General features: G+C 41.9%; 2 protein-coding genes and 1 pseudogene across 19 annotated transcripts; 2 read left to right on the top strand and 1 right to left on the bottom strand.

Annotated features, from left to right (window-relative positions):
* The first annotated feature begins 386 nt into the window (after positions 1–386).
* On the top strand, positions 387–16,212 carry ZNF343 (zinc finger protein 343). 14 transcript variants are annotated; one of them, XM_082428576.1, is made up of 7 exons: positions 527–974; positions 1,653–1,772; positions 2,371–2,436; positions 7,416–7,681; positions 7,861–7,919; positions 10,755–10,881; positions 14,149–16,212. In XM_082428576.1, the coding sequence occupies exons 4-7, from the start codon at positions 7,564–7,566 to the stop codon at positions 14,256–14,258; spliced, it is 414 nt and encodes a 137-aa protein (XP_082284702.1). In that variant the 5' UTR covers positions 527–974; positions 1,653–1,772; positions 2,371–2,436; positions 7,416–7,563; the 3' UTR covers positions 14,259–16,212. The 14 variants fall into 14 exon arrangements, with proteins under 14 accessions (XP_082284693.1, XP_082284703.1, XP_082284695.1 ...); XM_082428571.1 differs by having other exon boundaries at positions 2,371–3,359; XM_082428567.1 differs by lacking the exons at positions 527–974; positions 1,653–1,772 and adding an exon at positions 387–475.
* Positions 16,213–24,728: 8,516 nt separating this feature from the next.
* SNRPB (small nuclear ribonucleoprotein polypeptides B and B1) lies at positions 24,729–34,204 on the top strand. Of its 4 annotated transcripts, none has more exons than XM_082428551.1 (7): positions 24,729–24,881; positions 27,123–27,274; positions 29,436–29,547; positions 30,976–31,128; positions 32,377–32,515; positions 32,836–32,961; positions 33,988–34,204. In XM_082428551.1, the coding sequence occupies exons 1-7, from the start codon at positions 24,879–24,881 to the stop codon at positions 34,038–34,040; spliced, it is 738 nt and encodes a 245-aa protein (XP_082284677.1). In that variant the 5' UTR covers positions 24,729–24,878; the 3' UTR covers positions 34,041–34,204. The 4 variants fall into 4 exon arrangements, with proteins under 4 accessions (XP_082284677.1, XP_082284678.1, XP_082284679.1 ...); XM_082428552.1 differs by lacking the exon at positions 33,988–34,204 and adding an exon at positions 33,804–33,959 and having other exon boundaries at positions 24,730–24,881; XM_082428553.1 differs by lacking the exon at positions 33,988–34,204 and adding an exon at positions 33,660–33,959 and having other exon boundaries at positions 24,730–24,881.
* Positions 34,205–34,308: 104 nt separating this feature from the next.
* Positions 34,309–36,822, bottom strand: LOC309644671 (TP53-regulated inhibitor of apoptosis 1 pseudogene; annotated as a pseudogene). The gene has a single exon. The product of its transcript is annotated as a TP53-regulated inhibitor of apoptosis 1 pseudogene (transcript).
* Between the last annotated feature and the right edge of the window lie 24,126 nt (positions 36,823–60,948).

The following is a 60,948-nucleotide window of genomic DNA, read 5'->3' as shown; positions in this document are numbered from 1 at the left end:
CCCTGAGGACCTGGACGAGGGGAAAGTGACTACACGGCAAGGAGAACGCCGGAGTTGAGTGTAAGGATCAACAGAGACTTTGGGAGTCCGCTTTACCTCCGCAGTCCGTTTTCCAACCGCCAACCCCCCGCCCCCCGCCCCCCACAAGTAAAATGGCAATGAACACAGGGGTGCGCGGACAGCACGGAGCCAAACTTAGATGGTGCTCGCGGAAGGCGGCATGCATATTTTAGAGCCTAAGCCCAGGGAATTTAGCCTGGTAACGAGAGAAAAAAACCACCTGAGATGCCTGCAGCCGGAAGCCGGACCCTCCACAAGCCAACCGGAAATGCCTTTGCCGGGTGACCCTGAGCGCCTGGGTGGGAACCTGGAAGCCGTCACGGAAGCGGCCGCAGAGGCTTCTGGGGAGTCTTTCAAGCGAACAGGCGGAGGGAACAGAGATTTCATTTGGGAACCACTACCTGTTTATGCATGGGTATTTTATAAACAGAGACGGGTAGGCTGTCACTACATAGCCACTGTCGTGGTAAATTAACCGCGCGGTCCACAAGCGGCTCCTGGGACGGCCAGCGGGAAGGGAGTCCGCGAGGATTCTGGGAACTGTAGTTCTGGTGTAGTTGAGCGGCCGAGGGCGGGGTGAGCGGTCCCGTCCTCTCTGGAGAGCGAGGCCGGCTGGGCCCGTGGCCCCACGGTGTCTCTCCCCTGGTGCAGGAGGGTGGGGATAGGCCGGGCAGGGCCTAGGGTTGGGAGCTGGGGAGGAGTGCGGCTGCTGGGGGAGTGCGGCGGCCCAGGCCGGCGGGTTCGGGCGGTTTCGTGCTTGGAGGAGGGGGCGCGGCACGAGGTGCGCGTTTGTGGCGGGGAAATGGGGTGACTCCTACCAGCTACGAATCCCTGAGTTGCGGGGCGTTACGCGGACCTTCACTCCTCGGCCGGGGCGAGAGACCTGGAACTCACATTTCTTTCTTGGAAAGGGGGTGGGTATATTCTGGGTCAAACAATTTCCGAGTAGGGGGCAGCTCCAGTGCGCATCCCCGGCGTTTATTTGGGGTGTAGGGGTGTGTTCAGCCAGGGCCAAATAGACATCCCCTGTGATGCGGGCTGGGGGCGCGGCTTGGGCCATGTGTTCCTGGGTGTTGTTTGGCATGGGAGCACTTACGTGGGTCCCGCATCACTGAATGGTTGTGGGAACCCAGGACTGATCGTGAATGTCAAGTTTTGTTTTTGATGGGGCTGAATATGACCCAATGGTGATTGGGCGGAGGTGGGGTGGAGGAGAGAGCATCTCAGGCCCTGCTGTGCGTTGGCTTGTTGGGGGTGGGTGGAGGTGAGTTCGACGTGGGCAAAACATCCGTAAGGGGTGGTGGAGTGTCTTGGGTCTGGAGTTCCTGGGGTTTTTAGAAAATGGGGAGGTTTTGGGCCTGAGGCAGACATCCTGCAGTGATGGTGCACTGCACCGCTGGGGCCTGCATCTAGGCAGTTTTTTTAGTGCAGGCAGGTCTGCTTCTCTGGGATCTCTTGTTCCAGCGTTTGTCCTCATCCCGGGGCCCACTCTGCTTTATGACAAAGATCCCAGATTTGGTTGTAATGTAAGTGGCTTGTTTGGCTAATTCTCCCTCTCTTTGAATGCTTTTCCCTCATGTGTTGGGGTTCAGACCTCTAGTTTGGGACTTACCCAGATTAGGTAGTGTGGGGACCTCTGAGGGCTGCTGGCCAACTGTCCAAATCACTTCTGGGATCTGGTGAAGCCCAGGTATCAGGACTTTAATTTTTGGGTAAGGTCAAGTTTTAAACCCATGCAGTAGAATAGTACAGTAAACTCACATGGACATATCACCAGATTCAACATTCATTAATTCACAGACAATCCTGTTTCATATACATCCCCTCAACATGTCTGTGGATATGCTTTGAGAACTGTCACAGCTGGTAGGGGTTGACCATCACTGATACTACAACTCACCCAATAGGCTAAGGCTATGGCACTCCACAGCTAGAGGTCAAATCTAGGCACTTTCTAGCTCTGTCACCTCAGTTTATCAGAAGACCTAACTCCGGGCCTTTGGGAGACAAAAGTTGTACAGTGCCTGGGATTGTCTGTGCTGTATAGTAAGAGTTTAGTAAGTGTTAATTAGTAACAAAAGATGATTTTCCTATTTAATAGCATATCAGGATAGGCTGTATTTTGATGCCCACACATGACTCTGTCTCCAGGAAGCTGTCTACATTCTTCTTTAACAGATCTGAGGTTGTTTTTTTTTTTTTTTTTTTAAAGAAGAGGAACACCCCTCATTTTAAGCTTGGGGATTTTTAGCTTGGTATCTGGGGGCCAAGAGACAGTCCTGAAGCTCACACTGCCTGTTTCATCCTCAGGTTCACCTTCTCACATCCCTGCCTGCCCAGAGAGGACTGTATAGAGAACGAGAGGACTTCTTGCAGGTGGATACCACTCACCTTCCATGTTTATGCAGTGTCTTCTGTTCTCCAGACCTTGGGCAGATTTCCTTTGCTCATCCTGACGTTTTGTGCCCTGCAATGTCCCATTTCAGGCTCAGAGGACCTGCTTGTTTCTGTAGGATACCAGGGCTGATTTAAGGGCAGGGGCCTTTAACAGGGAATATTACCCCAGACAAGTGCTCTCATTCAGGTTACCACCATCCTTGCCCTAGCAACATTTCATCCTGGCTGCTGGATTCCCAAGACTGTGTCAGCTGTTGTAAAATAAAAAACGATGATAACTACCATTTATTGGGAGTTGTTCTGTGCTGCCAGGCACTGGGCTTTACAATCTCTGTAATATTTTATTCCCTCAGCACTGACTTATTAGAACAAACCTATGCTCACATATGATTCCTCTCTTTGTTACATGTGACGGATAAGAGTTGCACTGTTAGTTTCTACAACACATGTTTGGAGCATGTAACTGCTGCCAGAGGGCTTTCTTCTAAGTTAAAAACATAAGAACAAAATTACATAATTAATGCCTTTTTTTTGGTGGTTAACTTTTCACATAGAAACTATAAATCCATCGTCTAGCATCAACAATAATCAATTCATGTTCAAGGTGGTTTCATATACCACCCCTGCCTCCCAGCTTTTTTTGCAGAATTATGTTAAAGCTAATTCTAGACATCATATCATTTCACTTATAAATGTTTCATTATGTGTCCTTAACTGAGAAGGACTTAAATTTACCCTTTTTTAAAAAACTGAGGTATAATTTACATACAACCAACTACACAGATCTGAAGTATATGTTTCAATGAATTTTGACAGATATGTACTCCCATGTAACCATCACCTCCAACAACTGGAATTTGTGTCCTGTTTCAGAATTCTTTGCCTACACCAAAGTCTTGATGGTATTCTATGATTTTTTTTCCTAGAAGCTTAAAGTTTTAGCTTTTACATTTAGGTTTATGATCCATTTTGATGTATTTTTTTGTGTATGGTTTGAGGTTTTGAGGTTTTACATAGTACTTGTTTATAGCACCATTTGTTGAATCGACTCTCCTTTTACCATTGTATTGCTTTGGTGCCTTTGTTGAAAATCATTGACTGTGTAAGTGTGGGTTTATTTCTGGACAGTCTCTTCTGTTCCGTTAATTTAATTTAATCAACATCACACTGTCTTGATAACTTCAGCTTTATAGTTAGTCTGTTCTTTTATATTTCTTTTTTAAAAAATTTAAAAATTTTATTTTTAGCTGCGGTGGGTCTGTGTTGCTGCACAAGGGCTCTCTGTAGTTGCAGCGAGCAGGGGCTACTCTTCGTTGTGGTGTGCGAGCTTCTCATCGCAGTGGCTTCTCCTGTTGCGGAGCATGGGCTGTAGGCACGTGGCCTTCAGTAGTTGTGGCGCAAGGGCTCTAGGGTGCGTGGGCTTCAGTAGTTGTGGCATGCGGGCTCAGCAGTTGTGGCTCGTGGGCTCTAGAGCGCAGGCTGAGAAGTTGTGGCGCACGGGCTTAGTTGCTCCGGGGCATGTGGGATCTTCCCGGACCAGGGATCGAACCCCTGTCCCCTGCATTGGCAGGTGGATTCTTAACTACTGTGCCACCAGGGAAGTCCCTATACTAAGTCTTGAAACCATTTATCGTAAGTCTTCTTTTACAGGGTTATTTTAGCTATTCAAGGTCCTTTTCATTTCCAAATATTTTTTTGAATCAGCTAGATTTTTTCAACAAAAATAAGTCTTGTGGGATTTTGATTGGAATTGCGTTGAATCCGTAGATCAGTTTGGTTAGAATCGACATCTCAAGAGTACTGAGTTTTCCAGCCCACAAACTTGGTATATCTCTCTGTTTATTTAGGTCTTTAATTTCTCAAAGTAACATTTTGTAGTTCTCAGTGTAGAATGTTTGCACATCTCTTCAAATTCATTCCTATATATTTTATGTTCTTGATATTTTTGGAAATGTTTTTAAAATGTAACTCTCCAGTTGTTTCTGACTAGTATTTAAAAATACAATTGATGTTTGTATGTTGACCCCTCATGTCCAGCCACCTTGCTAAATTTAAATTAACTTACTACTTCTAGTTTTTTTTTTATTGAGGTATAGTTGATTTACAATATTATACAGGTTTCAGGTGTACAACATAGTTATCCACAATTTTTAAAAATTATACTCCATTACAGTTATTATAAAATGTTGGCTATATTCCCTGGAGGGTATTATGCTTAGTAAAATAAGTCAGACAGACAAAGACAAATACTGTGTGATCTTACTTATATGTGGAATTTTAAAAAGCTGAACTCAGGGAAGCAGAGAGTACAGTGGTGATTGCCAGGGGCTGGAGATAAGGGAAATGAAGAGATGTTGGGTACAAACTTTCTCTCTCTGACCTATTTCGTTAAGCATAGTACCCTCCAGGTCCATCCATGTTGTTGCAAATGGCAAAATTTCATTCTTTTTATGGCTGAGTAATATTCCATTGTAGTACATGTATACCACGTCTTCTTTATCCGTTCATCTGTTGATGGGCATTTAGGTTGTTTCCATATCTTGGCTGTTGTAAATAATGCTTCTGTGAACATTGGGGTGCATGTATCTTTTCGAATTAGTGTTTTTGTTTTCTTTAGGTATATACCCAGAGTGGAATTGCTGGATCATATAGTACTTCTATTTTTAGTTTTTTGAGGAACCTCCATGCTGTTTTCCACAGTGGGTGCACCAATTTACATTCCCACCAACAGTTCTCACCAACATTTGTTATTTGTGTTTTTTTTGATCATGGCCATTCTGACAGGTGTGAGGTGATATCTCACTGTAGTTTTAATTTGCATTTCTCTGATGGTTAGTGATGTTGAGCATCTTTTCATGTGCTGTTGGCCATCTTCATGTCCTCTTTGGAAAAATGTCTATTCACATCTTCTGCTCATTTTTTATTTTTATTTTATTTTATCTTCCAAAAAATGGATATTTTTAATGTATTCGATTAGCAAAGATTAAAAAGTTAGATAATTCCTAGTGTTGGTAAAAAGTTGGAAAACAGAATTGTATATTCATTGGTGGCAATGCTTCTTATCCCGTCCATGTTCTGTGTATACTGAAAATTTGAGGTCTCTAGGTGCCATACTGTGTATCAGTCTTCACTAAACATCTTCCCTTTTTTAAAAATTAATTTTTATCAGAGTATAGTTGCTTTACAATATTGTGTTAGTTTCTGCTGTACAGCAAAGTGAATCAGTTACACGTATACATATATCCACTCTTTTTCAGATTTCCTTCCCATCTAGGTCACCACAGAGCATTGAGTAGAGTTCCCTGTGCTATACAGCACGTTCTCATTAGTGATCTATTTTATACATAGTAGTCTATACATGTCAATCTCAATCTCCCAATTCAACCTACCTTCCCTTCCCCGCTTGGTAACCGTAAGTTTGTTATCTACATCTTTGACTCTATTTCTGCTTTGCAAATAAGTTCATCTCTATCATTTTTCTACAGTCCACATATAAGTGATATTATACGATATTTGTTTTTCTCTTTCTGACTTCACTCTGTGTGACAGTCTCTCGGTCCATCCATGTCTCTGCAGATTTCTGCCCTTTTTTCTTTTTTAAAATTAATTAATTAATTAATTTTTGGCTGCGTTGGGTCTTCGTTGCTGTGTGTGGGCTTTTTCTAGTTGTGGAGAGCAGGGGCTACTCTTCGTTGCGGTGTGTGGGCTTCTCATTGCAGTGGCTCCTCTTGTTGCAGAGCACGGGCTCTAGGCGCATGGGCTTCAATAGTTGTGGCACGTGGGCTCAGTAGTTGTGGCTCACAGGCTGTAGAGCGCAGGCTCAGTAGTTGTGGCGCACGGGCTTAGTTGCTCCACTGCATGTGGGATCTTCCCGGACCAGGGCTTGAACCCACATCCCCTGCATTGGCAGGCGGATTCTTAACAACTGCGTCACCAGGGAAGTCCCCCCATTTTTTAATTGAGTTGTTTTTTTTTGATATTGAGTTGTATGAGCTGCTACAACTTCTAGTTTTTATTTGGACTTTTGGAGTCTAGGATACAGTCATGACAGTGCAAACAAAGATAGGTTTATTTCCCATAGATAATCAGTTTTATTATTTTTCTATGTACACCTCTAGTATTTTTAAAAAATTTTATTGAAGTCCAGTTGATTTACAATGTTGTGTTAATTTCTGCTATACAGCAAAGTGATTCAGTTATACATATATCTGTTCTTTTTCATATTCTTTTCCATTATGGTTTATCACAGGATTTTGAATATAGTTCCCATGCTATACAGTAGGACCTTGTTGTTTATCCGGCAGTATTTTTTATGAAAAGACAATCAAAGATTAAACACACATATTAAACCCTGCTCCCCACCCCCCACCTTTCCTAAAGGGGTCCTTGTTAAACTGAACCTTTAAATTGATGTGTAATAAAATATACCCACCACTTCCTTACTGGCTTTTGGATTTTATGTGTGTTTTTTTTGGCCATGCCGTGTGGCTTGCGGGATCTTAGTTCCCCCACCAGGGATTGAACCTAAGCCCCCTGCAGTGGAAGTGTGGAGTCTTAACCACTGGACTGCCAGGGAAACACCTCCCTGTTTTTTTTTCTTTTTGAGTAAGTTTACCTTTCCTCTGTTCTCAGAACATGAGAGATGGTGGAATAATGCAGTGCTTACAAGTGGCACTGTCACTTTCAGTCACATTTCCTTGTCCAGGGCAAGTCATGAGACCAAGCCTGACGTCAGGGGCAGAGAATTATAGAGAGAAACAAATAATTGGGAATGATGATGATATCTACCACAAAGGGCCTACAGGCTAGAAAGGAATGAGGGAAAAAAATGCAAGGAACCTTGTGGACTGAGACGCTACGTGTATTGTGTGAGAGGACAGGATCCCTGCTGAAGAGGCACAGGCATAGGGCCCACAGTAAGGGTCCCAGCAATGTCAAATTGCTTCTCTGTCCCACAGGTCCTGGCTGCATGGCAACAAGTTGGGCTTTTATAAGTAAGTTTTGGAGGAATCACACCAGGCAGCAGAAATTGATCTTGAGATGAAATAATTTCTACCAGGCCTCCTGGCAGAATTTCAAGGCGAACACTGGGCTGACTCTGGGGCCATGACGTTGCCTGATCCTTCTGCCTGGAGAGAGCAGAACTGGGAGGAGATGTTGCCTTTGGAGAACAGGGGAGTTATGGAAACTGTGAAGACACTGACTCAGAATCATAAGGCAAAAGGTGAGAGCTGTTGAGGGTCCAGCGAGGTGAAGAGGGGGAGCAGGGCTCCAGGTTTACTGCGAATGCCTTGTGATCACAGCTGAGGAAAGGGGCGACTTCCTCTTCACAAGGCACGGAGGAGCTGCTCTGGCAGCACCATGGGAGCCACAGTTTCTCATAGCCTCTTTTTCCTTCTCTAGGTTTGCCTTCTCACAAGACTGACTGGCTTCAAGAAAAGGAGGGAAAGTCCAAAATACTGGTGAGTTGGGGTTACGTTTATTTAAAGTCTCTCAAAAGTGCTCTTAAGGACATGTGGCAAGTAGTGAAACATTTATTCAAGAAAATCTACTAAATCAGCAAGAGTCTGTGGCATTTGTCCCACAACCTGCTCCCTCCTGGTCACCCTTCAGCCTAGTGTAACGGAAGCTGTACTCCAAATGGGTACAGCTGAGAAGATGGGACTTTCTTCCCCCAGTTCCCAGTCTTTTTCCCTGAGAGGGGCAAGCCACCAGCAATTCTTATTCCCCCCAGCTCGGTGTGGCAGGCAAGTGTGGCCAAGAAGTCTGGTGTTTTCTATCTCCACTAGACCCTATTTGTAGGATGGAAGCTCTGTCTCAGGCACAGGGGGTCAAGAATCAGGAGGGACCTTATTGCCTTCTCCCCATCTTGCTCATAGGGCAGACAGAGATCCTGTGCTAGGAGAAGCATGCTGAGAAGAAAAGGAGCTGCCAACCCCGCCCAGTGCCCCGCTGTTAGAGCAGGAGTGTCACACTGAGCGAAGTGGTCTGCCGGTCCTGTGCCACCTCTGAGTAGTGGTGCAGAGGTCCTGCCCTGGTGAGAGGCAGGCCATAGGAACAGAGAGCTCTGCAGCGCTCCCTAAGGGGACTGGCTTTGCGTGGAACTGAGTAGGGAAGTTGAAGTCTTAGGGTGTTGTTGAAAACAGTGGAGACTTTGGTGGTGAGCAATTAAGAGGAAACTGAGACGCCTGTGATAGCAACAAGTGACATGGCAGATCAGCTGGAAGTTTAACAGAGAAAGCAGGGAAAGAGATTGCTGAGAGGAGCTCTCCTACGGCTCAGAGTAAGTCTCAAATACTGGCCTCAAAATTACCCCTGCAAAAGGATCTGACTTTAATTGGATCAGACTATGGAGCCATTTATACTCCAGGACATTGTTGAAAACAGTAGAGCAATCAGCAACCAATAGTGGAGGCTAACAGCCGGGTGTGATACCAATAGAGGCAGACCTGCTGGAAGCTTAACGGGGAAGTCAAGGAGAGACACAAAGAGAGCCCTCTGTCAGGAGGGGGACGGTCTGGGTGACTGTGTGTTTGCTCAAGGCTGCACCCTCTGAGGAGCCACTGCTTCAGGGGAAATAACCTTCATTGAACTAATCCAGACAGGTCTCAAAACAAATGAATGAGCAGACAACCACAACAATAGCCTAGGAAGAGGGCAGGGTCGGTATCCAGAGTTGCTACAATATTTTACCTAAAATGTCCAATATTCAAAGAAAAATTATGTAGATAAGGGGAGGGAGAAGGAGGGAAAGGGAAAGGAAGAATATATGAATTTAAGAATGAGAGAAAGCCTAAATAAATTTTCCTGGTCTGTAAAATGAAAACAACTTTTCAGGTCTATGAGTTAAATTATAATCTCACTGGATTGTAAATTCATCTTCCCCTATTGGTTATGAGTTGTTCATTCACTGATACACTGTGGACACAAAGTTATACTCCTAGGGAATGTCCAGTGGGGTTGGGGCTAGGAAGCAAAGTGAGCTAAATGCCCTGCTTTCATTCCAGGAAGCTTATTGAAGTATAGGCAGAACTTGGAGATATTGTGGGTTTGGTTCCAGACCACCATGGTACAGTGAATATCACAGTAAAGTGAGACACACGAAATTTTTGGTTTCTCAGTGCATATAAAAGTTATGTTTACACTATACTGTAGTCTATTATGTGTTCAATAGCATTATGTGTGAAAAAACAATATACATACCTTAATTAAAAAATACTTCATTGGATCCTGGAGGTCCAGTGGTTAAGACTTCGCCTTCCAGTGCAGGGGGTACAGGTTCGATCCCTGGTCAGGGAGCTAAGATCCCACATGCCTCACAGCCAAAAAACCAAAAACATAAAACAGAAGCATTATTGTAACAAATTCAATAAAGACTTTAAAAATGGTCCACATCAAAAAAATCTTTAAAAAAAACTTTATTGCTAAAAAATGCTAACCATCCTCTGAGGCTTCAGCAAGCTGCAGTAGTAACATCAAAGATCATTCATCACAGGTCACTGTAACAAATATAATAATAATAAAAACATTTGAAATGTGAGAATTACCAAAATCTGACACAGAGACACGTGGTGAGCAGATGCTGTTGGAAAAATGGCACCAATAGACTTGTTTGACGCGGGGTTGCCACGATCCTTCAATTGTAAAAAACTTGATATCTATGAAGGGCAATAAAGCAAAGTGCAGTAAAATGAGGTACACCTGTACTGCTGTACGTGGTGAGTGAAGCATTAAGGGCTTTATTTTAAAAAGGTTGCTAAAATACCAGGCAAAGACAGATTTTGCAGATCCCATTTAGTAACCTGAACTCTTCAAAAATGCTTATTCCGGGCTCCATCTGTTCACTCCTGCTTTTCTCTGTGGTTGAAGTTTTCTTTCATTTTCTCCTCTAAATTGTTTCCATTCCCTAATGCCCAGCACAAGCCTTGTGTACATGATGCTTTTATTCTTCTCCAGCCCATCCTCTACTCTTCATCTCAGAATTCCTCCATTCCTCAGGGTCATTGAGCACTGCTTTAGGTTTTCAAATTGATTCACAAATCGTTTCTCCAAAGGAATCAAAAGCCTCCGAGGGCCAGGAATGAGTTTTATGCATCAGTTATGTGCTCCTCAGATTTTAACACAAAGCCACAGTAATAATGCCCAGAAGAACTTGGTACAGAGAACCACGTACCCTGAAAAGAATTAGATCAACTTCTTGCATATCCAGACTCTCTGGGGCCACCAGCTATGTTCCTCATAGTGGGAGGACTGATGGGGACTTGCTGTATGTCCCTTAATTTATTGCTTGTTTATAGGTACCAGTTACATTCAGGGATGTGGCTGTGGTCTTCACAGAGGCAGAATGGAAGAGACTGAGCTCTGAGCAGAGGGACCTATACAGAGAAGTGTTGCTGGAGAATTATAGGAATCTGCTCTCGTTGGGTGAGGCAGTGTTCTTTCTTTCATTAATTCAGTGGAGATTTACTGACCACCTCCCATATGGCAGAAAATGTTCTAGACACTTAGAACATGTTAGTAAATGAAATGGTAATCTCTGCCCATGGGGACTTACTTTCTACTGTAGGGAGACAGCTAACAAAAAGCTTCATATTCAGGGACATTATTATTATTTAAAAATTTTTGCATATGTTTATTTTTATTTTCTTTTTTATTGAGGTATAGTTGATTTACAATATTACATAAGTTTCAGGTGTACAACGTAGTGATTCACAATTTTTAAAGGTTATACTCCATTTTTGGTTATTACATATATAGGGATATTATAATATGGTATGTTAGAAGGTGATAAGCACTACATAGTAAAAAATAATAATAAGATAGAACCGGAGAAAGGAGTATTGAGTGGGAGGGGGTGGCTGGCTGAATTTTGAAATTGGATGTTTGAAATCACCAAGAAGGTAACATTTGAGCAAAGGGAGTTAGAACTCTAGGTATCTAGGATAAGAGCATTTCAGGTGGAGGACCTTTTCGGTGCTAAGGCCCTAAGGAATTGGGGTGCCTGCCAGGTATAAGGAACTGCAGTGGAGGCACAGTATACAGGGGAGAGCAGTGAGAAATGCCTTCTAAGGCAGAAGTTAACATTAAATATCAAAGTTTGTATGGCTTTTGAGTTTCATAAGCCATATTTTTTTCATTTATTTAAAAACTGACATTGATTCTTTAAATCTAGGTTGATAAATACTTTTGATTGTGATATTTCTCTGGATCAGGGGTTGGCCAACTTTTTCTGTAAAGGACCAGAAAGTAACTATTTTAGGTTTTGTGGGTGATATGGTTTCTGTAACCACTCTCAACTCTGCCCTTGTAGGGCTAAAGTAGCCATAGACAACAGGTAAATGAATGAGCATAGCTGTGTTCTAGTAAGACTTTTGTGGACACTGTATTTTGGATTTCATGTAATTTTTATGTATCATGAAATATTATTGTTCTTTTGATTTTTTTCCAACTATTTAAACATTTAAAAGTCATTCTTAGCTTGTAGACTGTGCAGAAATAGAGGGCCAGATTTAGCTTGTGGGCCATGGTTTTCCCGCCCCTTGTTCTAAATCAGTGCTGTCCAGTAGAAATATAATGTGAGCCATGTGGGTAATTTTAAATTTCCTAGTAACCACATTTGAAAAAGTAGAAGTAAATGGGTGAAATTAATTTTAATAATATCTTATTTAACCCAATATATCAAAATACTTTCATGTCAACATATAATCAATATAAAAATTAATTAGATATTTTACTCTTTATTTTTGTACTAAGTGTTCAAAATCTGGTTGTTATTTTATACTTAGAACACATTTTTGTTCAGACCAGCCACATTTGAAGTGCTCAGGAAGCATACAGCTGGTGGCTGCCATATTGGATGGTGTGGTTCTAGATGTTCCTGTAGTTCTAGATAAAGCAGGTAGAGAAAAATCACATTTTTGGAGACACAAACTAGTTTTAGGCAGGAATTTCTTCAGGCGTTTCCTTAAATGGCATAGCTATTTCCCTGATATGGATTAATCAGATTTACTTTTTTCATTTTCATCTTCTTTGACATGTTTTGATCTGATTTCATCTAGTTTGAGCTCCATCTAATTAAGTGTGGATTCATCTGTTTCAATCTGGTTCTGTGTGTTTTGATTTGGCCTTAGCTAGTCAATCTAACTAGATTTTGTTTTTATTTTTCTCTTGTCATATTATCTTCCTTCTCTGTGTTAATGTGTTTAATGGGTTCTGAGGAAAATGTCAAAATCACCTTGTTCAGATTAGTCTTGATATTGAATGCTGGGATCCCACTTGCATTTCTTGAAGTTGTGTCCTTTGTCTTGCTCAGCACCACAATATCCTGCAGTTCTCCTGCCTCTTATGTCTCTTGTGGGCTTTTCTCTTACTTTTTTCTTTCCTTTGGACTGTGTTGCATACTCTTTTTTTCTATGTCAGTATTCACACCCTTGAACAGTTTGTGAACTTCAACGATTTTACCCATCACCTATTATAATGAATCCATTTTCTTTGTCACTGTCTCACCTGTGCTTTATCTTCATATTTCTATTTGGTTACAAGACAAGTTTATTCTCAGACTTATCAAAAATTGAGATCATACTATTTTTCCTCCTAAACCAGTCTCTCTTTCTCTAGTTCTTCACATATTCATGTTATGATGTCTCTTCTTCAAAGGTACTCCCTGAGATAATCTTTAAAGCTTTCATAGGGGAGATATTTCAGTTAGTTTAGGCTAGGTAATGCTGTGATAACAAACAACCCCAAACTTTGCAAATGTTCATTTCTTACTTAATATCTACTGTCTACAGTTCAGGTAGACAGGTTTATTGGTCAGCTCTGTTGGCTCTGGGATCTAGGCAAAAGGAACAGCCTCTATCTGGGTCATGGGATTCTTAAGGAAGAGGGAAAACAGCAATGATAGAACCATACTGTGCCTCTTAAAACTTGTTTGCAAGAAGCACTAACTTTTCACTAACCTTTGTTGGCCAAAGCAAATCCCATAGCCACGTCTGATGTCACTATAATGGGATTAGTTTGGGCACAAGGTACCAGAATCCTGAAATCATGGAGCATGTCTTTCTGTCCACTGCTGAATCCACAATACTTTAGTAGAGAACCTAGTACTTAGAAATTTTTAGTATTGGTTTGTGGGTGGGCAACTGGAAATTCAGATTTATTTCATATACAGTCTCTTTAACAACTGTTTCATATACTGTTTCCTACATTTGAAAGCCTTCCAGAACTAGTGACTTTTTTTGTATATCAGTCTTCTATTTTGTAATAAGAAAAGTCATGAAAGAGATTTCCACATAGGTCATAGAGACTGTTACCTCCAAGTAGAACAGAGTTGTGGACAGTCTATATCAATGTGATATAGACTTAGATGATTTAGTCAGAGGAAAAGGCTAAGGGCAGTTGAGGCTACTTGCAGAGCAAAAAGGTTCCTGGTCTGACTGACATATAGAAGATGCTTTTGTTATGGATTTTCTGGATTGCAATAGAAAATGGAATGTGTAGAAGTGGAATGTAGAGTGGATGTAGAATATGTAGAAATGGAATGTAAAGTGGAATTATTGGTGGGAAACAAATTGTGTTGTATGTATATTGTCAATTACAGTTGTGGCAGTAAGACACTCTGTTCTAAGACAAGGCAGAACAGCCCAGCAGCCCTACTTAGGGCTTCTCTAACTGAAAACCTTCTCTCTCCAGCAGAACCAAAGCCAGAGATCTACCCCTGTTCTTCCTGCCTTCTGGCCTTTTTCTGTCAGCAGTTCCTCAGCCAACACACGCTGCAGATCTTCCCGGGTGTGTGTGTGTAGAAAATCGCTTCCACCTTGGGGATTCTGGCCTGGGGCATCGGGGGCAGCAGTATTCTGCTCACAGCTGCTGGAGTGAAAACACAGAAGGCCAAGAGAGAGAAGGTGACTCCAGACCCTGGTGCTCGAGGACAGAGGAGAGACGGTCCTTACGTGCATTGCCCAGTCCACCCTGAGAACAGTCAGCAAGTCCTGGAGAAGGCAGCGCAGTGGTAGAAATAGAGCCCAGCGCAGCCCAAAGGGTAAACCCTGTGCAAGCAGACAAAGAAATGAAGGAATTAGAAACCTCAAGCTCTGGAGCAGTCAACTGTCAAGAATGTGAACTAGACTGTAGCCCCAAATCAAACTGCATTACAAACCAGACCATCCTCTTAGGGGAGAAGCCCTATGTCTGCAGGGAGTGTGGGCGAGGCTTTAAAGATAAGTCGAACCTCATTAGACACCTTTGGACACATTCAGTGGAGAAGCCTTATGTGTATATTGAGTGTGGCTGAGGTTTCAGCCAGGTGTCAACCCTTATTAGTCACCGGAGGACACACTCAGTGAAGAAGCCTTACATGTGCAAGGAGTGTGGGTGGGGCTTTAGCCAGAAATCACTCCTCCTTGTGCACCAGAGGACACACTCAGGGGTGAAGTATTATGTTTTCAGGGAGTGTGGGCGAGGCTTTAGCAACAAGTCAAGTCTTATAAGACAAGAGGACACACTGAGAGGAGAAGTCTTGTGTATGCAGGGGTCCTGGGCAGGACTTTAGCAATTAGTCGAACCTCTTCTTACGCCAGAGAGACGTGCGGGGAGTAGTCTGTATGTGTGTGTGGGGTGTGAGTGAAGCTTCAGAGATGTGTTGACCCTCATCAGGCAGTGAGGCACATTCAGGGAAGGAGCCTTATGCGTGCAGAGTGTGGGTAGCTGTCAACCCTCAGTGCACAAAGAGGACGCACTTAGGTGGGAAGTGTTGTGTGTGCAGGGACTGTGGGGAGGCTTTAGCAACAAGTCAGCATTTATGGAACATCCAGTGGCCGACTCAGGAGAAGCATCGTGTGTTCAGGGAGTGCTGACAGGCATTGGGAAAAGAACTGACAGGAGGGCTCCAGATGGCTCACTCAGGGAGGAGCTGTGTGTTTGCAGGGAGTGTGGGCAAGGCTCTTGTGATCAGTCAGCTTTCTTCACACACTGTAGGGAGAATCCTTATGTGGGGATACTGTGGGGCTGCTCCAGCCAGACTGCTGCTGCTGGCTGCAGAGATGAATTCCTCACTAGACTTGCTCTCAGCCACAGGGAGCTGCACTTCCCAAGGGATGCCTCCTGGCCAACGACTGATTGATACGGGGAGACAAAACCCTAGCCGTTGACTCTGCTGGGACAACTCCACAGGGTCGTCCCAGATCCCAAGGTCCCCATGAGACTGAATGATCTCAAACACATTGCAGGTCAGCTTCTTCCTCTGCCCAGTCCTGTCCTCCTTCCCCGGTAAGCCACTCAATTCTCTGTCTCATTGTCTCTCCAGGGAATCCACCCTAAGATATCATAAGCACACAAGGAGTGTGGACGAGGCTTTGGCTAAAAGTCGTCCCTCAACAAACCCCAGAGTATACAGAATAGAAGCTCTGTGTGTGCGGGGAGAATGGGTAAGGACACCTCAGGATGCATCAGAGAACAGCTTTTGGGGGAGAAGCTTTACAAGGCAGGGAGAGAGACTGGGAAGCTTTAGCAATAAGTTACACCTTCTGGTGCAGCCGAGGACACTCAGGGAGGCCTGTGTGGGTGGGGTTGTGGGCGGAGCCTTACTCTGACACCCCTCCTCACAGATCACTACCTCACTCACCTGGGGGGGTTTCAGAAGTGTTGACCCCCACCCCTCCCCATACTCTTTTTGAGAGTGAAGATGGCAGTAACAACTTAATAAACATGTTTTTTTCCACTTTTTGTAATCAGATGGAATAAAAAAGTAGAAGGCTTTATTTAAGTAAGAATAATCAATTTGTTTTATTTTCAAACACCTATTCTTTCCCATGTTTTCATGTCCTTCTGTTCTCGTAAAATGTTCAATAAGCTCAGGCTATGTGCCTTAGTCACTCACCTGTCTGGAAAGGAATTAAATTTCACAACCTGGATTTCTGCATGAATTCAACCCTTGAGAAAAAATAAGTCCCAATGAACCTAGTAGATTTATTGGAGGATCTGATTCGTTGCATGGGGAGGATGATGTAGGTTCTGGAGACATGCCCACTGAAGGGAGGGAATTTCCCGGGTCTCTGGGGGCTGGGTTGCCTCTTCTGACTGATCACTCCCTTTGGCTTCTGTGAAAGCTCCCTTCCCTGACTTCTGTCTCTTCCTTCTAGTTTCTTTTCAGGTCTCTGCTGTATCCTTCTCTACCACTGAAGCATTGTTTTTCCTTCCAGATTCCAGAGTCAGGTCCTTTAACCACGCCCAAACTGTTTTCCAGTCATGAATCATTGCTTTGGGTCTCTTAGCTACTTCCATGTCAGATCATAAGTGTAAAGACCCCTAGGGAATTCCCTGGTGGTCCAGTGGTTAGGACTCTGTGCTTTCACTGCTGAGGGCTGGGGTTCAATCCCTGGGCCCTAATCCTGCAAGCCGCGTGGGGCGGCCAAAAAAAACAAAACAAAAAAACCCCTAAACACAGCTCCAATGCCACGTCCCTTCATCCCTCCAAACCTAGGGTCTAGTCCTGCTAATGACGCCCACATCATCCCTCCACTAACTGGTCGAAGACAACCTGGTCATACCCCTGCCCTTGTTTTTCAGCCCAAGGACCTGGCCTTTAATCACACCCTTTCCTAGTCTTCCTCCCTCAGAGCCCAAATTGCCCAGATTTTTGACAACTCTGCATGCCCTGGCTCTGACTTCTATGTCCTAAGCCAGAACTCTTTACTGGAGAGGGTTGGCCTCGGCTCTAGCAAATTTGTTTGCTCAGTTGGAGTTTGCCAGATCCACAAAATGGATATCAGGCTTTGAAAATCAGAAAAAACACAGACTGATTTTGATGCACTATCAAAGGAGGGGGCAGTAAAAGAGAGTCCAAAGGCCATGAAGTCAGCTTTCCAGTGGGTCCTGAGTCAGCTCTGGTGGAGAGGATGTGAGTGTCGGGAGCGTGGGTCCCCACCCTTTGCCACATTTCCCGTTGTTTCTTTGCTGGAACTGCCCTTATAACATCAACACTTTGCTTTGGGTCAGAACTGGAAGCCACAGAGGGAAAAGTGTTTATGGGTATGCAGTCTCTAGGGTCTGAAGAGGGATGGGCCCTCTATGTTCTAGATGACCCCAAGACCCCTCCCTGTGTCCTGCCATTGGGAGAGAAACATGTGAACAAACCAGCACCTTCCTTTGGGAAGGAAGGGTGGGAGGAAAGAAAATGATACAGATTCTTTTTAACTGAAGTCCCTTATAACCTGTAGCGACCTCAGACGTGTTCCAGGGAAAGGACTGTCAGTCCTAGCCCAGCAAAGGGAGAGGGGTATGGGGTTATCTTTCCAAGCCTGGAAAGGGGCTTCCCCAGACTGCTGCTACTCCGTCCTTTATCTCTAGGAAGGGCCACTGGAACCAGCTCCTGTACTCCATCCCAGCAGTAAGCAGAACAGGGGTGTGTGAGGTGAGCTCTCCCTCGGAAGAAAGGAAGGTACACATCCCCACTCCCTAGGATGTTGGTTTCTGCCCCCAGGGAGGAGGAGCTCAGACTTACAGTAAGAGCTTATTTCTGACAGGAGGTCAGTGGCCTCAAACTCAGAGGCCTGCAGTGTCCAGGCAGGTCCTATACTAATGAGGGGGTCAAGCCTCGATTGGGTGGGGGTGCTTTGGGGAACTGGGGAGCTCAAACTCAAGTTGCTTCCTGCATCCTTCCTGGCCTCCTCACTTGACCCCACTCTAGAAAGCCTTGAGCTGCACCTCGTTTGGGCCTTTTCATTTAATGATCCAAATGTCCTGTCCCTTTTTTTGAGGCATGACCTTGACTTCAGAACCCTCCAGCATTCTTCCCCGTGTTCAGTTTTAGAACTGTCTTTTTCATGTTGAGTTTTGCTTAGTTTTCTGAAAAACATGGCAGTAGATTATGAAAAATGAACTTCAGTTTTGATATGGGAACATCTGACCCAGTAACACAACGGTGTGGAAACTCCGTAATCTGACAAAAGAACGTGTAAAAATGCGATGATTTGGCGGCACCTTGTGTGATGAATCCATGTGAGGGCCACCTGTGGGTCACAGAGAGGATCTGGGTTGGGGGGACTTTCAAGATGGCTGGCAATCTGACAGCCCCTGACTATGAAATTAGGTACAGTGGGTCAGATTTAAAGTGACCTAATATATACACACAAGCTCTAATCTGACTTTTAAATATCTGCACATATATTTCCCATATATTCAAAGTAAGCATGTATAAATTTTTTATCATTTTTTTTCTAAAAGAAAACAGATGGTAAAGGATTCTTGGCAAAACATGAGATTTTCTCATTGCATAATCTTTTTCCTAATGGAAATACCATGTTATCCTTTATTTCCTCCTAATTATGCATGACATATATAAGGGATAAAAATCCATATTCTTATATAAAGATTATTTTTATCTAGCTCTGTACCCTATTCATTAATTTTAACCTCATAATCATTTTGGAGAATAGCCAAAAACTCAACTGCCCTTTAAAGAGAAGTTTAGGACAGGTTGAAATATGACATTCTAGAATCCTAAAAAAATGAGACCAGATTTCTAGAGTTCCAGCCATCAGTGCTCTAAAAAGGATAAAAGCATTCCTTCTCTGTCTGAGTGTTGAGGCAACAGCTGAGGATTGGAAAATCTCACAAAGCCAGATTACACACAGGGACAGGCTTGTCTGCTTCTAATGTAGACCACAGTGTGGGGCCCAGCTTACCTTGCTTACTAGGCTCTAAAGCAGAGCTGGTTTTGCAGAATCCTTGCTGCTACTAGTCATCAGTTCCCCTTTTCCCTACTTCCTACTTCTTCTGGGAACTAGAAAGCTATTTTTTGTCTGGGGGGAAGAGAGCTTAATTTTATGAAGTTTAATGCTACTTATAATAGTTTTTGTCTGAGCTGCCTCTCTTTTATGTGTTATAATAACCTTGGGTAAAAGCAGCAGGACCCTGACCTTCCCCTAGGTCTAATAAACACTGCCACTAAAAGAGGCTTCCTTGTCTTTTGATAGAGGGGTTCAACTTGTAAAAATCTTAGAGTAAGTAAATTTTGCAATACTGGAGGTGTGCCTGACTAATAAAATTGTGAAAGCATTTGAGATCAGATTTTCTGCTTAATATATTGGTACAGGAATTATGTGGGTGTTGAAGACCTGGAAGAGATGATGTGGGGAATCTGAGAGAAAACTTAAGAGAAAGGTATGATGAATAGCACTGAGACCAGGGTAAATCTGGGAGGTCAGAAGTGTTGCACTTGTCCAGGCAAAATTTACAGGACAACTATGGTGATAGTTTTGTGGACTGAAAGAGAAGATAGGCTTCGTAGGGTTGGTCTTCAAAGCACTTGGTGATCACCTGGATGTAGAATTTAAAAGCACCCCCGCAAACACAGCTTTCCAACAGTAGAAACATTTGCAAAAGATAAAAAGTGCTCATCACTCCAAGAATCCAAGCAGAAAGCCAACGTCTTATCTATGTTTATCATGAGAGTAGTTCCTTCTTTAGAGGCTATCATCTTTTCCCTCCAAGGCCTGCATTCTGCTGACCTATATGGTAGAATATGTTTGGGTGTATGTGGAGTGGTGTCACTTAATCAGTATATTGTCTTAGCTCCAAATTCACCTTTTGTTGCCTGATCTGTGAAAATGGATCTGGGCCCTTTATATATTTTTCCTTTGTCAGCTGGCATGAGGTACATCAGCAGTGGGCTGTTCTGGAGCAACATTGCCGGAGGAAGGGGTCCTCTCTCCTGGTGTAGGTGGCTCTTCCACCAGGCTCCTGGAGAGTACCCTTTTTCCCTGCTTCTCGGCCTGTGCAGTTTTCTCTCATGCTAAATGCCTGCAGGGACACAGCTTTCTCCACCGATTGGCCACCCTGTGTTTTCTCCAGCTCTCTCCACCCAGGTGGTGGTGGCTCAGGAGCCCCAACAGCACAGGCCTGTGCTCCAGCCCAGGTTGCTGCTCCTGTACCCTCTCTTCAGCGCCATGGGGACACACCCTGGGGCCACCTTGGACCTTCATCCTGTGCAGAGGCTCAGAGCCTCCCCAGCCTGGTCGTTGCTCCCCAGACCCTCTCCTTAGCTCCACATGCATGTGCACCAGGGCCCCATCAGCCACCCGTAGCTGCCCCAGCCCAAGCTGTGCACCTAAGTGCACTAGGTTTTTGCAGCTTTTCAGCTTCCATTTCTAGCAGCACCTATAGCAGTACCTTGACCTCTTCTGCTCACCCACCCATCAGTCTTGGCTGACTTGTGCCCCAGAGGTTTGTTTGCTGCGGCCCTTCAGACACAGATACTGTGTGGTCCAGGCTTTGTGTCAACATCAACACCCTGACTGTCTGTGCATGTTGGGCTCCCTTTGTGTACCTGCCAACCAGCCTTGGCTTGCCTGTGCTCCAGAGGGATATTCCTGCTTGCCTGGCAACTGCAGACCAGCTCTGGCCTGTGCAAAGTTCTGGCCCTTCCCGCCAACTTCTCCACCATCCAGTGGGCTGAAACCACACATTCTCTAGTGAGGGCTGAACCCAAACCTTGGGGAGGGAAACCTCCTTCTAGTTTTATCCTTCTTTAGGTTCTCTCCCTTAGCTGAGGGTTTTCTTTTAATATTTACAGTTACTTTCCTATCATTGCAAAGCAATTCTTCCTGCTAAATTTCCCATTTAAGTTACTGTGTGGTTTCTGTCTCCTCACTGGACCCACGTTGATACAGATGTGAACGTGTACAGTTTTTATATGAGGGCAAAGACACGAACTTTTGACTGCAGTTATTCAGTGAACCCAGAGATAAACCAAAGAAATAATGCACGTCAAAATTATTATTAATACTAGCTGGGGCAATGGCCCTGAACCCAGACACAAACTTAATGGTCTAAACCAGGGGATGGCAAAATGCAGCCTGAAGGCCAAATCTGGCCTGCCACCTATTTTTGTAAGGCCTGCAAGCTAAGAATGCTTCTTACATTTTAAATCATTGGAAAGAATCAAAAGAAGAATAATATTTTGTGACACATATTTGTGTTCATAATTAAAGTTTTATCGTAGCACAGCCACACATTGTTACATATTGTCTATAGCTGCTTTCATGCTACAATGGTTGGGTTGAGTAATTGCATTAGAGACCATATGGCCCACAAACCCTAAGATACTATCTGACTCCTAACAGAAAATGTTTGCAAATCCCTGATCTAGACTGAATCTTGGGAATACTTTACCAAACAAAGGCGGAATGAATAGCTTGTATAACCCCCAGCTCTGGAATTCATGGCCCTCTTTTCCTGATCTGTGGAAATTGACAAGCTGATTTTAAAATTAATATGGAATTTTCAAGGGATGCAGAATGCCAAAACAATCTTGAAAAAGAAAAACAAATTAGGAGGACTCACATTTTCTGATTTCAAAACTTACTACAAAGCAATGGTACTGACATAAGGATAGACATATAGATCAAAGGAATAGAATTGAGAGATAAGAAATAAAATCATGTGTCTATGGTCCACTGATTTCCTCAAGTGCCAAGACCATTCAGTGGGGGAAAGAATAGTCTTTTCAACAAATGGTGCTGGGACAACTGTATATCTTCTTGCCAAAGAATAAAGTTTGACTCTTGCCTTATGTCATGTACAAAAAATAACTGAAAATGTATCAAAGATCTAAATGTAAGAACGAAAACTGTAGAACTATTATAAGAAAACATAGGGTTAAATCTTCATGATCTTGGATTTGGTAAAAGATTGTTAGATATGGCACCAAAAGCCTGAGCAACAAAAGAAAAAAGATAAATTGGACTTCATCAAAATTAAAAACTATTGTGCATGACACTGTAAAGTGAAAAGACAACTCACAGAATGAGAGAAAATGTTTATAAATCATATATCTGATAAGGGACTTATATCTAGAATACATAAAGAACTCTCACAACTCAATAATAAAAGACAATGCAAGGATGATACACAGATGGCCAATAAGTCCATGAAAAGATGCTGGACATCATTAGTCATCAGGGTAATAATGCAAATCAAAACTTTGAGATAGATACCACTTCACACACACTAGGATAGCTTGAATCTGAAAGTCACATAGTAACAAACATTGGTGAAGACGTGGAGAAATCAGAACTCACATACACTGCTGGTGGGAATGTAAAATGGTGCAGCCCCTTTGGAAAACAGTCTGGCAGTTCCTCAAATGATTAAAGTTACCATGCGACCAAGCAATATGACCCATATGACCCATTCCTAGGTATACATGCAAGAGAAATGAAAGCATATAATCACATGAAAGCGTACATGCATGTTTATAGCAGCATTATTCATAATAGCCAAAGGTGGAAACAACCCAAATGTCTGTCAGCTAATGAATGGATAAACAAAAGTGGTCTATCCATACAATGGAATATTATTCAGCCATAAAAAGAAGTGAACTACTGATACATGCCACAGCGTGGATGAGCCTTGAGAACATTATGCTAAGTGAAAGAAGGCAGTTACAAAAGATCACATATTACATGATTCCCTTTATATGAAATGTTTGGAATGTCCTTCACTTGATTGAGGTCTCTGCTCACATGCCACTCCTCAGAGAGGCTTTCTCTGACCATCTAGCCAAACTTGCAACCCATCACTCTCAGTTCCCCTACCCTACTTTATTTATTTTTTCATGTCACTCTAATGTTACCTTGTATACTTATTTGTTGGGTTTATTGTCTGCCTTTCTTACTAGAACATAAATTCCTTCAGGGAAGGGACTTTGTATCCCAGGAACAGTGCATGGCCTTAGTAGGTGCTAAATAAGTAATTTTTAAGTGTGTGCATAAGTGATAATGTTAGGAGGCAGGGTAACTTTGGAGCTGCTGAGGAGACAAATGGCACCATATTCCTATTCTGACTGTCGACTCTGCCACCTTGGACAAGATAATTCATCTCTCTGAGCCTCCATCTCTTCATCTACGGGTTGACAGAAACAGGGTGACAGAACGTGCATCTTAGGTCTGGTGTGAGGATTAAAAAGCCCTGGGATGGAAGATATCCTTGCTGGGTTTGAGGAACAGGAAGGAGACTAGTGTGGCTGAAGATGATGAATGAGGGGAATGTTGAGGGAGATGAGGTTAGATGCAGAGAGAGAGATTCAGGGCTGGATTTTATTCCAACGTGTGCTGGGAAGTTATTGGGAGGTGGAGAGCAGGGTGATGACATCATCTGATATAATCTCAGTACATTATAGAAGGATCCCTCTGGCTGCTGTGAGAGCAAGAGAGGAAGCAAAGAGACCAGTTACGGCCTTGTTCAATGATCCAAGACAGAGATGATGGTGCCTAGGACTAGCATAGTAGAAGTGGAGCAGGTGACTACAATCTGATTCAAGACATTTTGAATCAGGGATGAGGAATTCCTCAAAGAGAGGAGTCAAGGATGCTGCCAAGTTTGTTGTTTTGTTTTGTAAACCAATAAACTTCTGAGATGGGGAACACTGGTAAGAAGTGGTTTTAGGAAGAAGAGTGAATAGAAGCAAGAATTCAGTTTTCAACATATTAAATTTAGTATACCTATTAGACACCCATGTCTATGGATACTAAAGGCCAAGAGTTAAATGAAGAGCCCAGGGTTAGAGGAATAAATTTGAAAAACCCGATCCTATAGGTAGCATTCAAAAGTCATGGGACTGGATGGGATTGATAAATTCATTCATTCAGATATTTATTAAGCCCTTGTTTTGTGCTAAGCAGTGTTCTTCTAGGCACTACAGCAATGAACAATACACAAAGAAAAATCTATACCCTTTGAACTTACATTCTAATGGGTAGGGATAATAAAATAACATATATAGTATGTTAGCAATCAATGTTAAGGAGAGAAATAGAACAGGGATGGGTGGGAAGGTTGCAGTTTTAAACAGGACGGCAAGGAAAGTCCTCAGTGGGAAAATATTATTTGAGCTTAAGTCGTGAAGGTGAGGGCGTGAGCCATGCACATACCTGGACGACTAGCATTCCAGGCAGAGGCAACAGCAAATGCAAAGGAGCTGAAGCAGGTCGACTAAGTTCACGGAAAAGCAGGGACACTGGCTGTAGAGGACAGAGCTGGGGTAGAGTGGTGGGAGATGAGGACCGAGAGTTAATGGGCTGGGGCGCGGGGGGTTGGGTGATGAGGGTGAAGAGGAGCAGCTCTAGCACCGACAGAAACTAGGAAGGTGTCCAACAGAGAAGATCTTAAGCCTCTGCAATTCAATTTGACGCTAGCACCGCCCCCAACCCCGCCCGAAGCCCCGCCCCGCTCTAAGCTCACGGCTCAGCACCTCCGCCGGAACTCAAGGGACTGGCTCCGGGACCGGAAGCAGCCTTCTACCTTACCCCATTTTGCCCGTGGTCGCGTTTCCGGTAGCGGCGGCGGGAAGCGAGCTAGTGGCGGGCTTCTAGGCCTCTGCGGAGGCGAATCCGGCGGGAATCGGAGCCATCAGAACCGCCACCATGGTGAGGAGGCACAGGCCGGCGGCGCGGGAGCTCCCGAGTCTGTTGTGGAGTGGGGATCGCGACTAACCGGGAAGGAGGCCGTGGGTTGGCCGCTCCGGGCGGTGAAGGCCCCGGCCGCCGCGGCCCCTCAGTCGGGGCAGGGAAGACCCGGACCTTGGTCGCTCGGCGGGGTGGGGGAGGGGAAGACTGGAAATGAGGGTCCCAGGCCAGGGTCGCTCGGTGCAGGAGAGGTTAGAACTGCGTTGCGGTCCTCCACGCCGCTGTGACCACAGTGCTTGGGATCCCGTAGGCGCTGAGTAAACTTTGCAGCATGAGTGTGTGTGTCTGGGGTGTCGGAGCACTTACTAGCGCCGCAGGGGTACTGGGGAAGACCCGGTGAGAGACTCAGACTTGTGAAGGCGGGTGAGGGTCCGAGAAGGAGTTGCGGAAAGAGGTGGAAGGGCTTGTGTCCGAAACTAGAGTCTTGGTTCTAGTAGATGGGGAGGAGTGAACGGAGGATGAATGTGTGGAGGAAAAGTTCATCTCGTTTGTTCAGCATATATGTATGTTTGAGTATGTCTGACTTTTCAGGCCCTGGGGCTGCACAATGAAATGTTTACTTCACCGAGTTCACTCTCTATTTTGGGACACGGATAGTATTATTCGGAATGGTAATTCAGCATTAAGTAAAAGTAACGGCGGGGGGCGGGGTAAGAAGGCTTTCTGGAGCAGAGTCCTGAAAGATTGTCAGGCGTTTTCCCAGCGAAAATGGGAGGGAATAGTATAGATCCGAAGGATTGCGAGGACAAAGCATGAAGGGGTAGCACTATTGAAAGTCCCTGGAGGGGGAAAGGAAGAATGAGGTGGGAGGAATTGGCAGGAGTCTGGTTATTCATGGCTTTACATGCTACTTAATTTTGTTGTTGATGAGGGATGCCACTGAAGGATTTTAACCGGCAAAATGACATGAACTTAGCTGTGTTTAGAAAGATAACTGTTCGGTAGCTGTTATATATTGGGTGAATTGGAAGCAGGGAAACCTAGTAGGGTATTGTTTGGAGAATTGGTTAGAAGAGTAGGCACTGGATTCAGGCTGACTAACTTCCAACACAACTTAACCTCTTACAGCCTCAGTGGCCTCATCTGTAAAATCTGATGTTAAAGATTAAGTGGGAGAATAGTGTTTATGGCAGTGCCTGCCAGTGAGCACCCAGTAGGAATTAGCTGTACAAGACAGATGGACCAATAAATGTTACCATAAAGGTTCAGACCGTGTGGTTAGAAACTGTGATTACAATTGGGTTAAAATGGTCATCTGAAAGAGACTGAACCACATAACTTGGGTCTCCAGGGTGGCAGGAGTCGAGATTCCAATCCATGCATTTGTAGGTTCAGAGCACCTGTGCTCGTCCAAGCTCACAGAGTGAATAGTAAGCACAGTGCCTGGTACTTAGAAGGCCCTTGCATGAGTTAGCATTGGCCTATACCAGTCAGACTGATAGGAGGCTGATGTAACAAAGCAAATGCCAGGTCATTTATTTCTAGAGAGAAGTGTAACTGCCAAGGGCACTTGACATTCTCATTGTGAGGTCTATATAGTCTCTCTATTTTAGCAAAACTACATTGGAAGCCAGGCTATAAAGCAGAATCGGTTGTTGGGTTAATTAAGGAGTATATCAGGTTATATATTCTCCTTATGTGTTCAAACTCATTAGCACTCTGAGCACCAGAAAGTTTTTCTGTCCTAAAGGTAGTCTGGGAGACACACTAACAAATTATTGATTTGGAGGATTCCATTCTCGCTTCCAAGCTGATCAGCTCCTTTCTGATAACAAGCTCTTCATTGATTGGATTCTTAGTGCTAGTCCCATTCCAGCTCTTTTACTCAGTCTTTTTAATGGGATGTTGGTGTTTGACAGCACCTATAATGTACACAATGGCAGATGGCTAATCTCTGATATACTTGGGTTTCATTAGTTTGGAGCCACCTTACCCTCTCACCCCTGAAACATACACAGCATAGACAAAGGCAATTGTAATACGAGAAAGATGATTTTAAGGGAAGGAAGAATAACAGGTCAGGGTTGAAAACAGGGTGATGTGAGAGAATTCCCAGGAAAGGGCTGTGGCTGGAAGGCAGAGCTGAGAATACTGAGAAAGACAGACATGGAAAAGAAGGCTGCAGCAGAAGTTTTAAGGAAGGACCAGGGCTATGTGGGTCTAAAAGAGCTGAGTCCTATTCTTGCTGATTTCTCCTTGCAGACCGTGGGCAAGAGCAGCAAGATGCTGCAGCACATCGACTACAGGATGAGGTGCATCCTGCAAGATGGCCGTATCTTCATTGGCACCTTTAAAGCTTTTGACAAGCATATGAATTTGATCCTCTGTGACTGTGATGAGTTCAGGAAGATCAAGTGAGGAGTGGGCTGTGGGGGGAGGTATTGGGTGGATGGGGAGTGGATTGGGTGGGTGGGCCAAGTGACAGGCGGTGATGTAGCTAACTAGTTCCTCTTGATTTACTTTCCTGTTTTACAGGGCAGATTAAAATGGGGATGTTGGACACTAAGACATCTGTTTCCTTAGTCTTGCTCTCTACTTCTAGCAGAGTACAAATTGTAAGGAGGGCTGCTAGGCTTTTTGTTTCTCTGACTGCGTGCCCCTGGGTACTGGGGTAAAGGGCTCTCATGTTCTCCCCACAGGTGTGTAAGGGGGGAGAGCTTGATTTTCTGGCCTCATTGCCTATTTGTAAAGCTGTAGCCTAAAGGGCTCTCCCAGTGCAGCCTGGTCTGAAACTGCTTTAAGAAGCCTCTGACCCTCTTCAGGGTAAGTGCTCAGCTCCCCTTGTGGGTTTGGGGCCAGTGATTTTTTGTTGGCATTTATAGAAACAATTGGAGAATACAATTCCATAAGTTATTAGGTAATTCCCTTGTCTTAGGACTCACAGATCTTAAGCTTCTAGGCTATTAAAAGATGTGGTCTTGCATTTCATCCTATTTTACGTTCAAGGCATCTTGAGGCCCAGAGAAGTTACATGACTTCCATGATCATCCAGCTCTCTTTTGCCATGTGCAGCGTCCATAGTATGTTGCCAGTGGCTGTGAATTCCCTTTGATTCTCTTTGGGACTGTTGTTTTCTTTGTGGCATGAGGTCAAGAAATACAGCAGAGAAAATGTGGTAGAGATGGCTGAGTGCCAGGTACACATTAGACAGTGGCCAACAGATCAGTGTAGAACTATTCCAAATTGTTCTCTTCTGTATTTTTAAATGAAACTAACTTTACTCTGATAATAAAAAAGTGCCTATTAGAAAATATTTATTAAAAGTACATAAAAGTATGTAAGAAAAAAGTTAAAATACCCAGAAAGGGTTTTTTTTTTTTAATTGTGAAAGGGCAATACATGCTTTTATTAAATAAGAAAATATAGATAAGTCAAAAAAAAAAAAAAGAGGAAAAAATGACACCCACAGAAAATTACTGTTAATTTAATATAAAATATCACTAAAATGAAACCTTTAAGTTATTTTAAAAAATCAGGGTATTTTGTGTTTATTCGTAGGATATTGGCTGTGGCTTTCCTTTCCTTTCCCCATCTTGTTGCAGTTATTTTTCCTGGTTTACATTCATTTATATTTTGTTCATACTTTTCTGGTTGTTGCTGTTTGGAGGTTTCTGTTTTTTGTTCTTTGAGGGCGGAGGTGTAATTTCTATGTAGTTAACTCTTAACCTTTTCCTTTATGGCTTCTATTTCTTTTCTATTTTTTTTTTTTTAAAGGGTTCTGAAATTCACGCTCTGGTTCTTTTAAATTTATTTATTTATTTATTTATGGCTGTGTTGGGTCTTCGTTTCTGTGCGAGGGCTTTATCTAGTTGTGGCAAGCGGGGCCACTCTTCATCGCGGTGCACGGGCCTCTCACTATCGCGGCCTCTCTTGTTCGGAGCACAGGCTCCAGACGCGCAGGCTCAGTAATTGTGGCTCACGGGCCCAATTGCTCCACGGCCTGTGGGATCTTCCCAGACCAGGGCTCGAACCCGTGTCCCCTGCATTAGCAGGCAGATTCTCAACCACTGCGCCACCAGGGAAGCCCCCTATGGCTTCTATTTCTAATGTGAGGTGAGGGGTGGAGTTACAGGCCTGTGGGGTTGAATTGGTACTAGAAGGATACTGCATGTAAGTGGAATGAGTGGGATTCAGTTGACTGAGGAATTGTTTTGGCTGCCTCCTGACACTGGTGAGGCCTTAAGCTAGAGGGAGGAAAAGGGTAATAGCAAAGAAGAGTTGACTGAGGAAAGACTTTCACAGTGGCTACGTGAGTGAGCCAGGGCTGGGCTTTCTTGACTCTTACCCTGTCTGTTGGTGTGTGCATCCTATTGGCACAGGAGACAACCACCTAAGGGGTTACAAGTTCAGCCTGTGAAGACTGTCCAGAGGAGCTGTCTTAGGGAAAGTTTATGTACCATTTGTCAGTAGATATAGTGTAAAACAAATCTTGGAGGGTCCTTAGGTAGGTGAACATGAACTTTACCCTTTTTCTCATGCTTGGTTTTTTGTTCCTTCTCCTAAACCTGTCTTTAGACCAAAGAACTCAAAACAAGCGGAGAGAGAAGAGAAGCGAGTCCTTGGTCTGGTGCTACTTCGAGGGGAGAACCTGGTCTCAATGACAGTAGAGGGACCACCTCCCAAAGATGTAAGTCAGCAGAGAGCCAGTGCAAGGCCAGGAACCTTGTGCAAGGGAGGCCCCACCTGAGCCAGGCTCTGTGTGGGGTTCTCTCTTTCACTGCAGTACTCACAGGCGTCCTCTGGTTTCTGTCCCCCTTTTACAGATAATAAACCAGAATCTTAAAGAGGTTACCTTGCAAGTAAGAAGTAGGGAACTAGAATTTGAGGGTTTCTAACTTGAAAGCCCTCCCTTCTTTAGTTGATGGACATAGTGAGTCAACAGAAGAGGCATCTAAGGCCATCCGGGTCAATTCTTAATGTGATGACAGTTTAGTGGACCATAAAAAGTCATAACTCCAAACAGTAGAATACATATGTATTTTTTGTACAGTTATAGAATAATAGTTAATATTTATTAAACATCTGCTATATGCCAAGCTCTGTGGGACCTTCAGTATTTGATTTAATCCTTATAACAGTCTTTTGAGATAAATTATTCCCACTTTATAGATAATACAGACTGAGGTTTAGTAACTTGCACAAGGTGTCACGGCTAGAAAGTGGTGATACTGGCATTTGATTCCAGGCAATCTTGGTTCATTAACATCAGCCTACCTTTAGAAATCGAAGAGGCTTTAGAGAATCTAACCAAATTTTTTTTCCCTTTTTCATTTTAAGATATTGTTTGTTAAAGGAATAATCCTCTTACCTTGTTTTAATTTTTGTCCACATGTATTTTTTTTTTTACTTAACATGTAATAGGTATGTAATATATCATTCTGCTTTTTCGCTTAACATTGTAAACATTTTTCCAGTTGCTGTACACTTTTAAAAGGTCATGTTAATGACTTAAAGATACTCTCAAGTGAGTACAGAGTAGTTTATCCTAGTCATTTCCTTCTTTTTAGAGTCTTACATTGAAGCTTTTCCTGATTGTAAATGTCTGCAAGGGACAGCATATGTACCTACTCATAGCTACTCTAATGTTGCCCATTGTAAACCTTCATGATCACAACCAGTTTTGTCATAACCCCATCGTTTGCAGATAAGGAAAAAGTCCTAGAATGGTGGGATTACTTGCCCACTATTACCCACCAGGTGAGAATCAGAGCTGGTACTGGACCTCATGTCTCTTTGATGCCAGGTCAAGTGCTCTTGTCTGCCATACACACCCTTCTGAATGGAGCCCTGGCCATTTTGTTGGTTTAATTTTCATAAGAGTGCATACAGGTTGAGTTGTGCATTTTTCTCTTGACTTACTCTTAAGTTCTTCTAGCCTGTTAGGCATATGATCTTGGATGGAGGAGGAATGGTGTTAACACATAGGTGGGTAGTGTTTATAAGAAGCTGTTTCAATGCGCTATAAATCTGCAGGGTTCTCTTGTCAATGATATTTCAAAGTGTACTTCTGATTCTCTAGGCCACAAGCATTTTAACATGTATCTTTATTTTTCAGACTGGCATTGCACGAGTGCCACTTGCTGGAGCTGCTGGGGGCCCAGGGATTGGCAGAGCTGCTGGCAGAGGAATCCCAGCTGGTGTTCCCATGCCCCAGGCTCCTGCAGGACTTGCTGGGCCAGTCCGTGGGGTTGGTGGGCCATCCCAACAGGTGAGGAGCTGGGGAAGGGGGTACCAACGTCTGGTGGTCAAAATAAAGGATAGAGTAAGGGTCCACAGTTCGGGAAGAGTCCAGAATGATCAGTCAACCTATGATTGTCAGGCTATCAGTATTTCACTGTGCTTCACATATGGTCCCAGAGTCCCAAGCAAAAAGGAAAACTTGCTATTATAAATAATGTTGATGCTATTAAAGTAAAGATGCAGGGGATTTACCTGGTGGTCCAGTGGTTAGGACTCTGCGCTACCACTGCAAGGGGGCATGGGTTCGATCCCAGGTCGTGGAACTAAGATCCCACATGCTGTGAGGTATGGCCAAAAAATGGAAAAAAAAAATAAAGAGATGTATAAAAAGTATTTTGGCCAACTGAATTGGAACAAAGTGTTTCCATGACAGCATTTGAAATCTTGACCCTTGAACAATGCAGGGGTTAGGAATGCCAACGGTTTAGTTGAAAATCTGCATATAACTTTACAGTTGGCACTCTGTATCCAAGAATTCGACCAAGATTGTGTGTAGTACTGTAGTATGTATTGAGAAAAATCTGCGTATAAGTGGACCCTGGCAGTTTAAACCCATGTTCAAGGTCATCTGTACTACAGCTCTTGCAACCTATTATCAGTCTTATTTGAAAATGCAAGTGCCTTATCTAATTTGGATTGGGCATACTTAACTTAGGCCTAGAAAATGGGAATTGAGCATTCAAGCTTGATCTTCTCTGGCAGATAGTTTTATTTTTTATTTACTTATATATTTATTATTATTTTTAAAAATTTATTTATTTATTTTTGGCTGTGTTGGGTCTTCATTGCTGCGTGCGGGCTTTCTCTAGTTGCGGCGAGCGGGAACTACTCTTCGTTGTGGTGCGCAGGCTTCTCACTGCGGTGGCTTCTCTTGTTGCGGAGCATGGGCTCTAGGTCACGGGCTTCAGTAGTTGTGGTGCGCGGGTTCTAGAGTGCAGGCTCAGTAGTTGTCGTGCATGGGCTTAGTTGCTCTGCGGCATGTGGGATCTTCCCAGACCAGGGATCGAACCCATGTCCCCTGCATTGGTAGGTGGATTCTTAACCACTGCACCACCAGGGAAGTCCCTGGCAGATGGTTTTAGATAGGAAGTCTGATGCTGTGAGTCGTAGCTTAGGGGATTTGGCGTCTGCTGTTTCTTTACCAAGTTGGGGAGGAGAGTGGGACACCGCACTGCACTGTACTGTTCTACCTAACTTCTTTCCTGTGTCCTCTTAGGTGATGACTCCACAAGGAAGAGGCACTGTTGCAGCAGCTGCAGCTGCTGCCACAGCCAGTATTGCAGGGGCCCCAACCCAGTACCCACCCGGCCGTGCGGGTCCTCCCCCACCTATGGGCCGAGGGGCACCCCCTCCAGGTGAGAAGCCCATGAGGAGAACCTTGCTAATTGATAGAAGATGCCTTAGCTGGATTTATGATGAGACATAACCTTGACTGAAACTGATGACGAGTTTGTATAATTAAGCAGGATTACTCTGAGATCCAGCTTGGTTGACTGACTGTGGAACTATCTGAGCAAGAGCCTCACTTCTTTGGCTCAAGTCCTAGTTTGCTAGGAGGGGCTGGGAGGGTGGAATGGTCCATCCGTCTCAAAACTTGGTGGATAGTTTTGTATGTTTCCTGCTACCTTTTCAAGACAGACACTTGAGCTATATTCTTGGGGCTTTTCTCTTGTAGGCATGATGGGCCCACCTCCTGGTATGAGGCCTCCCATGGGTCCCCCAATGGGGATTCCCCCTGGACGAGGCACTCCAATGGGCATGCCCCCACCAGGCATGCGGCCCCCTCCCCCAGGGATGCGAGGTAAGTGCCTGCAGCAGTGGCGTTGACTTCCTTCTCTAGAGCCATGTTGGGATGGGAAATGGAGGGAAGATTGGATTTTGACCATACCTTTGGGCTTTTAGGCCTTAAGCCTCGGGAAGTGAACTCGTAGAGGACAGTTTTGTCCAGAAAGGAAAGAGGGAACAAGCATTTCTTAAATTGACCTTACCTCCCTCTTAGATCAGTGAGAGCAGCCCTGTACACAGGGCTCAGTGTCCAAGGCAGTATTCTCAGGTCACTGTGAAATAATGCATTCTGTTGCATGACCAACAAAGGTCTTATGCCCTTTGGTTTGGGAGTGTCTAGTAATTAAGGAGGGGCTCTGGGCTTTGCTACATTATTATGTATATCTGTTTAATTCCAGTTTGAGAAATGCTGAAGTAGATCAGCTCTCTCATTTTATAGATGAGGAAACAGGCCCAGAGAGAGCTCAGTGTCCAGACCAGTATTCTTTCCACCGAGCCATAGTGACCTCTAAGTTAACCCATGGCCAAACTTGCTGACCACTGTGTCTCTAATTTGGGTTTTCCATTTATGAGCTTTATAAGCATAGGAGCCCAGTTAGCCCCAGAGAAGTCCCCCTCTGATCATTTGGTAACTGCAGGGTGTGGGAGGCTGGGGTAGGGTGGGGATTCAAGTTGCAGATCAGGCACTGACTAAACTTCTTACTCTTACTTCAGGCCTTCTTTGACCTTGGCCACAGAGTTATGGAAGTAGCTCCACAGAGGCGTGGGCCCGATTCCCCAGGGCCACGTTACCACACCTGTTTGTTTGTTAAGCCGTTGTTCGCGGAGTCTCACCGGATTGTCTGGTTTCCCTTACAGGGCCCCCTCCCCCGGGAATGCGCCCACCAAGGCCCTAGACTCATCTTGGCCCTCCTCAGCTCCCTGCCTGTTTCCCGTAAGGCTGTACATAGTCCTTTTACTTCCTTGTGGCCTGTGACACTAGTTTATAATAAACTCTTAAGAGAATATTATAAATGCACCTGGTATGTTTGTTTATTTTCAGAAAAACCTTTGATATGCTGGGTGCTTAATACCAGTCAAGAAGCGTTGCCTTGAAAAAATTTAGCCCTAATCCGTAGCTGCTTCCCTTGTAAAATACTATATTCGTTTGCAGAGATGCACAGCCTCATCCAAGAGAATTACAAAATTGAACTACAAGAAGACATTTCACCTGTCAAACTGGCAAAGGTCATTTTGTTGAAATAAACATTCGTACCCTATTGTGATTGATTGGTATGTCCTCTTTGGAAGGCACTAATCTAGATAACTTTTTGAGCAGTACTTTATTTTATCTTTTAGAAACTAAATGTTACAGTTTATTCCATCTTCATGATTAAAGGCATTACAGGGCAGGGTGGGTAAACAAGGCAGATAAAGCAAACTCCCCCCGCAACATTTAACCAGATGCCTCATTTTGGTGTTTTTATCATATACAGGTTGACTTAATTCATTGACTTAAGTTGAAAGGTGGCAACAACAAATCTTTGCCATTTAGGATCTTCCTCCATAGCTACTACAAGGATCTTAATTCCTGAACTACACCATGAGCTCTGAAATGGTGTTCACCACACTGTTCTTGAAGTTTTCATATCTTAATATGAGATCTGACACCTCTTGTTAAGGTAGGGAACTGTTGAAAGCTGTCTTTCTCTTGGCTCACCCAGTCCATCAGCAATCTTAACAATTAAGTTACTATATAAAAATAAAACTGTGCTCACAAGCATTGATTTTCTAGAGCATTAGCTCCCTGAGAGAAAAGAGAGATCCTAACCAGTTGCTTCCATGAACAGTAACCCCAGTACAGTGTACGGAATGTCCTTTGAAGCATAGCTCAAGAGGTTAGGCAACCTTGGTCATCCTGACGAGCTTATCAGCATTTACATACAAGATATATTTAAAACTGATCCCAGACCAAATATTGCAACCATAATCCCAAATAATCCCATTATTTAGTGCCCTGAGTTCCTGCTGAGATGCCAATGCCAGAAATCTCAAAGAGTGATGGTTCATCATTTTCTACAAGTGAGAGGAAAATACCAAGGAGGAAAGGAAACTCCTCCCTGCTAAATTTATCAAATCCATGCTATCTTCACAGCTTTAATTGACACGATCCAGAGTCCTCAATTTCCTGATATGAGGAGTCCATTTTCAAGGTGACTGTCAAGGTCAAGAAGAACTTTCAGTCTTTTCTTTGCCATGGCCCATGAACTCCAGTCCTTCAATAGGAATCTCCTTCTTTATTGCTTTCTGAACTCACTGCTGAGTGCTTGAAGAGGTTGGTACATGGGTCCCCATTGAGGAACTTCTCGGCAAACCAGCAGTTGAAGCACTGGTCATACTCATGCTTCGTGTCAGTGCAAGCCTCCCTTACGCTGTTCATGGTGTCAGCATCCACAGTGGTTGAGCAGTACTTTAGATTATCATATTTTTCTACAACAAAGTATGAAGGAAATACTAAAAATGGAAATTAATCCTATTGGAAGAGGAACAGTTTTGGTATAACTTTCTCCTGGGGTCATATGCATATGTGTAATCTAATCCAATTTTTGAGTTGTGGGGTATCCATGACTTCTTTCACCCAAAGTCTATCTTTAGTTGATAGATCACTAACAGTACTCTAGTAGTACATCAGGCTTAAAGGATACAGAAATAAAGTGGATACTTTAAAAATTACTGCCTTGCAGGGGGACAATTCTAAATGCAAAGGAGACCTTAATGAAAAAGAAGAGACTAGTGTTGTAGTATGGAGGTGTTTCTCCAGGGATATTAAGGTGGTTCAGCCTAAAAACAATCAAATATGCCAAGCTAATACGACAAGAAGAAAGCCATATAATCATCTCAGTAGATGCAGAAGACATTTGGTAAAGTTCTAACACTCATTAGGAATAGAAGGGAAATTTATAAACATGATACAGCGATTTATGAAAAAAACACAGCTAACATAATAGTGAAAAGCTGAAAACTACCTTTAAGATTAGGAATAAGACAAGGGTGTCCACTTTCACCACTGCTATTCAAAATTATACTGGAAGGTCTAGCAGAGCAATTAAGGAAGAAAAAAGCCAAATTGGGAAGGAAGAAGTAAAACTTCACAGATAAAATCCTATATATAGAAAATCCCAAAGAATCCATAAGAAAGCTCCTAGAGCTGATAAATGAATTCAGCAAAATTGCAGGGTATGAGATTGCACACAAATGAACTGTATTTCTATACACCAGCAACAATCTGAAAAAAAAAATTTTAATTCCATTTACAACAGCAGCCAAAAGAATAAAATACTTGGGAATCAATTTAACAAAGGAGGTGAAAGATTTGTACACTGAAAATTACAGGGACTTCCCTGGTGGTACAGTGATTAAGAGTCTGCCTGCCAACGCAGGGGACATGGGTTCGAGCCCTGGTCTGGGAAGATCCCACATGCCGTGGAGCAACTAAGCCCGTGCGCCACAACTACTGAGCCTGCGCTCTAGAGCCCGCGAGCCACAACTACTGAAGCCCGTGCACCTAGAGCCCATGCACCTAGAGCCCGTGCTCTGCAACAAGAGAAGCCACCTCAATGAGAAGTCCGTGCACCGCAATGAAGAGTAGCCCCTGCTCACTGCAACTAGAGAAAGCCCATGCGCACCAACGAATACCCAACACAGCCAAAAATAGATAATAAAATAAATTTATGAAAAAAATAAAATTACAAACATCCTGAAAGAAAACCTAAATAAATGGGAAAACATACCATGTTCATGGATTGGAAGACAATTTTGTTAAAATGGCAGTATTTCCCAAAGTGCTCTATAGATTAAATGCAATCCCTATCAAAATTCCAATGGCTTTTTTTTTTTTTGGCAGAAGTGGAGAAGCTCATCCTCAAATTCTTTGAAGCTTCAAGGGGTCCTGAATAGCAAGAACAATCTTGATGTCTCACACTTCCTGATTTCAAAACTTACTACAAAGCTTGAGTAATCAAAACTGGTATGGCATAAGGATAGACATAGACCCATGGAATGGAATTGAGAGTCCAGAAATAAGCCCTTGTATATGTGGCCACAGAAGTGCCAAGACCTCTCACTGGGAAAAGGATAGTCTGTTCGACAAGTGGTGCTAAGACAACTGCAAAACCACATACAAAAGAATGAAGTTGGACACCCAGCTCACTCCATATATCACTCATTAACTCAAAATGGATCAACAATCTGTAAGAACTAAAACTATAAATTACCAGAAGAAAACAAGTAAGTCTTAATGGGCTTGGGTTTGGTGATAAGTTCTTAGATTTGACACCAAAAGCACAAGAAACAAAAAAAATGGACTTCATCAAAATTAGAAATTGCATCAAAGGACATTATCAAGAGTATGAAAAGGTAACTTACAGAATGGGAGAAAATATTTACAAATCATATATCTGATTTGGGTTTAATATTCAGACTATATAAAGAACTTTTACAACTCAGCAATAGAAAGGTAAACAGCCTAATTAAAAAGTCAGCAAAGGAATTGAATACACAGTTCTTCAAAGAAGATATACAAATGGATGACACATGAAAAACTGTTCAACATCATTGGTCATTAAATTCAAATCAAACCCACAATGAGATACCACTTCAACCCACTAGGATGGCTTTAATGGGGAAAAAAGTTGGCAAGGATGCAGAGGAATTGTGCATTGCTGGTGAGAATGTAAAATGTTGCAGCCACTATGTAAAATGGTTTGGCAGTTCCTCAAAAAGATAAACAATTACCATATGATCCAACAGTCCTACTCCTAAGTATATATCCAAGAGAAATGAAAATATATGTCTACACAGAAACTTGTACACGAATGTTTATAGCAGTGTTCATAACAGGCAAAAGGTGGAAACAACCCAACTGTCCATCAGTGCATGAATGGATAGATAAATTGTGGCCTATAAATTCAATGGAATATTATTCAGCCATAAAAGGAATGAAGTATTGATACCAGCTACTACTTGGATGAACCTTGAAAATATTCTGCTAAGTAAAAGAAACCAGACACAAAAGGGCACATATGATTGCTTTTTGGTTTTTTTTTTAACTGAAGTATAGTTGATATACAATATATAAGTTACAGGTGTACAATATAGTGATTCACAGTTTTTAAAGGTTATAGTGCATTTATAGTTATGTTTTTTAAATAGCTCTTTATTGGAGTATAATTGCTTCATAATACTGTTAGTTTCTGTTGTACAACAAAGTGAATCAGTCATATGCATACATATATCCCCATATCCCCTCCCTCTTTTTTTTTTTTTATTTTGGGTTTTTATTTATTTATTTATTTATTTATTTTTGGCTGTGTTGGGTCTTCGTTTCTGTGTGAGGGCTTTCTCTAGTTGCGGCAAGTGGGGGCCACTCTTCATCGCGGTGCGTGGGCCTCTCACTATCGCGGCCTCTCCTATTGTGGAGCACAGGCTCCAGACGCGCAGGCTCAGTAATTGTGGCGCACGGGCTTAGTTGCTCCGCGGCATGTGGGATCTTCCCAGACCAGGGCTCGAACCCGTGTCCCCTGCATTGGCAAGCAGACTCTCAACCACTGCGCCACCAGGGAAGCCCATGTTCTCTGTTAGAGTGAGTCTGCTTCTTTTTGTTATATTCACTAGTTTGTTGTATTTTTTAGATTCCACATACAAGTGATATCATACAGTATTTGTCTTTGTCTGTCTGACTTATTTCACTTAGCATAATGTCTTCCAAGTCCATCCATGTTGTTGCAGATGGCAAAATCTCCTTTTTTATGGCTGAATAGTATGCCATTAATTTATACATATATATGTTATATATAACATATATTACATGTATGTTATATATAATGTATATACTATATACATTCCACATCTTTTTTTTTTTTTTGGCTGCGTTGGGTCTTCGTTGCTATGCATGGGCTTTCTCTAGTTGTGGCAAGTGGGGGCTACTCTTTGTTGTAGCGCACAGGCTTATCATTGCAGTGGCTTCTCGTTGCAGAGCATGGGCTCTAGGCATGTGGGCTTCAGTAGTTGCAGCACACAGGCCCTAGAGCACGTGGGCTTCAGTAGTTGTGGCACGCAGGCTCAGTAGTTGTGGCAAGTGGGCTCAGTAGTTGCAGCACACAGGCTCTAGGGTGCGTGGGCTTCAGTAGTTGTGGCGTGTGGGCTCTAGAGCACAGGCTCAGTAGTTGTGGCGCAAGGGTCTTAGTTGCTCTGTGGCATGTGGGATCTTCCCAGGCCAGGAATTGAACCCATGTCCCCTGCACTGACTGGTGGATTCTTAACCATTGTGCCACCAGGGAAATCCCATACCACATCTTCTTTATCCATTCATCTGTTGATGGACATTTAGGTTGCTTCTGTATATGATTCTTTTATATGAATAGGTAAAACCATAGAGACAGAAAGCAGATTAGAGGTTACCAAGGGATGTGGATAGAATGGGGGACATGGAGAGTGGTTACTTAATGGTTACGGGGTGTTTTTATGTGGTGATGAAAAGGGTTTAGAAACTAGAGAGAGCTTACCAGCTCTCTATGCACAGTGCACAACATTGTGAATATACTAAATACTAGTGAGTTATAATGGTCAAAGTAAAGTGGTTAATTTTATGTTAGGTGAATTTCACCTCAAAAAAAGGAGAAAAAAAAGTTTCTTCATGGAAAGAGTTTACTAAGGCTTTTTGTTGTGGGAAGGTTATTCCCACGGAGGAAGGCTGAGGAGTAGGGACATCAGGGAGGTGAATTTGGCAGCGGCTTTTGGCAGAAGAGTCAATGGTTGGCTCAGACAGTGTCGCAAGAACCCGTACCCTGAGCAGCATGAACCACAAAGCAGGGCTGGTTCGCCTCCCATTTACCTGCCAGGTGTGACACAGAAGGGTTTTGTACTCCTTGCCTGAGCTGAAAGACAGGGACTCTTACTTCTATCACACAAATAAGCATAGTCAACTAAGGACAAACAGAGTCACACACTGCCTAGTGATCAGTAAGTAAAAACCCTGGATGCTCAAAACTGTTCTTGAAAGTCGACTAAAATCTTCCTGAAGAATGTATGGTCTATATGGTTCTGTGTATACAATCTTACATAGAATAATCTTTGGCACACCTGCTTTTGAGAACCATTGACTAAACTAAGAGAACAAAAGGAGAAGTCTGCAATTAGATACTGGGGCATTCTGACCATTGTATCTTGAAGAGAACTCCTAAGTTCCTGGAGGTAAAGGGGTTGGCTGGAGAATTCTAATGTGCTTTGACCTGCTTACAGACTTTACTCCTTTCCAGTTTTCACCTTAAGACCGTATAACAGGGGTCCCCAACCCCCAGTCCACGGACCGGTACCGGTACAGGTCCATGGCCTGTTAGGAAGTGGGCCACACAGCAGGAGGTGAGTGGCGGGTGAGCGAGCGAAGCTTCATCTGTATTTACAGCCACTCCTCATCGCTTGCATTACCGCCTGAGCTCCACCTCCTGCCAGATCAGTGGTGGCATTAGATTCTCATAGGAGTGCAAACCCTATTGTGACCTGCGCATAAGAGGAATCTAGGTTGCGCACTCCTAATGAGAATCTAATGCCTGATGATCTGAGGTGGAGCTGAGGAGGTGATGCTAGTGCTGGGGAGCGGCTGCAAACACAGATTCTCATTAGAAGAGAGGTTTGACTGCACAGAAACCATAATAGATCAATTGCTTGCAGACTAATATCAAAACCCTACCAGTGAGTGGCAAGTGACAAGTAAGCTGCATCTTACGGAGTAGACTGGACATAAGCAGAACGCTTTGGGTGTCACTGTCTCCCATCACCCCCAGATGGGACCATCTAGTTGCAGGAAAACAAGCTCAGGGCTGCCACTGATTCTGCATTATGGTGAGTTTTATAATTATTTCATTATGTATCACAATGTAATAATAATAGAAATAAAGTACACAATAAATGTAATGTGGTTGAATAATCCTGAAACCATTCCCTCCCCCGCCCCCCAGTCCGTGGAAAAATTGTCTTCCACGAAACCGGTCCCTGCTGCCAAAAAGTTGGGGATCACTGCTCTATAACATTAATTCAGTTAGTGAATTGGTCTGTGGCTGTGAGGACTAAATGAGATAATAAAGGCACTAGGTTTGCTGCTGGATTTAAATCTAAATTGTGCTTGGTCAGAGCCACATGTGTACTATTTCATAGGTTTTGTATTCTGCTCATTTCTTTAAAAAATATTTTATTATATAAATGCTCATAAAGAATGACTATAGAAAGAAATTACTCGAGTCCCCAAATTCCATATATTCATTGTTAGCCTTGTCTCCTTTGTTGGGTTTTGTGAGCTTACTATGCACTCAGTTTTCTATTTCTTTTAACATCAAAACAGATTCTGAATCTCTGCAAACATTAGAATGACTTCAGTATCTCATTAAGTGGACAAACCACTATTTACTTAGCCAGTTCTCTGTAGTTGGACATTAAGATTAGTTTCCTCATTAACAAATAATGTGATGACCATATTTTTGCATAAGGATTATTCTATATTTAGATAATTAAAAAAGGAATCGCTGAGTCAAAGGATGTCAGTGTTTTGATTAACACTTGAGTCGATTTACCCTGTTATAAAACAGACACAACTACACTTTTCACAACATGCTCCTTAGAACTGACAATTATCATTCAGAAGAAAAACACTTTTCTAGTTTGACAGCTGAAAAATTATATATCATTGTTTGTAAAATTTTAAAGTAGGGATGTATTTTTAAGTTATTTCCTCTTTTGTATATTGTCTTAAAAATAAACTTCTGTGATAGACATTTTTCCATGTTATTACATAAATCTTCATAATGATGACCGAATGTACATTTAGTGAGTGTAACATAACTTGGTCATTCTTCCTATTTGGGGAATTCATAGTATCTCTGATTTTCTATGACTTCAAATCAGGCAGTAATGAATATTTTATGTAGAAATATTTTTTCTTTGGATTTTCTAAGTTTTTAGGAGCAATATTCATGATTCAAAGGCAGGCAATAGAAAGAAAGAAACTCTCACTAAATGAATCCAGGTGTATGCATAAAAGATCTCTGGAAAGCTATGTATGAGGAATTGGCCAGTTCAGTTGCCTGTGGGGAAAGGACCCTAGTTCAAGGGGAAAAGGAATGGATGGGAGAGTTTCCACGCTATTCCATTTAGAACTTTAAAAATATTGAACCGTGTGAGTGCACTACCTAGTTAAAAAAATTAAGTACATTTAAAAAATTAAAAATGGTAAAATAATGAATGTAAAGAAATAAATCCACCAGGAGGCAGCATTGCTCTGTCAGGAGGAAGGAAACGCAGCAAATGTGTGGGCTCAGTCTTATTCATGGATGCTCGGATTGTGGGTTGGATTTTTTCTTCCTAACCTTCTGTATTTTCAATTTTCTACAACACCTATACAGAAATAAAATACACTTTAAGGAAAGAAGGAGGTGTCAAGCCCTGCCCCTCTTTAGCTGTAGGGCCATACCTTTGTCCATGTTTATAAATTCCTAAAAGTAAGGTTACTGAGGGAGGGGTGGCTACATTTAAAATGTTGATAGATCTACCAGGTAGCCTTCCAGTGGTACCACCCTACACCACTCATAATGGTGTATGCAGGTGCCAACACAGTGTATTGTTACAGTGTTAGAGCTTGTTCAATTTAATTTTAATTTAAGTTAAAAATATCTCCTTGTTTTAATTAGTATATATTTAGCTATAAGGGACATTAGTTATGTTTTCATATATTTAAAAGCAATTTACATTTATTTTTCTGTGAACTACTTCCTTCACCCTACCGAGGGCTGGGAATTTGTCCATGTTTTTTTCCCACTGCTCTGTGCACTGAACACATGTTGTTGAATAAATGAATGATGAGTAACTTTTCTGAGCTCACATTCCTCATCTATAAAATGGGGATGTGTCTTCTTGTTGCTTCATGGGGGGCAGGACTGAGCCTTCCGCTAAATTCAGTTTGGATATCTGAGACTGATGACCCTATACATGCACCACAAGTGTTTGAAAGGATTTATTATAGCCATAATGAGGTTTTCTGGGGAGAGCAGGGCAGGGCCCCAAGCAGGCCCGAAAATGGCTTGAGAGAGTCAGGTGGGGCAACTGACTGTCCCATTTCACTGTGCTTGCTGGGGTGGGGGGCTGTGGTAAGGTCCTATAGAAGGGCCAAGGCATGTATGGCTTGGACATCCCACAGGTGCTAATAGAGAGTGCCCACAGCTTTCTTAAGAGCTTGAAAGCTGTCAGCAGTCAAACAGCAAAGAAAAGTGGGCTCTGGTATTACAGGATGAAGAACCTCATCTCACTGAAGATTAAATGAGGTAGTATACACAACAAGGTTGCTGCAGAGGAAGTGGTTAATGAATGTTTGCCATTTTTATTGTTATTCTTGAGTCTTTCAATTCTAGTTTTGTAAGGGGTTTTTTTCTTTTGAGTATAACCTTAGAATTTTTTTTTTTTTTCTGGAGTGAGATCTATAGTTACAGAGTTTGTTCACTTTTACATATCACATGGCTTACTTGTCTTTGTTTCATCCCACTGAACCAGGTACAGGGCTTTGCATGAAATCAAAGAAGGGGCATGCCCATTTCCAGAATCCTCATATTGACGGCCACGCACAGTGCTGGGTGCTTCATATATGTCGTGTCAGGGAATGCTAGTTGACACGAATGAAAGAGAATATCCCTGGGGTATGGGCTGGGGAGGCTGATTGGTAAAGCTGAATATGTGCATATCCACTCTTAGATATATACCCAACAGAAATGCTGACATATGCTCACAAGAAGACACGTACAGGAAAAGCATATAGTGATTCTCTTCATAATAGCCCAAACTGTACAAATATCCATCAACAGTACAACAAATAAATTGTAGTATATCCACACATTGGAATATTGCACATCAAGGTCTATGAAAGGGATACACACAGTAACACAAATATGGATGAATCTTCTATAAAAATGTCAAGTGACAGAAGCCAAGACCAATCACAAAATACATACTGTGTTATTCCACTCATATGAAAGGCAAAAACTAATCTCTGCTTCCACAATCTAGGATAATGGTTACCTTTAGAGGGGGCACAAAGGGAGATTCTAGGTTGCTTGGTAATGTTCTATTTTTTGATTTGGGTGCTGGGTGGGTTTAGTTTGTGAAAATTCAGCAAGCTGCACATATGAATGCATTTCTGTGTGTATGTTAAGATCCTACAAAAAATTAAAAAAAAATCCTTATTGGAGAAAATCTGAAAGGAAACTTGCCATGTTAACTGTGGTAGTGTCTCAGTGATGAGATTCTGGCAGGTATTTTCCCCTTCTTTTCCTGTATGTTCCTAATTTACAACAATTTATTCAAAATTTTTAATTGAATGCCTACTATGTACTAGGCACTGTTCAATTCAACTCTGCTGGATATACAAAAGTGAACAAAATAGAATTCTCTGTACTTGATGAGCTAACATCCTATCTAAAAGGGGAAGATGGACAATAAATAATAAACATGCAAATAAATAACTGCTTTGGAGAAAAGGAAATCAGGACGAGGGAGATGGTGAGTGCTACGAGTATGAAGCTATTTAATTAGGTTGGTCAGAAAAGGCCTACTGATAAAGAGCAATTTGAGCAGAAACCTGTTGGATGTAAGGGAGCAAGTCATGCAGAAAATGTTGGGGATTGAGAAGGATTCTAGGTGGAGGGCACAGCAACTGCAAAGGCACTGAGGTGGGAATGTATTTTCCAGAGACTATCAGGAAAGTCACAGGCCACTTATCAATTGACTGCATCTCAAGTCCTTTTTGACAGCTGGCACGATTTTAAGGTTTGTCAATGGAGGGTGCTGGAGAGACATTGCAGGAGAAGAGGGCTTTCTGTTCTGGTTCTGCTGTGCTCTCAGCCCACTTCTGCAGGGAAGATGGCTTCTTTAGTACTGCCTCCTGCAGTGCACATTGGCCATCAGCACCCAGCGACCAGCAGCTTCCCCTGGCACCTGTCTTGGGTGGTTCTGTACAGAATGCCTCTGGGGAGATACCTCACCATGAATGGCTTTCCCTGGCCATTGCTAGAGGGCAGATTCCCAGCAGCTTCCACTAGTGAGGACCACGGTAACTCCTCTGCCATCTGTAGAGCCACAGCATGCCCTCTCCAGCTAAGCCTGATCTCAACCTCGTTTGGGGCTGGGGAGTGGGCTCTTTTTGGGCTCTCAGGCCTAGGGTTAGAAGCTGCTCCTTAAATATGAAACCCCTGTATTTTTTGGTGTTCTCCAACCCCTGATTACTCCAACCCCCTGTTATGGTCAATAACTCTTTGTGTTAAACTTTCCCCATGCACATTACTGATGGTTTCTGTCTCATGAATAAACCCTGACTGACACAGTCAACCTGGCTCTAAAGGAGTGGGCAAGTAAGAGGATGGAGGAGATGAAGTTAGAGAGCAGCTAGGGGCCCTGAAGGACACTTGTTTTCACTCTGAGTGGGAGGGGATCGGAGCAAAGGAATGACATGACATGACAGATTTTGGAAGGTTCCATCTGGCTGCTTAGAGGAGAAGGAACAACTCATTGTTTTGACTTGCATTTCTCTAATAATTAGTGATGTTGAACATCTTTTCATTTATCTGTTAGCCATCTATATGTCTTTTATTCAGGTATTCTGCCCATTAAAAATTTTTTTTTAGTATTGAGTTGTATGAACTGTTCACATATCTTGGATATTAACTCCATGTCAGTCATATCATTTGAAAATATTTTCTCTCATTCCATTGGTTGTCTTTTTGTTTTGTTGATGGTTTTGTTGAAACCATCAACAAAACAAAAATCAAAAAGCTTTTAAAAGCAAAGGCTTTTAAGTGTAATAATGTCCCATTAGTTTATTTTTGTTTTTATTACTTTTGCCTTAGGAGACAGTTCCAAAAAATGTTGCTATGATTTTGTGTCAAAGGGTGTCCTGCCTATGTTCTCTTCTAGGAGTTTTATGGTTTCAAGTCTTACATTTACTCTTTAAACCACTTTGAATTTATTTTTGTATATGATGTGAGGAAATGTTGTAATCACATTGTTTTACATGTAGCTGTCCAGTTTTCCCAGAACCACTTATTGAGGAGACAGTCTTTTCTCCATTATATATTATTGCCTCCTTTGTTGTAGATTAATTGACCATAGGTACATGGTTTATTTCTGGGCCTCTATTTTGTTCCATTGATCTATGTGTCTGGTTTAGTGCCAGTACTATGCTGTTTTGATTACGGTAGCTTTGTAGTATAGTATGAACTCTGGGAAAGTGATACTTCCAGCTTTGTTCTTTTTCTCAAGATTGCTTTGGCAATTCGGGTTTTTTTGTGGTTCCATATGAATTTTGGGATTATTTGTTCTAGATCTATGAAAAATTTCATGGTATTTTGATAAGGATTGCATTAAATCTGTAGATTGCTTTGTGTAGTATGGCCATTTTAACAATATTAATTCTTTGAAACTAAGGGCATGGGATATTCTTCCATTTCTTTGTATCATCTTCAGTGTCTTTCATTAGTGTTTTATAGTTTTCAGAGTATAGGTCTTTCACCTCCTTGGCCAAATTTATTGCTAGGTATTTTATTCTTTTTGATGCAATTTTAAATGAAAATTTATAAAACTTTCTCTTTCTGATAGTTAATTATTAGTATATAGAAACAACAGATTTCTGTATATTAATCTTGTATCCTGCTACTTTGCTGAATTAATGTAGTAGTTCTAATAGTTTTTGAGTGGAGACTTTAGGGCTTTCTATATAAAGTATCGTGTAATCTGCAAATAGTGACAGTTTTACTTCCTCCATTCCAATTTGGATACCTTTTATTTCTTCTTCTTGTCTGATTTCTGTGGCTAGGACTTCCAATATTATGTTAAACAGAAGTGGTGAGAGTGGGCATCCTTGTCTTTTCCTAAATTTATAGGAAAGGCTTTCAGCTTTTACCATTGAGTATGATACTGGTTGTGGGCTTGTCATAAATGGCCTTTATTATGTTGAGATATGGTCCCTCTATGCCCACTTTGATGAGAGTTTTTATCAGGAATGAGTGTTGAATTTTGTCAAATGCTTTTTCTGCAGCTATTGAGATGATCATGTGATTTTTATCCTTCCTTTTTTTAATGTAGTGTATCACATTGATTGACTTGTGAATTTTTTAAAATAAATTTATTTATTTATTTATTTATTTATGACTGTGTTGGGTCTTCATTGCTGTGTGTGGGCTTTCTCTAGTTGTGGCGAGTGGGGGCTACTCTTTGTTGTGGTGGCTGGGCTTCTCATTGCAGTGGCTTCTCTTGTTGCGGAGCATGGGCTCCAGGCACACGGGCTTCAGTAGTTGTGGCATGCAGGCTCTAGAGCACAGGCTTGGTAGTTGTGGCGCCTGGGCTTAGTTGCTCCGCAACATGTGGGATCCTCCCTGACCAGGGCTCAAACCCGTGTTCCCTGCATTGGCAGGTGGACACCAGGGAAACCCAATTTGTGAATGTTGAACCATCCTTGTGTTCCTGGAATAAATCCAACTTAATCATTATGTATCATCCTTTTTATATTTTGTTGGATTTCATTTGCTAATATTTTGTTGAGGATTTATGCATCAATATTCATCCAAGATGTTGGCCCGTAATTTTTTTTTTTTAATAGTGTCTTTGGCTTTGGTATCAGGGTAATGGTGGTGTTGTAGAATGATTTTGGGATTGTTCTGTCCTCTTCAATTTTTTGGAATAGCTTGAGAAGGATAGGTATTAGTTCTTCTTTATATGTTTGGTAAAATTTCCCTGTGAGGGATTTCCCTGATGGCGCAGTGGTTAAGAATCCACCTGCCAATGCAGGGGACATGGGTTCAAGCCCTGGTCTGGGAAGATCCCACATGCCACAGAGCAACTAGGCCTGTGTGCCACAACTGCTGAGCCTGTGCCCTAGAGCCCGCGAGCTACAACTACTGAAGCCTGCGTGCCTAGAGCCCATGCTCCACAACAGGAGAAGCCACCGCAATGAGAAGCCCGTGAACCAAAATGAAGAGTGGCCCCTGCTTGCCACAACTAGAGAAAGCCCACGCACAGCAACGATGACCCAATGCAGCCAAAAAAAAAAAAAAAAAAATTTCCCCGTGAAGCCTTAAGTCCTGGACTTTTGTTTGCTGGGAGTTTTAAAATTTTTTATTTATTTTTATTTTTTTATTACAAATTCAATTTTACTACTAGTGAGTGGTTTGTTCAAATTGTTTGTTTATTCTTGATTCAGTCTTGTCAGGTTGTATGTTTCTAGAAATTTGTCCATTTCTTCTAGGTTGTCCAATTTGTTGGCATATAACTGTTTGTAGTATATTCTCTTATGATTTTTTGTATCTCTGTGATATTGGTTGTTATTTCTCCTCTTTCATTCTTATTTTATTTACTTGAGTCCTCTCTCTTTTCTTCTTGGTGAACCTGGCTAAAGGTTTATCAATTTTATCTTTAAAAAAGAACATATCTTGGTTTCACTGATCTTTTCTATTTTTTTGGTCTCGATTTTATTGATTTCCTCTCTGATCTTTATATTTCCTTCCTTCTGCTGATGTTGGGCTTTGTTCTTTTTCTAATTCTTTTAGGTGGTAGGTTATGTTGTTTGAGATTTTTCTTGTTTCGTGAGGAAGGCTTGTATAGCTATAAACTTCCCTCTTAGAACTGATTTTGCTGCATCCCATAGATTTTGGAGTGTTGTGTTTCCATTTTCATTTGTCTTGAGGTATTTTTCTGATTTCCCCTTTGATCTCTTCATTGACCTATTGGTTTTTTTTTTGTATAGTAATCTTTTATTTATTTATTTATTTTTATATTTATTTTTGGCTGTGTTGGGTCTTCATTTCTGTGCGAGGGCTTTCTCCAGTTGCGGTAAGCGGGGGCCACTCTTCATTGCGGTGCGTGGGCCTCTTCACTATCACGGCTTCTCTTGTTGCGGAGCACAGGCTCCAGATGCGCAGGCTCAGTAGTTCTGGCTCACGGGCCTAGTTGCTCCGTGGCATGTGGGGTCTTCCCAGACCAGGGCTCGAACCCGTGTCCCCTGCATTAGCAGGCAGATTCTCAACCACTGCGCCACCAGGGAAGCCTGACCTATTGGTTTTTTAGTAGCATGTTGTTTAGTCTTCATGTGTTTGTTCTTTTCCCATTTTTCTTTCTGTAGTTGATTTATAGTTTCATACCATTGTGACTGGAAAAAAAATGCTTGATATAATTTCTATCCTCTTAAATTTGTTGAGACTTGTTTTGTGGCCCAGCATGTGATCTATCCTGGAGAACGTTCCATGTGCACTTGAAAAGAATACATATTCTGCTGCTTTGGGATGTAATGTCCTGTAGTTATCTGTTAAATCCAGCTGGTCTATTGTATCATTTAAGACCACTGTTGCCTTATTGATTTTCTGTCTGGATGATCTGTCCATTGATGTAAGTGGGATATTAAAGTCCCCTACTATTATTGTATTATTGTCAGTTTCTTCCTTAATGTCTGTTTGTATTTGCTTTACATATTTAGGTGCTCCTGTATTGGATGCATATATGTTAAGGAGTGTAATATCCTTTTCTTGTATTGATTCCTTTATTATTACCTAATGATTTTCTTGGTCTTTTGTTATAGCCTTTGTTTTAAAGTCTGTTTTGTCTGATATGAGTATTGCCACCCTTCTTGTCATTTCCATTTGCATGAAATATTTTTTTTCATCCCCTTACTTTCAGTTGTGTGTGTATGTCTTTGGCCCTGAAGTGAGTCTCTTGTAGGCATGATATTGAAGGGCCTTGTCTTTTTTTTTTTTTTTAAATCCAATCAGCAACCTTATGTCTTTTGAGTGCAGCATTTAGTCCACTAACATTTAAAACAATTATTGATGGGTCTGTACTTTTTGCCATTTTATTACTTGTTTTCCAGTTGTTTTTGTAGTTCTTCTTTGTTCTTTTCTTCTTCTTTTTGTTCTTCCAAACAAAGACGATTTTCTTTGGTAGTATGCTTGTGTTCCTTTTTTTCAGTTTTTGTGTATCCATCGTAGGTATTTTTTTTCTTTTGTATTTTTGAATTTTATTTTATTTTTTTATACAACATGTTCTTATTAGTCATCAATTTTATACACATCACTGTATACATGTCAATGCCAATCGCCCAATTCATCACACCACCACCCCCACCCACCCGCCGCTTTCCCCCCTTGGTGTCCATATGTTTGTTCTGTACATCTGTGTCTCAATTTCTGCCCTGCAAACCAGTTCATCTGTACCATTTTTCTAGGTTCCACATATATGTGTTAATATACGTTATTTGTTTTTCTCTTTCTGACTTACTTCACTCTGTATGACAGTCTCAAGATCAATCCATGTCTCAACAAATGACCCAATTTCGTTCCTTTTTATGGCTGAGTAATATTCCATTGTACATATGTACCACATGTTCTTTATCCATTCATCTGTCGATGGGCATTTAGGTTGATTCCATGACCTGGCTATTGTAAATAGTGCTGCAATGAACATTGGGGTGCATGTGCCTTTTTGAATTATGGTTTTCTCTGGGTATATGCCCAGTAGTGGGATTGCTGGATCACATGGTAATTCTATTTTTAGTTTTTAAAGGAACCTCCATACTGTTCTCCATAGTGGCTGTATCAATTTACATTCCCACCAACAGTGCAAGAGGGTTCCCTTTCCTCCACACCCTTTCCAGCATTTGTTGTTTGTAGATTTTCTGATGATGCCCATTCTAACTGGTGTGAGGTGATACCTCATTGTAGTTTTGATTTGCATTTCTCTAATAATTAGTGATGTTGAGCAGCTTTTCATTTGCTTCTTGGCCATCTGTATGTCTTCTTTGGAGAAACATCTATTTAGGTCTTCACCCATTTTTTGATTGGGTTGTTTGTTTTTTTAATATTCAGCTGCATGAGCTGTTTATATAATTTGGAGATTAATCCTTTGTCTGTTGACTCGTTTGCAAATATTTTCTCCCATTCTGAGAGTTGTCTTTTTGTCTTGTTTGTAGTTTCCGTTGCTTTGCAAAAGCTTTGAAGTTTCATTAGGTCCCATTTGTTTATTTTTGTTTTTATTTCCATTACCCTAGAAGGTGGATCAAAAAAGTTCTTGCTGTGTTTTATGTCAAAGAGTGTTCTTCCTATGTTTTCCTCTAAGAGTTTTATAGTGTCCAGTCTTATATTTAGGTCTCTGATCAATTTTGAGTTTATTTTTGTGTATGGTGTTAGGGAGTGTTCTAATTTCATTCTTTTACATGTAGCTGTCCAGTTTTCCCAGCACCACTATTGAAGAGACTGTCTTTTCTCCATTGTACTTTCTTGCTTCCTTTGTCATAGATTAGTTGACCATAGGTGTGTGGGTTTATCTCTGGGGTTTCTATTCTGTTCCATTGATCTATATTTCTGTTTTTGTGCCAGTACAATATCATCTTGATTACTGTAGATTTGTAGTATAGTCTGAAGTCAGGGAGTCTGATTCCTCCAGCTCCATTTTTTTCCCTCAAGACTGCTTTGGCTATTCGGGGTCTTTTGTGTCTCCATACAAATTTTAAGATTTTTTGTTTTAGTTCTGTAAAAAATGCCATTGGTAACTTGATAGGGATTGCATTGAATCTGTAGATTGCTTTGGGTAGTACAGTCCTTTTCACAATATTGATTCTTCCAATCCAAGAACATGGTATATCTCTCCATCTGTTTGTTTCATCTTTAATTTCTTTCATCAGTGTCTTATAGTTTTCTGCATACAGGTCTTTTGTCTCCCTAGGCAGGTTTATGCCTAGGTATTTTATTCTTTTTGTTGCAATGGTAAATGGGAGTGTTTCCTTAATTTCTCTTTCAGATTTTTCATCATTAGTGTACAGGAATGCAAGAGATTTCTGTGCATTAATTTTGTATTCTGCAACTTTACCAAATTCATTGATTAGCCCTAGTAGTTTTCTGGTGGCATCTTTAGGATTCTCTATGTATAGTATCATGTCATCTGCAAACAGTGACAGTTTTACTTCCTCTTTTCCAATTTGTATTCCTTTTATTTCTTTTTCTTCTCTGATTGCCATGGCTAAGACTTCCAAAACTATGTTGAAAGATAGTGGTGAGAGTGGACATCCTTGTCTTGTTCCTGATCTTAGTGGAAATGCTTTCAGTTTTTCACCATTCAGAATGATGTTTGCTGTGGGTTTGTCATATATGGGCTTTATTATGTTGAGGTAGGTTCCCTCTATGCCCACTTTCTGGAGAGTTTTTATCATAAATGGGTGTTGAATTTTGTCAAAAGCTTTTTCTGCATCTGTTGAGATGACCATATGGTTTTTATTCTTCAATTTGTTAATATGGTGTATCACATTGATTTGCGTATATTGAAGAATTCTTGCATTCCTGGGATAAACCCCACTTGATCATGGTGTATGATCCTTTTAATGTGTTGTTGGATTCTGTTTGCTAGTATTTTGTTGAGGATTTTTGCATCTATATTCCTCAGTGATATTGGTCTGTAATTTTCTTTTTTTGTGACATCTTTGTCTGGTTTTGGTATCAGGGTGATGGTGGCCTCATAGAATGAGTTTGGGAGTGTTTCTTCCTCTGCAACTTTTTGGAAGAGTTTGAGAAGGATGGGTGTTAGCTCTTGTCTAAATGTTTGATAGAATTCACCTGTGAAGCCATCTGGTCCTGGATTTGCTTGTTGGAAGATTTTTAATCACAGTTTCAATTTAATTACTTGTGATTGGTCTGTTCATATTTTCTATTTCTTCCTGGTTCAGTCTTGGATAGTTACACCTTTCTAAGAATTTGTCCATTTCTTCCAGGTTGTCCATTTTATTGGCATACAGTTGCTTGTAGTAGTCTCTTAAGATGCTTTGTATTTCTGCAGTGTCTGTTGTAACTTCTCCTTTTTCATTTCTAATTTTATTGATTTGAGTCCTTTCCCTCTTTTTCTTGATGAGTCTGGCTAATGGTTGATCAATTTTGTTTATCTTCTCAAAGAACCAGCTTTTAGTTTTATTGATCTTTGCTATTGTTTTCTTTGTTTCTATTTCATTTTTTCTGCTTTGATCTTTATGATTTCTTTCCTTCTACTAATTTTGGGTTTTGTTTGTTCTTCTTTCTCTAGTTCCTTTAGGTGTAAGGTTAGATTGTTTATTTGAGATTTTTCTTGTTTCTTGAGGTAGGCTTGTATAGCTATAAACTTCCCTCTTAGAACTGCTTTTGCTGCATCCCATAGGTTTTGGATCGTCATGTTTTCTTTGTCATTTGTCTCTAGGTATTTTTTGATTTCCTCTTTGATTTCTTCAGTGATTTCTTGGTTCTTTAGTAACGTAGTGTTTAGCCTCCATGTGTTTGTGTTTTTTACTTTTTTCCCCTGTAATTGATTTCTAATCTCATAGCGTTGTGGTCAGAAAAGATGCTTGATATGATTTCAATCTTGTTAAGTTTACTGAGGCTTGATTTGTGACCCAAGATGTGATCTATCCTGGAGAATGTTCTGTGCGCACTTGAGAAGTAAGTGTAATCTGCTGTTTTTGGATGGAAGGTCCTTTAAATATCAATTAAATCTATCTGATCTATCATATCATTTAAAGCTTGTGTTTCCTTATTTTCATTCTGGATGATCTGTCCATTGGTGTAAGTGAGGTGTTAAAAGTCCTCGACTATTATTGTATAGCTGTCAATTTCCTCTTTTATAGCTGTTAGCAGTTGCCTTATGTAGTGAGGTGCTCCTATGTTGGGTGCCTATATATTTATAATTGTTATATCTTCTTCTTGGATTGATCCCTTGATCATTATGAATGGCCTTCCTTGCCTTTTGTTACATTATTTATTTTAAAGTCTATTTTATCTGATACGAGTATTGCTACTCCAGCTTTCTTTTGATTTCATTTGCATGGAATATCTTTTTCCATCCCCTCACTTTCAGTCTGTATATGTCCCTAGGTCTGAAGTGCATCTCTTGTAGACAGCATATATAAGGGTCTTGTTTTTGTAACCATTCAGCGGCCTGTGTCTTTTGGTTGGAGTATTTAATCTATTCACATTTAAGGTAATTATTGATATGTCTGTTCCTATGACCATTTTCTTAATTGTTATGGGTTTGGTTTTGTAGGTCCTTTTCTTCTCTTGTATTTCTCACTTAGAGAGGTTCCGTTAGCGTTTGTTGTAGAGCTGGTTTGGTGGTGCTGAATTCTCTTAGCTTTTGCTTGTCTGTAAAGCTTTTGATTTCTCTGTCGAATCTGAATGAGATCCTTGCTGGGTAGATTAATCTTGGTTGTAGGTTCTTCCCTTTCATCACTTTAAATATATCATGCCACTCCCTTCTGGCTTGTAGAGTTTCTGCTGAGGAATCAGCTGTTCATCTCATGGGAATTCCCTTGTATGTTACTTGTCATTTTTCCCTTGTTGTTTTGAATAATTTTTCTTTGTCTTTAATTTTTGCGAATTTGCTTACTATGTGTCTTGGTGTGTTTCTCCTGGGTTTTTCCTGCCTGGGACTCTCTGTGCTTCCTAGACTTGGGTGGCTCTTTCCTTTCCCATGTTAGGGAAGTGTTTGACTATTATCTCTTCAAATATTTTCTTGGGTCCTTTCTCTCTCTCTTCTCCTTCTGGGACCCCTATAATGCAAGTGTTGGTGCATTTAATGTTGTCCCAGAGGTGTCTTAGGCTGTCTTCATTTCTTTTCATTCTTTTTTCTTTATTCTGTTCTGTGGCAGTGAATTCCACCATTCTGTCTTCCAGACATTCTGTCTTCACTTATCCGTTCTTCTGCCTCAGTTATCCTGTATTGTTTCCTTCTAGTGTATTTTTCATTTCATTTATTGTATCGTTCATCTCTGTTTGTTTGTTCTTTAATTCTTCTAGGTATTTGTTCTCTAATTCTTCTAGGTCTTTGTTAAACATTTCTTGCATCTTCTCCATCTTTGCCTCCATTTTATTTCCGAGGTCCTGGATCATCTTCATTACCATTATTCTGAATTCTTTTTCTGGAAGGTTGGCTATCTCCACTTCATTTAGTTGTTTTTCTGGGGTTTTATCTTGTTCCTTCATCTGGTACATAGCCCTCTGTCTTTTCATCTTGTCTATCTTTCTGTGAATGTGGTTTTTGTTCCACAGGCTGCAGGATTGTAGTTCTTCTTGCTTCTGCTGTCTTCCCTCTGGTGGATGAAGCTATCTAGGGGGCTTGTGCAAGTTTCCTGATGGGAGGGACTGGTGGTGGGTAGAGCTGGGTGTTGCTCTGGTGGGCAGAGCTCAGTAAAACTTTAATCTGCTTGTCTGCTGATGGGTGGGTCTGGGTTCCCTCCCTGTTGGTTGTTTGGCCTGAGGCAACCCAACACTGGAGCCTACCCGGCTCTTTGGTGGGGCTAATGGCGGACTCTGGGAGGGCTCACACCAAGGAGTACTTCCCAGATGTTCTTCTGCCAGTGTCCTTGTCCTCATGGTGAGCCACAGCCATCCCCCGCCTCTGCAGGAGACCCTCCAACACTAGCAGGTAGGTCTGGTTCAGTCTCCTATCGGGTCACTGCTTCTTCCCCTGCGTCCCAACACAACCACTACTTTGTGTGTGCCCTCCAAGAGTGGAGTCTCTGTTTCCGCTAGTCTTGTCAAAGTCCTGCAATCAAATCTCGATAGCCTTCAAAGTCTGATTCCCTAGGATTTCCTCCTCCCGTTGCCGGACCCCCAGGTTGGGAAGCCTGACGTGGGGCTCAGAACCTTCACTTCAGTGGGTGGACTTCTGTGGTATAAGTGTTCTCCAGTTTGTGAGTCACCCACCCAGCAGTTACAGGATTTGATTTTATTGTGATTGTTCCCCTCCTGCTGTCTCACTTTGGCTTCTCCTTTGCCTTTGGATGTGTGGTATCTTTTTTGGTGAATTTCAGTGTCTTCCTGTCGATGATTGTTCAGCAGTTAGTTGTGATTCCGGTGCTCTCACAAGAAGGAGTGAGCGCACGTCCATCTACTCTGCCACCTTGCTCCTGCTTTCCCCTATGTAGTTGTATTACTTTTAATATGAAAAAAGCCAGGAGAAAGTGTATGTTAATTAACATTTCCTTGTGAAGTGTTATTTTGTGATTTAGATTTTGTGAAAAATAAGTGACAGAAAAGCAAAAAAATGTGTGACACCTCCTTCACATATTTTCACATCCTGTCAAAACACACAAGGTTTCACTTAGCTGAAACTGGTTCAGAGGAACAATGTCTCTGTTTAATCGAATCCTTCAGAATGTATGTGGTGGTGGGGCAGGGGAGAGAGAGAGAGAGGGACAGAGGAAGCATATGGGAGGAAAGGGGAGGGGAGACGATTGAGGTTGGTTGTGGGTTGTAGCTGATGCCTGCAGAATTCTTGGGACAGGGCCTGGCACATGTAGGCACTTAATAAACACCTCTTACTGGTCCATTCCTCTCACACCAAACACCTGGAGCCAGATGAGCTCTGAAATTTGTTGGATTTTAGAAAGGTAACACAGGACATATTCCACATACTATGAAATGCTCCCAGCAGGTATTTATTCAGTGTGTAAATATTCATACTAAGTGGGATCACCTGACCATTATATGTTTGCCACTAGATGATTGTGTACTTTTATTACTATCTTCATTATTCAGCCCCTCTGAACCTCAGTTTTCTCATCTGCAAATGCACAGAAATATCCCTTTTTTTCCTGGGAATGAATGTAGGATGCTGGGAAGTCTACCCCCAACCCCAACCCTCCTGGAAAAGGAGCTGGGCCAACCAGGTCCCACCCAGCTGTGGCATTCTTATCTTCTTCTGGCCCCAGCTTCACTGCATGGGATTCGTGCAGGATCTCTGCCACCGGCCTGCGGATGTAAAGGATGGTGGCACTGCTCATGTTGACTTGGACCCGCTGGACCCAGGAGGTGAGGTTAGCCAAGCAAAGGACCAGCCTCAGGTCATGGCCCAGCATGGGTGGCTCCAGCACCTTGAACTTTCCAGTGATGCTGGGCTTAGTGGCAGGCTCCAGGAGGTCATCACGCCAGAGATCATGGCTGCCCACACTGTGGACCTGGGCCCTCCTTCCAGAGGTTTCCACTCTTAACAGCTTCTTCATGGTCTTGCTGTACACCTGTCTCTCCTTCTGGGATCCTGCAGGGCATCGGACATCATGAGGCAGGCATTCTCTCCTCTGCCACCTGTCCCAGGGCCAGCTCTTCTCATTTTCCCTTTTCTCTAGGCAAAACCACCACTCCATCCCCACTTTAATTTACCATGGCTGTCGGAGGTCTCAAGTTGGAAGCTCAAGAGCCATATGCAGACCTCATCCATATGCATTGTGTTTGATTCTGGACTATTTAAATAAAATTTTAATCAGTTGCCAACAACTTCAGGTTAGTAAATTTCACATAACATTATAGATTTGTAGCCCCTCTGACAGCTGGATCTGAAGTCTCATATGATAATGATAGCTGACACTTTTGTGGACTTGTTATATGCCAGGCACTGTAGTTCTAGGTGATACACACATATGTATACACACACACACACACACACACACACACACACACACATACACACATATATATATATTTTTTTTGCCTAGGAGGAAGGTACTATATTATCATCCCCATTTTACAGATAAGGAACCCAAGGCACTGAGAAGTAAAGCAACTTGTAAGGGAGCTGGAATTTGAACCCAGGTAGTCTGGCTCCAACTTCCATGTTCTTAATCATGCTCCCTTCCCACTCTCTACATGGCAGTCATGGTCTAGAGCTGAGTAAGGGGTACTTTTTCTGGAAGGGAGTGTACTTGCTGGTTCTCCATGGTCTCCACCTGTAATTCTCCCACTGGCCTGCTGCACTCACGGCATGCCATCTGCAAGCTCCTGAAGACATGTGAGTTTAGGAACCCTGATCACCCACTTACCCTGTTGCTAGCACAGACCTCTCTCTCTCTTTTTTGATCTCCAGATCAATACACAACCTGCCAGCCCCCACCTCACCCCCAGGATGTTCCACAGGTGCCTCCAACCCAAACAAGCATGCCATCTTCTGCCTGGCAGCATTCCCCATTTCAGCAAACAGCTCCACCATTCACCTACCGTTCACCCAATGTACAAACTGGAAACTGGATGTGTCCTTGACTCTTCTCTTACCTTTACCACTCACAGCTGATCAGACAGCAAGTTCTGCCAAGCATCCTCATTGATCTCTGGAATCTGCCCCCTTCTCCCATCATTCTTTTCCCCTCAGACCACTGTACAAAACGTCTCACCATCAGATCAGTTTGCCACCAGGTGACTGTGGACTTTTTTTACTATTATCATTACCCAGTCCCTCTAAGTCTCAGTTTCCCATCTATGAAGTGAGGACAAAAGATGCAAAGGCTAGGCCCCAAGCACAGTGCTCAAGAATGCCCCTCCCTTCCTGAGGATGTGGGCTGCATGCCCACTCTAGTCCTTTTTCCACCCTGATCCTTCCAAGATCCAACTCCGATAGTTCTGATTCCCTCCTTGAACCCTGTGCTGTGCTCCTTCTCAAACGTTCTCCCAAGTACCTCTCTACTGTGTGACCTGGGCTTGAAGGGACACATGTGGACCTAAAGGTTCTTTAACATGTCATATTTTATTATTAAAATGTATGTGAATTGTTCATTCTATTCCATAATGTACTCATAATATATTTTTACTAAGAAAATGTTTCATTTCCCTGCCAAAAATTCTAAAGTCAGTTTCTCAGGGAGGGCTTCTCTGGCCACCTGATTTTTTAAAACAGCTTTATTCAGATATACGTTAATTCCATAACAAGCAATCCACTGGTTTAAAGGTTACAAGCCAATGTTTTTTAGTACATTCACAGAGTCGTGTACCCATCACCACAATCTAATTTCAGAACAATTTCTGTCACCCCAAAGAAACTCTGTAACCATTAGCAGTCACTTCCCGTTCCTCCCTGCCCCACCCCTAGCCCTAGGAAACTGTTAATTTAATTTCTAATTTGCCTATTCTGGGCATTTCATATAAAGAGAATCATACAATGTGTGGTCCCTTGCGACTGGCTGTTTTTCACTTAACATAATATTTTTAGGGTTCATCCATGTTGTAGCATACATTGGTACTTGATTTCTTTTTATTGCTGAATAATACTCCATTGTATGGACAGACCACATTTTATCTATCCACTGATGGATGTTAGGGTTGCTTCCACTCTAGCTATTTTGAATAATGTTGCTATGAATGTTCATGTACAAGTTTTTGGGTGGATGTTTGTTTTCATTTCTTTTGGCTGTATACGTAGAAGTGCATCTGCTAGGTTGTTATGTTAACTCTGTGTTTAACATTGTGAGGAAGTGTCAAACTGTTTTCCAAAGTGCTTGCACCATTTTACATTCCCACCAGCAATGTACGAGTGTTCCAATTGCTCCACAATCTCACCAACTCTTATTGTCTGTCTTTTTGATTATAGCAGTTCTAGTGGATGTGAAGTGGTATGTTGTTGTGGTTTTGATTTGCATTTCCCTGATGATTAATGATGCTAAGCACCTTTTCATGTTTATTGGTCATTTGTATATTGTCCTTGGAGAAAGGTCTTTCAAATCCTTTGCCCATTTAAAAATTGGGTTATTTATCTATTTATTATTGAGCTATAAGAATTATTTATATATTATGGATACAAGTCCCTTATTAGATACATGATTTGCAAATATTTTCTATTCTGTGGGCTTTTCTGATGGTATATTTGTAGTACAAGTTTTTAATTTTGATGAAGTCCGATTTATCAATTTTTTCTTCTGTCATTTATGCTCTTGATGTCATATCCAAAAATGTTCTGTTTAACTCAAGCTCATGAAGATTAACTCCTGTTTTCTTCTAAAAGCTTGTAATTTTAGCTCTTCGATATAGGTCAATGATCCATTTAATTTTTGTGTACTGTGTGATGTAGGAGGCCCATTTTATTCTGTGCATGTGGATAATTAGTGGTCCCAGCACCATCTGTTGAAAAGACTATTCTCATTCTTTCCCCACTGAATTGTCTTGGCACCCTTGTCAAAATCAATTAAACATAATTTTAAGAGTTTATTTCTGGACTCCTGATTCTATTTCATTGATCTATATGTCCATTCTTATGCCAGTATCACACTATCTGGGTTATTGTATATTTATAGTAAGTTTTGAATTTGGGAAGTTTGAGCCCTCCAACTTTGTTCTTCTTTTCCAAGATTGTTTTGGCTATTCTGGGTCCCTTGAATTTCCACGTGAATTTTAAGAACAGCTTGTCAATTTTGGAAAAAACTTAGCTGGAACTTTGATAGGGGTTTCATGGATTCTGTAGGTCAATTTTGGGGCATTGCCACCTTAAAAAAATAAAGTCTTTCAATCCATGAAAATGGGATGTCTTTCCATTTATTGAAGTCTTTAATTTCTTTCAACAATGTTTTGTAGTTTTCAGTGTACTAGTCTTGCTCTTCTTTGTTAAATTTATTGTTAAGTATTTTATTATTTTTGATGCTATTGTAAATGGATTTGTTTTCTTAATTTCATTTTCAGATTATACATTGCTAGTGTCCTGAAATACAATTAATTTTTAAAAATTGATCTTGTGTTCTACAATCTTTCTGACCTCATTTATTGGCTCTAATAACTTTTAGTGGATTCCTTAGGATTTTATATATACAAGATCATATCATGTGCAAATAGAGACAGTTTTACCTCTTCCTTGCAAATCTGGAAATTCTTCTATTTCTTTACTTTCCCTCCCTCCCTCCCCTCCTCCCTTCCTTCCTTTTCTTTTCTTTCTTTCTTTTTTTTTTTTTTAAAGGAGGAGCCCAGATGGCCAGGCTCAGATGGTAAAGGACTTTATTTATTTATTTATTTTCAAATTTATTTATTTATTTATTTTTGACTGTGTTGGGTCTTCGTTTTCTATGCGAGGGCTTCTTCTAGTTGTGGCTAGCAGGGGCCACTCTTCATCGTGGTGCGCAGGCCTCTCACTGTTGTGGCCTCTCCTGTGGCGGAGCACAAGCTCCAGACACGCAGGCTCAGCAGCTGTG

The sequence above is a fragment of the Balaenoptera physalus genome, assembly GCF_965194825.1.
Source record: "Balaenoptera physalus genome assembly, chromosome: 16".
Lineage (NCBI taxonomy): Eukaryota > Metazoa > Chordata > Mammalia > Artiodactyla > Balaenopteridae > Balaenoptera > Balaenoptera physalus.
The sequence above is the reverse complement of the archived record's forward strand: the minus strand, read 5'-3'. Positions and strand labels throughout refer to the sequence as shown.

Bases quoted from the DNA above. Each gene is read 5' to 3' on its own strand.
- ZNF343 (XM_082428567.1), top strand. From the start codon at position 7,564: ATGACGTTGCCTGATCCTTCTGCCTGGAGAGAGCAGAACTGGGAGGAG. The intron at 7,682-7,860 runs GTGAGAGCTGTT...TTCCTTCTCTAG, and splicing joins TCAGAATCATAAGGCAAAAG to GTTTGCCTTCTCACAAGACT. The intron at 7,920-10,754 runs GTGAGTTGGGGT...GCTTGTTTATAG, and splicing joins AGGGAAAGTCCAAAATACTG to GTACCAGTTACATTCAGGGA.
- SNRPB (XM_082428551.1), top strand. The intron at 32,516-32,835 runs GTGAGAAGCCCA...TTTCTCTTGTAG, and splicing joins CCGAGGGGCACCCCCTCCAG to GCATGATGGGCCCACCTCCT. The intron at 32,962-33,987 runs GTAAGTGCCTGC...GTTTATTTTCAG, and splicing joins CCCTCCCCCAGGGATGCGAG to AAAAACCTTTGATATGCTGG.